At 54.6% G+C, this 69424-nt stretch overlaps 1 protein-coding gene across 7 annotated transcripts; it reads left to right on the top strand.

Annotated features, from left to right (window-relative positions):
• Positions 1-14634: 14634 nt before the first annotated feature.
• Positions 14635-62726, top strand: ADCYAP1R1 (ADCYAP receptor type I). 7 transcript variants are annotated; one of them, XM_090287049.1, is made up of 19 exons: positions 14638-14971; positions 15541-15682; positions 23408-23546; positions 25328-25433; positions 33709-33816; positions 36305-36325; positions 37371-37412; positions 39659-39768; positions 40293-40390; positions 40803-40935; positions 41722-41875; positions 42303-42363; positions 42845-42914; positions 46874-46965; positions 52394-52477; positions 56172-56255; positions 59354-59483; positions 60830-60871; positions 62347-62726. In XM_090287049.1, exons 3-19 carry the CDS (start codon positions 23496-23498, stop codon positions 62533-62535), a joined length of 1575 nt encoding a protein of 524 aa, XP_090143175.1. In that variant the 5' UTR covers positions 14638-14971; positions 15541-15682; positions 23408-23495; the 3' UTR covers positions 62536-62726. The 7 variants fall into 7 exon arrangements, with proteins under 7 accessions (XP_090143174.1, XP_090143175.1, XP_090143172.1 ...); XM_090287046.1 differs by lacking the exon at positions 52394-52477 and having other exon boundaries at positions 56175-56255; XM_090287045.1 differs by lacking the exon at positions 56172-56255.
• The last annotated feature ends 6698 nt before the right edge of the window (positions 62727-69424 follow it).

Raw genomic sequence — 69424 nt, 5'->3', positions numbered from 1 at the left:
CACCTTCTGATCACACTTTCTTACGACTGATCTGTCTTCTAAGCTCCCCACCTTCTCCCGGGACTCCCCTTCTCGCTTCCTCTCAGGGAGCCTCACACTCAACCTGCCCGTCAAGTTCACCATCTGTGCGACCCCGGCCTCACTCCACCTTGAAGCCTGCTTCTCTGCAGGGCTCCCTGTCTTAGGGAACTTGACCACCACCAACCAGTGGTGTAAGCCAGTGATCAAAGGCAAGCCCTGCCTCTCTAGTCCCTAGTCTTCATGTCTAATCTGTCACTCTGCCAAGATCTGATCCAGTAGCTGTAACAGAGGGACCCAAACTAGCAGTGCCCCCCCCAAATAGAAGTTCACCCCTTTCTCATGTGAAAGTGTAGTTAGGCAATCAGGGCTGGTATGGCAGCTCCAAAATCACTGGGGGTGGGGAGTCAGGCTGCTTCTTGATTATGCGCCTTTGCTTTCCTTCATAAGCAGCTTTCTTCTCTCTGCCAAAGATGGTTCCTCTAGTTCCTGCTATCATGTCCCCATTCCCTTCCAGAGAGTGGCAAAGAGGTCATGCCTCTCCTTTGAGAGGCACACACTGGATATCCTTTACATCACATCTGTTCATTCACACCAGATCCGATGGCAAGCTCTACAACCTGGCCCGTCTACGAGCCAAGACCAAAGTCAAAGAGGTGCTCATCCGTGAGATGCTCTTCGCCGACGACGCAGCTTTGACATCACACTCCGAAGAGGGACTCCAACAGCTAGTCACTTGCCTTTCCCATGCATGCAAGGAGTTCGGACTAGCCATCAGCCTGACGAAGACGAATGTTATGGCTCAAGGCACGGGGACTCCCCCATGCATCACCATCGACGGATACACCCTGGAGGTTGTCAACGACTTCACTTACCTCGGGTCCACCATCTCGAGCTCTCTGTCAGTCGACTTGGAGGTCAACCGGAGAATCGCCAGGGCAGCCACAGTTATGGCCAGACTGAACCGGCGAGCGTGGAACAATTCCAGCCTCACTGAGAAAACCAGACTGCGCATCTACCAAGCCTGCGTACTCAGCACTCTCCTCTATGGCAGCGAGACGTGGACCACCTACGCAAGGCACGAAAGGAAACTCAACAGCTTCCACATGAGGTGCCTGCGACGCGTCCTGCATGTCGCCTGGCAGGATAAGGTCCCCAACACCGAGGTGCTGAAGCGAGCCAATATGTGCAGTTTGCATGCAGTTCTTAGCGAGAGACGCCTCAGGTGGCTCGGCCATGTCAAAAGAATGGATGCAGGCCGTATCCCCAAAGACCTCCTCTACGGCGAGCTAGCAGAAGGCAAGAGGATGACAGGGCGCCCAAAACTGCGGTTCAAAGACATCTGCAAAAAGGACATGACACAATGCTCCATCAATCTCAACACATGGGAAGTACAAGCAGACGACCGCCTAGCCTGGAGGCTCGCGGTCAGGCAAGGTACGTCACGCGCGGAGGCTGCGCGCAACGAGGAGGCGGTCCAGAAAAGATCGAGGCGGAAGCAGCGTCAGCAGCAGCAACAACAGCCATCTGCCTTCACCTGTAACATGTGTGGCAGGGATTGTCACTCCCGAATCGGACTGCACAGTCATTCTCGGCGGTGCAGATAGACTCTCAGGAAGCTACGCCATCGTCTCTCGAGACGGACGGCTGCCGACGACGACGACATCTGTTCATGTCCCATTGACCTAACCAGGCTCACACCTGGCTGCAAGGAATGCTGGGAAATGTAGTTCCATTGCATTTTCAATTTGTCCACTTCTCTACCCCATCTAAAGCAACAGCCTCCTGCTGGTCTCCCACATCTTCCAGTATGTTTCTTTAATTTGCATCCTGGCTGATATTATTTAAATGCAAATAAGACCTCATCATCTGTTCAGCAGCTTCCCACTGCTCTTAGGACAAAGCCATAGGGTCTTGATGGGGCCCCCACGGTCCTCACCATGTGCCCTGGCCCTCTGGTCGTGAATCAAGCCTCTGTCTGTTGCTGTCTGCCCTCCAGCCACGCTAGTCTGAGTCCAGTGGGTTGAGTGCAGATGTCTCTGTATTTATGGCCTTTGCTCTTGTTGCTTTCTCTGCTGCAATATTCCCTGCCTGCACCCCCTCCCACCCCAATCCCAGCTCCCTACCGTGATCCTTCAGATCTAAGATTAATGGACTGTTTTACTGGGAACTCCCCTGACCCCTGGGATGACATGAGGCCACACGTTACCTAGGCCTATGGTGCCCTATTCTTTTATTTCAACATCGTAAGTTGGGTTATGCTATTTGTGTGATCCTTGCTTAATTCTGTGCATTCCACCAGCCTGACTGCAGGCTCCAGAAGGCAGAACCTACAGCACTCCCAGTGCCTGGCGTGGTGCCTGGCCCACAGGAGGTCCTCACTAAGAGGTCTTTACTAGGGTGGATCGTGAGGGATGGAGGACTGTGAAGAATGACTCCCAGGTTTCTGGCTCACCAAGGAGATGAACGTGGGACCGTTTGCGGAGACGGAGCCCCTGGAGGGGGGAGGGGTACAGATTGACCCAGGATCCTGAGTTCAGTGCTGGAAATGCTGGGCTGAGGGTATAAAGCAGGCTGTTGGACAGATGGATCTGGGTCTCTGGGGAGATGTCCTGTTTGAATCAACTGACATTAGATTCTCAATCTGGTCCAAGGTTATCATGCGTCAAGGCCACCAGAATGGCAGCCATGTGAGGGGGAGGTGAGCATACCACAATGTATTCCACTTAAGAGGGGAGGGGTTGGGAAGGAAGTACCGGAAAAACTCCTGACTCTGGTTCTCCTCACGGAGTCTTATTCTTGGAAGGACCTGTCCCAGCAGCTGAGGTTCCTAGCAGCAGTCCTGTGAGCCCAGGAGGGCTGGAATCTGCTCGTCCACCCACGTGACAGTGCACACCCACAAGCAGTCCAGTTCAGCAATCACACATGGACCGTCTGCTGAATGCCAGACCCGTGGGGATCGGTAACGATGGCGGTGGTAGCAGCAGAGGAGTGTGGCTACTGCTCATAGAGCCCTCACAGCAGGTACTGGTCTAGGCTCTAGTTCAACACATTTTCACAACTCTTCTGCCATTCTTCACATTCTGTAGCCGGGGAAACGGAGGCATCAACAAGTTACAAACAGGACCACAGCTGCTGAGGGCAAAAAAAGAAGGAAGACCACAGCTCCTTGGTTTAAAATCACTTTGAGGTGTGAGATTGTCTCCTTGTCATATTGGGTAGACAGGGAAACTGGGGTCTATAAGGGGGTATCTGGTGAATATAACACTTCTTAGCTACACTAATTCTCCCCACCTTTCTCTTCCCATCTCCTTTTCTATCCATTATGACTAATCAAGTTTTCCTGGGAAGGAACGAAACTAATTTTAAGAAGACAGGCAGCTGATGGGCTGGCTGCCCAATTCAGTAAAAGGTGATGGGTAATCATTTTCAGGCTTAATTTTCAGCAACCTGATGGAATAATAGCCCTTCACAGAGCTTGGCCCTTTATAGAACTTGACCTTGTGAGAGAACTAGTGTCATCATGAGTCACAAATGACCCGGAGGGTGACTTGCTAGGGTCTTGGGGCTGGTGGATTATAGACAGGATAGAGACTTAAACTCAGACCTCCAGACTTCCAGTCCGGAGCAGTCTGTCTGACATCCGTTCATTTCTCTCCATGTCTGCATCATCTCCTCCTGGTGGGTGTCCGGATGAGCTCCCACCTAGGTCTTGCATTTTGCTGATAGCATGCTTTCCTTCTTCCTCTCCCTACCAGGTTCTTTAGAACTCTGTTTATGCTAAATTTCAACTGTTCCATGGATGAATCAGCTAATTCATACTAAAGTGTTAATGACTACTAATGGCTCTCAATATTATTTCCTCTCTGGAGGGTAGTAGATCTTTTTTAACCAAATAATAACAATAACAAAACTCCTCTTTTGGGTCCTGCTCTTCGAGTTCTTAAAAACAGATCCCATTCACTTGTATTCTTTTCAGTTCCAGCCCCACTGTTTTCTATCTGCTGCCACCACCATAGTTCAATTCAGCCCTTCCTCACCTGTCCCCAGGACTGTAGGTCTCTAAGTAGTCTTCCTGCCTCCAACACATGCTCCATTCTGCTGCCCAAATGATTAGGTTTAACATCCCTTGCTTTAAACTCTTCCCTGGCTCTGCATCCTCCATGACTAAAGCTAATCTCTTGGTCTTCCTACACCTCATGCTGGGACATGTCTCTGTGCAGTCCTCTGTCAATCTCTGTGTCACCCAATCTCAGGGAGAATTGCCAAGCTCTCCAAGTGAGTCTCTTCAAGCTCCTCCACTTGACGGAGGTGAGGGGAAGCACCCTTTTTCACCTGCCTTCGCTTGGAAGCCCCCCCAAAATGCCGCAAATGTATCCTGACTAGTGTTCATTTCAACTCCTTGCCTTCTCTCATACAGGCTGTGGGGGGTGGGGGGATGATGTTGGATATGTAGTTTTGAGACCATTCCCTTTGCACGTCCTGCATGGACAAAATCTTTCCCAATGGTTCTCAAGGGCGTAGAGAACAGCAGTGCTGGACATGCATGTTAGTGTTTTCAGGCCACAACAACTGGGCAACGCCACCGGCACTTAAACTGGCGACTAAACTAAGGATGCTAGATGGCTTGCATCATAAAGGACGGCCTGGCAGTAAAGAATTCTCCTAACTACATGCCTATGGCTGCCCTCCTTGACAAATGAGCATGGGTCCACGGGGCGCAAATACCGGTGAGAAGCAGAGTTGTGACCCAGATAGAATGCAGGTCTGTCCCCGTCGGACAGCAGCTCTCTGCAATGCACAGAACATGATTTTGGTGAGGCACTGAACCGGAAGACTGCTGAGGGGATAGATGGCCTTCTTCTGGGACCCTCTGATTCTGTGGTCACAGGGGTCCAGTGAGGCTGGCCATACTGCCCGGTGGCATGCTGACACAGCACCCAGAAGGTGAGCGATGGTTTGTCGTTTCTCTGTCCAGGTGGCTGCAACTCTGAGAGGTCTGTAGGGCCATCCCTTCTTTCTGCGCAGGACTCCCTTGGCCTTCTCAGGAGAGAGCAGTGTGTGATCAGAGGTGTCAAGTATGTAAGCGGGGAGCCTCCGGCTCTGCTGCATGGCCATGTTGGTGGGAGGAGGGCTGCTGGTCCCCCACCTTGGAGATGCTGAAGGAGAAGCAGGGAGCACCAGACACTCAGATGTATTTGTTATTGAGATGGTCATGAAGTTTCTCCTCGAAAAGCTTCAGGCTCATTAAGGAAAGATAATGACCTATTCCAAGACACTAAAACCAGCTGAAGGGGTAGCCAAGACAGTTGATGGCAGAGAGGAGGGAAGAAGTACAGTGGAGGGAAGAAAAGAAAAGCTGGGAGACCCACCTGGGGCATGTGGCTCCCTCCAGGCTCATGGGAATTCATTGGTATCATCATCCCATTTGTCACAATCGTCTCGACCAACATCCCCATGGCCATCTCCACCCTCAGCACCACCAGGGCCACCTCTACGGTCACCCACCCACCTCTGTCACCACAGTTGGAATCTCCACCTCCAACAGTGTCTTGGTGCTGGGTCAGGTTAACCCCTGGTCTGCTGCCCTCCATCCAGATTCTCCTGCTCCTCCTGGACAGAAGGCCCTTCCGCAGAGGGAGAGGCAGCGTGCTCTGGGCTTAGAGACGGAGTTCAGCCCAGGTCATTGTAGCTGTGAATTTCCAGAAGCCCCTGTCTCTCAAGGGGCTCTAGTTTACCATTTTAAGGAATGCTAGTGGTCTTTTGGATTCTTTGACGTGAATCCCATTTTCAGGGTGCTGTGGGCTCATTAAGCATTGTTTGGAGGAATTTGTAGCTGGGATCAGGGCTTGGTCTTGTGTTAGGGTTATAGGTTAGAGGTCAGCCTGCGGCTGGAGCAGGGGTTGCCTCTGAGACTGGGATTGGAAAGAGGCTAATTTGAGACAAGGTTAGGGGCCAGTGTCCGGCCTGGTCAAAGTGCTGGCTGCGGCTGGGTCAGTTCTCAGGGCGGAAGGAGTGTCAGGTGTCCACTATCTGAACTTCTGTTTCATATCCAAAATTTCTCACCTAGCACCACCATTTTATCCTGGGTCCATCCATTTTCCTGAACGAGTCCTCCACCCTCTAGCCCCTATGAGCCCTTAGGCCCTGGGGCTATGGATCTCAGGACAAGATGGATGACCTGTGAATTCAAAGCCCTCAGCAGCCGGAGCCTGTGATTGCAGGAGAGGCCATGGCTGGGCCTGGTGCCCTGCCAGCCCTGGCCACTGGATGGCTAGCTGCAATGGCATTAGGGCTGGCCCTGCCTGCCCTGCCTGCATGCTGCCCCAGACCCCTCCCTCCCTACCTCCCCCTGCATCCTGATTAGGATGCAGCTCTCAGCTCTGCCTCCCCAGCCAGCCTCATTGTCTCTGCCATCCAGCGCCTAGCAACCCTCACTGGGAGCCCTTTCCCACCGCATCCTGGCCCTTCTCCCTGCCCCGCCCCTCTGAGCGCCGGCCCCACTGGTGTTTTTATCGCTGTGAAGAAGCCAGTGAAGCGAGGCAGCTGGTCTTGCAGATTCTCCCAACGACCCGGTTCCAAGGGCCTCTTTGGAAATTCTGGCCTTTTCCCCCCAAATCCCTAGGTCTTATCTCAATTCTCAAGCTACATTCTGAGATTCCCCAGTTCCATTCTGGAATTCTCCAAGTCCTAGAGTTCATTCTAGGAATCCCTGGCTTTGAGAATTCCAGGAGCCTCTGACACATTTAATGGTATTCTAGAATCTGGTTTTTGTATTCTAGAGGGGTCTGTGGTTCCAGAAATGGTCCCTGGTCACGAGTCAGGGTGACAGAGGTCAGAGGCTGAAGAGGGCACAGAAGCTGCATTTTAATTTCCTTTACATTAGAACTCCCAAAAGGTGCAGAGAAAAATGAAACTGCCACGTGGGCAGAAGGAGGGTGGACTTCACTCACTGGTTCAGCAGACACGGTCCACCCCTCCTGGTGCTGGAGATGGAGCCGTGACAGGGAAAGACCCTGTCTCCAAGCAGCTTCCCTTCTTATAGGGGAGACAAACGTTAAACAAACAGACCAATAACATGCAACAAGTCAGACAGTGACGGGTGCATTAAAGAAAAAAAAAAATCGGCAAAAGGAATAATTCCTACTTCATTGTACTTACTCTGTGTTAAGCGCTCTTCTAAGGCTTTACCTGTATTAAGCGACTTACATTTACAATAACGTTGAAAAGTAGATGCTGCTGTTTAGCCCCACTTTCTAGATGAGGGAACTGAAGCACAGAGAGTGAAGTAACTTCTCCTAATGACAGAGCCAGGATTTGAACCCAGCAGTCTGGCTCCAAAGCCTATGCCTAGCCGCTGTGTTGGGGTGCAGGGTAAGGAGGTGGAGAGTGATGCTGTGAGGGGGCTGTCCCACTCTCACAGGGAGGGTAGGGACATTTGCCCGGAGACTTACAGAAGGTGAGGGGGTCATGCACATGCCTAGCTGGGGAGCATGCTCCCCTGGGAGTGAGCCAGGTTCCTCTTCCAGCTGGGAAGGACAGCGTGCTCTGTGCTCTGCGGCTGGAAAGGACTTCCCTTGGGGACCTGCTGGAAGGAGGCAGGCTTGGAGAGACGACCCTTTTGCCAGCCCGGTCAGATTCCTCTGCATCTTCTCCTCCCTGGATGTGGGCAAGAGAGCTCCCCTCCTTTGCAGGGAAGTATCCTCAGAACACAAAGGAAAGCACTAAAAGAGACAATCCCTTGGTGACAGGACTAATCAGGCTGGCTAATTATGAGTAATGAGAGACACCTCCCCCCTTGTCAGGTCCGGTGTGAAACAGAGTGATGACTTAATCTCCCTGGGAAGGAAGGGGGAGCAGTGGCTGGAACTCCTTGACCATCTCGCACGCCTGTCCTTCTGAGGCTGCTCTCAGACTGTCCTGCCTACAGACACGGGCCACACAGCTTAGGAAAGGGAGCTCGGGGACACTGGGATCCAGCCAGTGTGCCTGCAGCATTTCTGGACAAGTCACTTCACCTCCGGGACTTGGTCTCTTCATCTCTAACCCCGAGGCCATCATAATCCCTAACCATTCAGCTTCATAAAGACTCAAGGAGCTAGTAAAATAACCCAACAAGGCGCCTGGTGTATAGTCAGTGCTCAGTATACGGTAGTATTATCATTCTTTCAACTTTGTCATCTGTTGCCTTGGGTGACTTGAAGCATTTCTTCTCTTTCTCCGGGCCTTGGTTTCCCCACCTGTAGTACATCGAAGGCCAGAGTCGGTGACTCACTCCTTCAACCGATCAACACTTCTGAGCTTCACGCCAAGCAATGGGGATAGAACAGGACCGACACAGGCTCTGACCTCAGAGAGCTTCGGTCCCTCGGTCGTTCCCATCGCATCCCTCACCTTCCAGTCTCTAGGTGATAGGGACAGTGGTGGACAGAATTGTAAGGCCCAGGATTCCTGCCCTTTGGTGCACAAGCCCCTATGAGCCTCTGTCCTTGAGTATGGCCAGGACCTAGCAATACAATGGCATTTTCCTTTCCTTTCCTTTCCTGGGTAGACTAGTTATGTGGCTCAGCAGAAGGGGAGTTGCAGATGTTATTAATGTCCCTAATGGGTTGACTTTAAATTTGTCAAACTCGAGTTAATCAGGTGAGCCCTTTATAAGAGGGCCTAGAAGTCCAAGATGGACAGCAGCCTTGAAGAAGCAAACTGTCATGCTGTGCAGAGCTGGGGGGCCTCAGCCCCAGGACTCTGCAACAACGCTGGGAGAAGACTCCAAGCTCCGGTGAGACCCCAGGCCCAGCTGACACTTCTATTTCAGTCTTGTGACACCCTCCCCACCCTGCCCCCTGCACTCCTGCTCTAGAGAGAGTGTGATGTAATCACCTGTCTTGCTTTAAGCTGTTGAGTTTGTGGTAACTTGTTACTCAGCCGTGGAAACCTGATATACACACCCTGAGCAAACGTGTGCAAGGCCCCATCTCAGCATCTCTGATTATCTTCCCGGTCCCTGCTCCCGGCCTGGAGCCCCCAGTATCCTGGTGAATTCCTCGCAGACAACACTCCCATCCTCGAGGCAAAGGATTCTCTCATCAGCCACCAACCTGCTCCCAAAGTTGGTCATCAAAGAACAGTCTATTTGCCCTACTTTTAACATAATTACCAGCATCATTTGCAGGACTCTGAGCCAGGGCTCAGCCAGCCACAGACCACCTGCTTTGCTGGGAATGGCTGTAGTTAAGCCTGGTGCCTGCCACCTCCTCCCACGTGGGTTATCTGTGCTTTCCACACCTGTGTTAAAGCCAGGACTCTTCAACGCAGTCAAATCAGGAACCTGGAGCACCAGAAAGTGGGACCTGGCCTTGACTGTGAGACCTGCAAGGGGGCGGGGAGGGCAGGCAGAGGGGGTACCAACACCCACCTTAGCAGGAGCAGAGGCCAGATTGAGGGCAGTGATCAAGCCCTGAACAATCAAGGGCAGGGCCTATGAAATGTGGCTCTGAACGTACACAACATGGCCTGTTTGCAGGGGGCCCAGGAGGGGTCCTTCCTGCAGAACTTTGAGCCCCGACTCCAGAGCGTGCGGAAATGGGCGGGTAGAGAAGACAAGAGAGTCCGTGGATGTGGAAGAGTTAGAGATGAGGCTGAAAATAATGCATTCTCCTTCAACCAGGGTCCCCTGCAGGGTGTCCAGCTCCCATGGGTACACAGCTGAGTCCTTGGGGAGAGGACTCTGCAAGGTGAATGGGAGGTGTTACTGTCTGATGAGAACTGCTGGATGGTGACAGAGCTTTGCCTCCGCAGAGAGGCCCGATACCTGCATGCAACTCTGCAGGACAGAAACACCTCTGTCTTGATAGAGAAGATGTACTTTGATACTGCAGAGCTGTGGATGGCGCCCTTGTGTGCACACATGTATGCGTGTGCCTGTGCGTGCTTGGCCCCTTTGTGAATGCACTGCTGGGCTAGGTATCGGATGGAAATGCATGTGTGTGTGTGCGCAGAGTATACTCACGTACAGCAAGAAGCACACACATTCGGGTGTATGCTGGACACAGGGCTGCACTTGAGTGTTTACATGTCCATGGGTCAGGAGACTGAGGACATCTGGCTCATGTATCTCTCACTTTTACGCTGATCTTCAAGGAATTACTTCCTTCACCACCCGCCGTACTCCCAGGACACCCAGTTTTTCCAGCTTCCTTCCAAGCGTTATCATGGTGCAGGGCAGAGAGCGCAGGACTGGAAGTCCAGAGGTCTGGTATGTGGCCCCAGTTCTGCCAGAGTCAGCCTGCTCACTTTGCACCAATGACTTCTGTTCTCTGGGCCTCATTTGCTTCATCTGTGAAATGGGGTGCTAAGCCGTCAAGTCAGCATGTAGCACTTAGGGCTTCACATCCCTGGTCCCCGGGTCCCACCTCCCCTGCTCTGCACATCCTGCCCTTGCTCATCCTTACCTACGGTCACTTCTTGGGGTAGGCAGGATGGAGGGCTCAGGACTCCTCAGCTCAGAGGAGTTCCTGAGCAGTTCTGAAGAAGGGTCTCCCCTCCCCCTGTACTCCAGGCTCCTAGGGAGGCAGCTGTGAGGGCTTCTAGAGCTCCTGGAACTTGAAAACCAGGGATTGAGGCAGCCTCACACCATGGCCTTGGTTTCTCAGAGAGTCCCCAGGACCCGGGGCCCAGTGTCCGTAGGAAAACTGACAAGGCTCTTGATGGCAGTGGTTCACGTGATGAGGATGCTGTGTCCTGGGTGAGTGGGCAGGGGATCAGAGCATCTGACCTGCGGTACCTGCTTCTAGAAAGGGTGCTGTCCTAGGCACACCCAGGCTCTGCCACCTGGAACGTCCCTGCAGTTTGTGGGTCTGGGGGAGAGGGGACCTGTGTGGAGCAATGGGCTGACACACCTTCAGGGGGCCCAGTGTTCCAAAGCCTCTCTGACTCTGCCCTGCCTTCTTTCCAGGCCTTCTGGTGGGACCTCCCTAAGGCACCTACCTGGGGCTCCCAGGAGCCTCCCTGGCTGTCTGATGCAGGAGGTGACCAGAGGGTCTGCCAAACAAAACTTGCCTCAGAGCTGGCACAGTTTAGCCCTGTGGGTACCATGGGCCTGAGTGAGAAGTCACCAGGATCAGCATTTTGTTCCTCTGTGGAAACAAACACGTGTTCCACAGTCTGACATTCAAGGCCCACAGCACTCCTCAGGTGTGACTTAAATAGGTTAATGCACGTAAGGCTGTTACTCCCCATCTTTTTCCCGTCCTGGGCAAAAGGGAATAGACCGCCCACGGCTGCCCAGGGGGCTGAGGGACAGCATCTTGGCACTCCTCGGCCGGGTTCTGGGCACATGAGCGTGTCCCGTGGGATGCTCACAAGCAAAGCACTCAGCAGAGGGCCTACGGCGGTGGTTCGGAACTTTGGCTGCGAATTACAGTCCCCTGGGAGCTTTAAAAAAATACTTTTGCTCAGGCCTCATCACAGACCAATTGTCTAACGATCTTGGGTGGGGAGTATATTTTTAAGGCTCTCCAGGGATCCTAGAGCACCAGCAGGGATGGGGGACACTGGGCCAGGACACGGTGAGTGTCAAATGTCAGCTATTTACAATCAAGACACCTCGGTGTCCTGGAAGGTCCTGTTGTCCCTGCCTGAGCAGGGTAAGGGCTGTGTGGGATGGGGTGGGGGGTGGGCCTCACAGGGAACTGCTGATCAGGAGAGATGAATGCTGGGTAGGGCAGGCTGGCATCTATCTCCCTCAGCCACAGCTCAGAAAATTGAATTAAAACCCACAGTCTTTAGCTGCTGCCTGCCTGGCTGGCTGGCTGGCTGTGGAAGGCAGCTGAGTCAGTGAGCACCTCGGGGAAGAGAGAAGCTGTTGAGGAGACCCCCAGCCCCTCTCCCTAGGGGAGACGAGGCAATGCAAGTCTTCCTGAAGCCAGGCAGGCAGGGTGAGAACAGGCAGCTGGCTTGGAAAAAAGAGGGAGGCTCTGGCCCTGTCCTCGGGGAGGCCCATTCTGGGGAATGGAGTGTCCCCTGCTCAAGGAGAACCAAGGTTGTTTGGAAGGACCACAGCCATGAGCTTCGACAGGCAGAAAACAGCCCAGGACAAGAGAGCCCAGCCTGGGCCCCCAGCATGATGGGGCAGCCCCCCCAGGCAGAATGGTGCTCAGACGGGCAGCAGGATGTGAGCTTCAGCCCCAGTCTGATCAGAAAGTTGCCTGTTTGTCCTCAGACCTGTCCTGTGGCCCCTCTGGGCTTAGGTACTTCATGCACAGAGAAGGGAACTAGACAAACCCCTGGGTCCCTGACCTGATGTTCATTTCCATGTCTCCCCAGGCTGGTGCTACTCGGTGGGGCTCAGGTGTGATCTTGGATGAGATAAGGACTGCAAGCCCACGTATCTCCTCGGGGAGATTAGAGAGGCGCCCCCTCCGGGACTGACTAGAAACACTGCCCCTTGGGGTGAACTCTGTGTGCCTGGCTCGGTGGGCAGTGGGCAGAGCAGAAGCTGGATTTCTGATCCCACTCTCCCCTTGGCCAAGTCCCTTTGTGTGGGGCACAAGTTGCACAGTGGGATCTGGAGCCCTGTCTGCTCCTGAGATGTGGTCCACTGGGATCTCACCCTCCGGCCGGTGCCTTGAAGAACAAGGGAAAAGAGGTGACGGGACGGGCTGTGAACAGAACATGGCTGGGCTCCTCGTGGGTCAGCTGCTGCCCTGGCAGGGAGGAAGCTGTGCCCAAGAGGAAGGTGTGCTCATGACAGCCTTCTCACTGCCCACACTGTGACATATAGCTTTGGGGCGCAGAACAGAGTGCAGGGATCCAGAGCCCACCATGGGACCTGCAGAACTCAGAGTGTGGGGAAGGGAATAAGCCTGGAAAAGAATGTAAACCTCAGAGCCAAGGGGACTCCTCTTGGGGCTGACCATGGACACTTCCGGGGTGAGCTGGCCTGCAGCATACGACTCTCACCTCCACCCTGCCTTGCACTCTCAGGGCCCCAGTGCGCCTAGCTCCATGTTTCCCTCCTGACTCTGAGGCTCAGGGAAGCCCTTCTTTCCCTCTAATGACACTTCACAGTTTACAGAACACTTTCACACTCAGCCTCTCATTTGATCTTCACAATGCCAGGATTGTCCAAACAAAGGAAGCAGGTTCCCAGGGTGTCAGACAACAAGCCAGGCCCAGAGGGAATTCCTGTCTGTCAGTCTGTCTGACTCTAGCATGACACCTCTCCAGAAGAGTTTCACTCTTTTTTGATACAGAGGACGGATGCTCTCCTCCTCTAGGAAGCTTTCCTGGACTGAAAGGAATGTGAGTCATGGTGAACAACAGCGTGGTATCAGCAGGGCCAGTGTTTGCTATGCAGTGAAAAGAAACCATTGACTTGCTGTGTGGACCTGGGGGATTTTTCACATCTTTCCAGGGCCTCAGACAATTTCTTTAAGTTTCCATTATGGACTCCTGCTGTATCTTCCATCCTCTTCTCCTCTGTTGGACTGGAACTCCAAAGGGAAGGCTCCAGTTTCTCAGCCCTCCTCTTCCTTCAAGCTTCCTCAACAAGGTGGTCATACCCAAGACTTGGGCCCATAGGGAGGCTGGACAATAACTGATGTGAATCGGGAAGGAGAGAGCCTGTTTGCAGAACAGGTGAGTGGGGGTGTGGAGGGAGCTCTTGGGATGCTGACCCGTGGGGCAGTGACCAGAAACTGAGAGACCAGGTTGGCAGGTTGAGGCAGGCAGAGGGTAAATACTTAGCCCGGGAGTGGTTACACCACCGACTGGCTACATGACCTTGACCTGTTTAGTTCTCCTTATTAAGCCTCAGTTTACCCATCTATACTAGGAGGAGGTTCAGTAGGATCACAGTAACAGTAGCGATAGCAATTCATTCTTCACCTAATAAATACAATCATTGAAAACCTACTATGGGGTATGTCAAGACGCATGAAGAAGCTGAGACGTGGAGAGATCAAGTCCCGTGCCCGAGTATACAGAGCCGGCTCTGGCAGTGGGGGCTGGAGCCCAGGCAGTCTGACTGCGGAGCAGTACCATTTTAAGCTTCTCTAGGCTCCTCTCTAAGCGCTCACCCCTTTTCTGAACATACAGGCATTCCCCAGGAGATCACATTTGAAGACTTCCAGGCAGGCCCCCCCAAGCTAGCTGATCTTTTCAGGCCAGAGCTGTGGGAGCACAGACCCAAGGAGAGTCTAGCACTTGCCGGGTAAGGAAGGCTTCGCGGAGGAGGAAGACAGGCTCTGACAGACACAGAATCGTGAGGATGTGGGAGGAAGAAAGATCTGGGGTTTCTTGCTCTGGGAATCTTGGGGAGGGTAGAAAAGAGGGAGGTGAGCCCAGGGGAAGGCCCGACTCTGAGCCTCGGAAGCTCAGCGACAAAGGGGGAGTGGTTGCCCCCGCATCCGCGCCTCCAGGTCCGTGCCGCAGCTTTTGCCTAGCGTCCTCCTCTAAGCAGGGCGAAAGCGGCTGGCGGGGTCTCGCTCCCCCTTCCTATTACGGCCCCCAGCCTAACCCCTCCCCCAAGCGCCCATTGGCCAGCACCCCAGCCCCAAGCCTGCGAAGTGCACGGGGGAGGTGGTGGTCTGTCTCCTCCCTCCCGCTGCGAGCCCGGTTTCGCGGCGGAGGCGGCGCCTCTCCCGCAGGGCAGACTCAGCTAGGCAGGCGTGGGGCGCCGCGCTCCAGCCCCGGGCGGTGACTGACAGCAGCAGCTTTAGGCGATCGCGGTCCCCGCGTGCGCACACGCCGCCGGGCAGGGACCCACGGCCACGGGCGGCCGGCTGACACACAGACGCGGAGACCCGGGATCAGCGCCCGCTCCTCGGCGCACAAGCTCCCCATCCCTGGGCGACGCGGGGCGCGGACTCGGCGCTGTGCGCCCTCCCTTCAGAGCCTGTCCCCGGCCGATCCGCAGCACGCAGCCCGGGTGGCGAGGCCCCGCCGAGAGCAGGTAAGGACCGCCCTGCTGCCCCTGTCACTCCACGATGACCGCCCTCCCCAGACTCAGAATCTTCTCCCCTTGGGAACTGCGGACCCCCTCCTCCAGCTCGAAAATCTCCGCAAGCTGTGTCCTCCACCGATGGAGAACGAGCCAGGGCAGTGCGGGGCCAACATCCCGAATCCAAAATGAAGCCCCCTCCCGTTGCTTCTGCCTCCCTGCGCTACAGTCTGACACTCTCCCCACAAATATCTGGAGGCCGTGCTTATGGGGTAGGGTCAGCTAGCTACCTTGATCCCCTTCCGGTACCAGAAAGGAGAATGAGGGTCTGGGAGCGCAGTGCGGCCAGGGAGACCCATAGGGACCAATAAGGACCTGTCTCTACTCCCAAGGCACATGGACGCGGCTATGCGAATTGGGAAGGTGACGCTGGAGGGTCCCTGGGTGCTGGTACCGCAGGCCTCAGGAGGTTTGAGGGGTGAGCAAGTGATGTACTCGATAGGAGATGGGGTAGGGACCAGCATATAATGCCCCCTTATGGTGACACGTTCGGGATTGTCTCAAGGAGCCTTGTCTTTCAGTTTCCCGCAGCGTGGAGAAGCTGGGGTCGGGCTGGTGTGGGTGGTCCTGCGAGGAAACGCCCTCCGGGGGCCGGTGGGAGAAAGGCACCTGCCTCTGAGGCTGAAGTGGGCGCGCCAGAGACCCCTGCCGCCTGCCTTAAAGGTACAGGTTCCTGTGGCAGCTGCGGAAGGGGGTGGGCACATCCCTGGGTTGGGCATCAGAAAGGGCCAGGACACCGATGGGACAGCTGGAGCTAGACATTCAGAAGGGAGCCCAGCCTTGTATTTCACATGGAGTTGGGGAGTAGAGCCTCAGCGCTGCAAGGAGCGCAGGCCTCTTTTGGAAGATGCTGAGGGAGGGTTGTAGACCCCGACAGACCACGTGTATGCTTTTAGGGCAAGTGCGTCAGTTCTGCCTGCTCTCCCTCCCTCAGCCTCACAGGGTCCCACAAAGCCACCCCCTCTAAACCCGAACCCCCTGAAACGCCAGACAAGCATTAAGCTTTTCTGGTGAGCAGCCTCGGGTGCGCGCGTGGGCAGGCGCACATGTGTGGTGGGGGGCGGGGGGTGACTTGGGATGGATTCAGCTACACACACAGTCTGTGGAGGGCTACTTGCCTGGGGGCAGCTGGTGGGCAGAGGCAGATAAGCATCCTCAAGGCCAGGCTAGAGGTGTTTGTGTGTCTGGGCTTCAGAAGAGGATGGAACACTGTTTGAGCCTTGGGGGGTGGGTAGCAGCAGCACCCCGATTTTCCTAGGAGGCCTCAATCTGAGTTTGCGAAGGTGCTGGGCACAGGCAGGGTAGGGCTGGTGCTGGTAGAGCCCACGGCTACAAAATGAATCTGCTCCTGCTCCCCACTGACCTTGGTGAGGGCAAGCAGAGGCACCAGTCCAGACACAAGCCGAAATTTGAACGTATAAATCAGACAGAACACACTGGGCAGGCCCTGGGCCAGATCTTCCCGCCAGCCCATCCACAAGGTGACCAGGCACCCTCCTGCTCACAGTGAGGGGAGGTGTCTGTGGGGAGTCTCTGAAGGACCCTTTTCTGCATTCTAAGGACTGATCAGGCTAAAGGTTCCATTAAGGTCCTGTTTTGTGTAAGGTTCAGGCTGGCAGGGGGTTGATTGGAGAAAGCTTCAGAACCCAATTTTTTTTCTCCCTCAGCCACGGCTCTGCGACGCTCCCACTTTGGGATACTCTCTCAATCTGTGTTGAATAAACAAACACACAAAATGGGTATTTACAATCAGCACATGCAACTCAGAGGCTAGGAAAGACAGGAGATAAGGCCATGAGGTGGCTTTCTTCCTGGGGCCATGGCCTCAGGTCTCTGGCCTCTCAGGGAGGAAGACTTCATTGACCAAGGGCTGGCACTGATTAAGTAGTGGACAGACACCTCGTGCTGTCTGCCAGAGGGCAGAGCCCAGGTTCAGCTTAGCTCAGTGCCAGGAAGGCCTTGCTTCCCCAGGAGCCATGTGGCATGAAGCCTCCAGCTGGGTGACAGTGGGTTTCTTGTCAGGGAGGTATGTGAACCACAGTCTGATGCCCAGACAGGGCTGCCTAGGGGGTTCTCTACTCTGGGAGGGCTGGAGCCCGGGAAGCCTCAGCCACCTCTGAGTAGAAGAATCTGAGTCCAGGGTCCGAATGGCTGGGCCTAGTTGTCCAGCTATCGGGCAACACGCAGACAGCTCCCCAGCTGCGATGTGTTTGTATGGAGTCCTGGATGTCGTCAGAGGCACATAGTGACAGCCACCCCCACAGTGACACACACAGAGGGAGTGACACACAGCCAGGGAGGCATATAGGCTTCCTATGACACCTGTTGGCACTGGGGCAAAACACGCGACATCAGCAAGACAAACGAGCATTGGGTCACACACCCTCACACGGATCTAGATATACCTGGGATGCTGAGGTTTGTCCAAGGAAGGTCACAAGAGTCTCCTGAATGAAAGTCCAGGTGCACGCTGAAGTGAACACAGGAAGTGCCTGTGTTGCAGGAGACCAGGACAAGGGTTGGAGCGCTTTCTGTGAAGGGCCAGATCATCAGTGTTTTCGGTGTTGCTGGCCATGCACTGTTGCAGTCACTCCGTCCCGCTGCTGTAGCGTAGAAGCGACCACAGATGATATGGAAACGAGGGGTGTGATTGGGTTCTGGTGAGTTTATTTGTGGGCACTGAGATTGGAATTTCATATGATTTTCATGTGTCAAGAAATAGGAGTTTTTAAAATTTTTTCCCCCTGACCATTTGAAAATATAAAAACCATTCTTGGCTCGCTGGCCGTCCAAAAATAGGTGATCTGCCAGGGTCGGGGGTTGCCAGGACCTGGGCTGTAAGGTGAGAGGTGGTTTAAGAGGTTGAAGAACTGGTGGCCTGAGAGCCGAGAGCTCAGGCTGCCCTAGGGGCTGGGGTGCTGTCTCCACTCCGCCTGGGGCTCAGAGTGCCCCTCTGTTTCACGGGCCAGTGCCAGGACAGGCTCCCCGCCTGGCCCGAGAACCTCACCCCAGACAGGCCTTCGCTCTGTCCATGTGATGCATCTTCCACTCGAACGACACCTGGAGACCACAATTATGACTGAAAACAAAACATTGCATCCCTTGAATTCACCGGAGCCTCCTTTCCCATTTTCCCTCTGTGCTCAGGTCTGTGCCCACCTCCACCAGGGGGGAGACCACAGGGAAACCTGGAGGTGCCTCTTGTTTCCAGACAAGACTTGAAACTCACAATGAGCAGGGTGAGACCTTAAACATCCCCGGCATAAGTGAGGGGCTCCTCGTTTAGGACTGGTGATTCGCAGAGGAAGCTGAGCTCAGTGGAGGCAGGTACAGCCAAGATGGGCTTCCTGGAGGTGGTGGTAGGAGGTCAGGTTGGCTTTGAGAACTACCTGGATACTCTCATTTCAGCTCCACGCATTGCCTTAACTGTTCTCCCCTTTCTCGCCTGTCAAATGGAGGGCTGACTGCAGAGGGCTGGCTGAGAACAAGATCTAACACTTCTTTGTAGATAACCTGCAAATTTCCCAGCTTCTAATTTAAGGCAGTGTGGTGGGCCAGGTCCTGCCTCGGGTTTCCTTCCATGCCTTCTGTCCCCTCCTGCCATTTCCTTCCTACCTTTTCCTCAGGGTAGGCCAGAGACTTTCCTCCCCTCTTTTCACGTGTCTCTGGGTTCCACCTTTGTCTTTCCATTTCAGCTGCCCTTCCTCACCCAGGTCCCATCTCTGCCCCAAATCCAGAAAATGGCCTGCCTTAGCGTGGGTTCTGCCTGCACGTTCCCCCTCCCACTGAGCACCCCAGCCTTCTGAGGAATATTCCCTAACTGGGAAGCTTGTCACTTTTCTGCCCTGCTTAAAACTCATCCTGCCCCAGCCCTGGCCTGTGGAAGAAGCCTGCGTTGTTCCTGGAACTGGGAGCTGTCTGCCCCCTTGTTTGCCCCCACATCCTGATACCTCACTGTTCCCCTCCACACCCCCAAGTTGCCTTTTCAAACCCATCCACCAGGCACTCATCAGAGTTCTCTGCCCCTCTCCCCCTCCCTTCTCCCCACTCCCCCCACAAGCTCTGCCTGCACCAAGCACTAGGGGCATCAGAACTGATCCTTCCTTCCAGAGCATCCCCACCTCTCAGGTGGGAGCTGGCCCTCTCACCCCCCCCCCCCCCCCGTGCCAGGGGGTGCTCAGTAAATAGCAAAGAAATGCCTGCTCCCGGCTTCCTGCTCCCTTCCTCTCGCCCCTCCCTCCACACCTCCCGCTGCCTTCCATCACATCCCTTCCTGCCTTGCCTTACTCTTCCCCTGCTCTTTTTCATTTATCTTCTGCTTCCTCCTCCCCCTCTTCTCCCTCTTCCTCTTGCCTGGTTCCCAGGGGGCTCTCCCTGGCAGAGACCACCCAGGACCCCTCAGAACAGGAGACAGGCGGTCCAATGTGGAAGGACTTTGGAGCATGACCTTGGGAAAGTCACCTGGTTTCTTGGCACCTGAACCTGTGAAAAGCAGAACCACGTGTGTGCTGTGCCTGGCCCTTCCCGACCTCAGCCCAGTTGCCCCATGTGTCAAATGCAGGGCTTGGGTGAGGTCACAGCTGGGGTCCCATCCAGGCACCCGGCTTCTGGCTTCTGTCACCTGCTGGGCTCAGGACCCCGGTGGCCAGCCAAGCTCTGAAAGGGGAAGGTGTGAACACCAAAGAGGAGTGTTGGCATTCACAGCGAATTCTGTGGTTGTCAGATCGCCCCTCGCCTGGGTGTTGGGCTCTGCCCTTTCTCAGCTCTGAGCTTTTGGAGGAGGAAAGAGGTTCTGGAGAAGCAAGTGCATGTCCCTCCCTCTGAGGGGGTGGGGGGCAGAGTTTCCTCTTGCAGCTTCACCCCTGGCTCCCTATACCGGGAGGGAGAGGAAGAACAGGGGGACTGGCCTGCTCAGGTTTCATTAATGAAGGGAGCTTGTGGAGAGCAAGGGAGGCCAGGGATGCACTTCTCCTGGGTCATCTTCTGCCTGCTGTGTGGGCTCAGCCCTACCCGGGGACAGGGAAGAGCGCTGAGCAGCCAGAGGAGTCCAGTAGGAGGTGGCCCAGATGGCTCTGGCCCCATGAGGGCAGGAGAGGGACCCAAAGCTGTGTGTGTTGGAAAGGGAAGGGGACATGCTGCCCTCCCACTGTGGGAGCTTCCACGAGGCAAAGGATGGCCTGGAAAGTCATGGTGGAAAGATATCAGAGCTGTCCCCCAGGGTGGCCAGGACCAGGCGCTGGAGTGCTGCAGAGTGTGGGGCAGTGGGGGGGTGGCTGGAGGGTCTCCGAGCCCCCTCCCCCTTCAGGTGGAAAGGTTGGAGCCTGGTGAGTCACCGCTGGCTCCATGTGCTGACGAATGACGCGTCTTCCTGTGAGCCTGGCTGCGTGGCTCATGGGAGCACTTGGCTGCTCCTCCTGTCAGTTCCCCGTCCCTGTTTGTCACTGGGCTGATGGGGCCCGAGGAGGGCAAGCCCTCCTGAATCTGGAATGGGGGAGCGGACTCCCCTCCAGTCCAGGTGTCTGTCACACATCTGTGCCTGCCAGGCAGGGGTCCATGACTCTCCACTGTGTAACCTTGGGAAGTGTTGCCTCCTCTCTAGACTCAGTTTCCCCATGGGTAACTCAGTACCACAGGGAGGAGGCCTTTAAAGTCCATTTCAGGCCTGAAATGTGGTGTTTATAATGAAATCTTTTCAAGGAGAGTTCTTCAGATAGAGAAGTGTGGGTGGGGGCAGGGGTAGCCAAAAGCCTGACCAGTCCCTGAGCATATGAGAGGGGTCACTAATGTGGTACAAGAGGGTTCTGAGGTGAACTTCTTTTCAGCAATAACAGAGGCTGGCAGGAACATAGGATGGAGTGCATGAGCTTTGGTGTCAAGTAGCTTGGGTTCACTTCCCAGCTCTACCACATATTTGCTGTGTGACCTTGGGGAAGTTGCTTAGTCTCTCTGTGTCACAGTCACTTCAGCTGTAGAATGAGGATAATGCTAGTTAGTAACTACTTCACAGGCTTGGGCAGGTGAAAGGAGTTAATGCATATTTATTGCTTGCAGCGTGCCTGACACATAATGAGTGTTTAATAAATGTTAATCATTAGTAAAGAAAGGTGCAGCTGGCCTGCTGTTCTCATTTTGAATGCGACAGGGCTATGGGGATAGAGGTGACGGCAAGATGGTGCAAAAACCTGAACACAAGTGGTAAGATAATAAAAATAGTTTCCACACATATAGCGTTTACTGGGAGCCAGGCTATCTTGTATACGCCATAGTTCTACTTACATAAATTTTTTGATATCTCACAGCTATATCTGTGAGGTAAGTATTGCTATTATCCCCATTTTACTGATAATCAAATTGAAGCACAGAAGAGCTCAGTGGCTTGCTTGAGTCTCTAAGGCTAAAAACTAGCAAAGTGGTCCCTCAATCCACCACGATAAATGTCAGGAGACAGAGTTTATTATTCTCTGATCAGTTGCAAAATTGCCCCAGCAGAGTCTGGACCCAAAAAAGAGAACCAGTCATCCTGTGCCACTTGTGTGGCTGGGCCAACACGGACCAGTGTCCGCCCTCAAGGAGGGGAGGGTTCAGTCCCAGGGCGCAGTAGCCAGGCCCTGTCCTGCGAGAGGATCCCCGGCAGCCTGGAGGAGTCAGAAGAGGGAGGCGGCTGGGACGAGAAGCAGCAATAGCTGACGGGGTTGTGGGGACCATCCAGAGGATGCATTCACATGGCCCAAGGGGGTACCAGGTTGGGGGCAGGTGGCCCAATATTGTACACTCTGAGCGCTGTCCAGCAGAGGTGCCAGGAGGGGCTGAAGAGGTCACTGTCTTGGAGACACTGCAGGAGGTGACCCCTGAGGTCCCCAGCTGAGGAGAGGGGGAGTGGGAAAGTCGGGCTTGGGAGCTTCCAGGGTCTCTTTCACTGCTGTGTCTGTGTCTGGTTGGGCAAGTGGGCACTGGGGTGGGGGGCAGGTGAACAAAAGGGGACCGCAGTGGGTAAGAAAGACATCTGACAAGTTCTATCACAAGGGAAAAACTTTTGTAACTAGGGCGATGGATGTTAACCAGATTTATTGGGGCAGTCATTTTGTCATAGATAGATATTGAATCAGTATGTTGTACCCTTGAAATGAATATAATGTCATATATAAATTGCATCTCAATAAAAGCAAGAGAAGGCAACAGTGGGAGTCAGGAACCCCAGGTCTAGTTCCAAAGGAGGCTCGTGTTGAGAGTACCCCAACCAGACCAGCCTGTGTCTCTGGGCTAGGGCCACACCTGGCTCCGGCCTCATCGCCTAAGCAGCCCGGTGACAAAGCAGGGAGCTGGGGGATGGTCGGCTGGGGCCTCTGCGCCAGCGTGTTTTCAATCCAGTGCCGCGGTGGCTGAGGAGCTGAGCTGCCAGAGAGCGGGAGGAGCATCTGCTGGTTTAGCCTCCCCATGTGAACACGTGTGTGTGCATGTGAACAGGGGTGCGTGTGAGCATGAGCCTGTGTATGCCCCTACGACTGCATCTGAATCCAGATAGATCTCGTTGCCTCTGCACAGCTGAATGCCTTTGCACAAGGAGTGTGTGTGTGTGTGTGTGTGTGTGATCATATATGTCAGTAGTCTGACAAATATACCCGCGTCCCTGAATTGCGGTGCGATTTCGTGTCTGCACACATCTTTGTTCTGGGCTGTGTGTGGGCTTCTGCGTGGCTGGAAAACCCAGATGCCGAATTACTGGGCTGATGCGAATGTGCTTTCATGATTGGTTTTAGAAGCAGACCAGACTCAGCCCCTGGGAATGTGCTAAGGCTCCCACAGCCTCTTCCCTGGACTCCCCACACCCTGTTGTCCCCACTGGTGGCCGTGGTCCTGCAGAGCCTCCGAGCTCCCCCAGCATCCAGGTTCCTTCTGCCCTCTGCTGCCCTGTCAAAGCCGGGTCGGTCTGGCATTTGGGAAGGGCGCAGGAGCAGAAGCAGACAGTGTGCGATGCCTCATGGACAAGTGGCCCATGTCACTGCCACCCCCATTCCGTAGGGGGAACTTTATCACATGCCCTCACCTGAGAGCAAGGGGGACAAGGAAATGCCCTCTCTAGGTGGGCACACTTGTGACAGCAAAGCTGGTTGTGGAGGGATATTTGGGGACGCTGTCGTCTGCCGCAGAGGAGAAAGCTATCCAGAGCACTCCAGGAGCCCAGGGGTCCTCAGCCAATGGGCTCCCCTGTGCCTAGCAGATGTTTGTGGGACAGAATAGAGAACAGCATGGACGCAGACATGAGGGGCTCCCCGTGGCGGCTCAGAGCCTGGCCGCAGGTAGGGGAGGAGGCCAGGAACGAGGGCAGGCTGTCCCTGCCCCTCTGCCGCCGCTGGAACTGCAGGATTCATGACTTTCCTTTCGCTCTAGCCCTAGACAGCTTGGGGCTGACCAGTGGCCACTCTGAGTGGGAGGCGAGCGGGGCTGGCCTGAGCCTCCTTCCGGGCTGAGAAGCGTCATGGCCAGCATCCTGGGGGCCTCCCTGGCTGCCCTCCTTCTGCTGCCAATGGTAAGGACCCAGGACCCCCCGCCCCTCCCACCCCTGCCAACTGGAGCCCTCACCCCAGGGAAGCTTCAGCTGGTGTCTCTGCCAGCGGCCCTGCTGGACCATCCAGTACCTTTGTGTTGTTGAGAAGAATGCCCCTCCTTAAGATCCTCAACTGACTCCAGCAGAAGTGGTAACAGTTTACAGATCTATTGCGATGGGGCTAAGAGTGGCAACCTTTGGAGCTGTGAGTGCACATTCTGATCCACTGTGTGGCCGGGGCTCTGGCCAGGGCTGCGGAAGGCTCTGCTGTCCCAGGCCCCTGCCCGCGAATCTCTGCCAGCTTAGAGCCCAGAAGCCCGCTCTTTGCCTGTGTCTTTCGCAGAGCAAGGGCGGCGGGGAGGGTTCCCAGGCCTTGGCCCCTGCCCCGAGCTGGGAAATCAGACCGCCAGTCACTGCAGAGGTAGATTTAACGGTGGGCGCACCGGGCATGTGCCCTGGGCCCCGACTTCCGAAGGGCCCTGCAAAACCTCAACTTTACACTTTTTTCTAATGATACCAAGTTTGGTTTCATATGTGCAATTTTAATTATGTACAACTTGTAAACTTGCGGGGCCCTTCAGAAGTCGGGGCTCTTCAGAAGTTGGGACCCAGGGTGTGCCCCCGGTGCCCACCGTGAAATCCGCCTCTGCATGTATGTAGCTGTCCTCAGAGCCCTGCCACTGCCCTGCCTTAGTGTGTGACTGCAGACAGGCCTGCCCCTCCGCGTGGAAGCCTCGGTTCTCCCCATTGGATGTCCCTGATCTCAGTGACAATCTCAAAGCTCTTATAACATTTCCAAATGTCCTGAGACAGCGCCATGGCCCCTGGCTGGGAACCAGGGGTCCTGTGTAACACCCCCCCCCCAACGCCAAAATAACTCCCTCACTGTGCAGATGGGATGCTGAGGCCCAGAGAGAAAGGGTGGGACTGAACGGTGTCCCTGGCAGCTCAGATGCCCCTGTGCACCCTGACATCCCCCTACGGAACCCTTCCCAACCCCGAATTGTGAGTTAGTGGCAGCACTGGGAGGTGGCTGTCCTGATAGCAATGTGTGAGCTTTGAGGTCACTTGGTCCTGCTCTTGAATCCAGTATCTGCCACTAATCAGCTGTGGGACCATGGGCAGGAGTTTCTTAACTTCTCTGAGCCTCAGTTTCCTCTCTTATAAAGTGGGGCAAGAGTAAATGAGAGTGGTTCGTAGGCCCACTGAATGCTACCACCGTTCCTCCGCCTGCACCTTTTCCCTGAACCCCTCCTCTCGCCCAGCCCCTCATTACTCCACTAAAGTGCAGTGTTGCCTCATGGTCTCTGGAACCAGACTACCTGGGTTCATATCCTGGCTGTACAGTCTATTACACTGTGTGACTAAGCAAGTTACTTAACATCTCTGGGCTTAAGTCTCACACCTGTAAAATGAGACATGGTAAAAAGAGTATATGACAGAATATGCATGCATGTAGTAAAGGGCTACATATGTGTTTGTTACTATTTTTATAAGATATGGAAACTGAGACCGAGGGATGGGGTGGGACCCATGGGAGGGACCCCACCCAAGGCCACACATTGAGTTGGTAAGGAAGAACCCTCGTGGTATTTGTGACAGAGCAGATATCAGGGCCCCTGCTGGTCCCGAGTCTCTGTCACTAGCCTCTTCCTGCTCTGCCCCTCCCCTGCACTGCCCCCAGGGCTTAGGGAACCTGGCTTGTAGAGGAACCTCTCTGCTCCCTCCCACCACCCACCCCATGTGTCCCTTGTCCCCTGCAGACTACCACCATGCACTTAAACTGCATACTGAAGGAGGAGAAAGCCCTGTGTCTGGAGAAGATCCAGAGGACGAAGGAAGTGATGGGCTTGAATGACTCCTCCCCAGGTGAGTAGGGTGGAGGGGTAGACACGGCATCCCCAGCACATCCAGGCCAGGCTTTGGAACTGAGGTCTTGACCTCCAGCCACCTGGTAAAGAAATGTGGAGGGTATGGGTCCCTGGGTCCTTCAGAAAGCCCTTTGGGGTGGTGGAGTCCTGGATCTGTCCTGGGGTTTCTTTCCTTGGGGACGGGCCTGCCCTGCATGCCTTGCTCTGGGAGGGGCCGTTCTGGGTGGCTGGCTATGGCCACCTTTGATCCCAGGGGGGCTGGGATAGAGTTGGTGTCTGGGCTGGGAGATGGCTGTCAGGAGCTCATTAGCAGGCAGCCTGGGCCTGGTGGCAGCAGGAACACAGCTGTTGCCAATGCCCGAGCTGGAGAGCACCTGGCCCACCAAGGCCGAAGGTGTGGGGCCCTTCCCCACCTCCCCTGCTCACTCCATCAGAAGCAGGAGAAAGGCAGCAGCAGGAGCCCCAGCGCTCGGCCTGTCTGGGCAGCACCTCTCCCGGGGCTCTGATAGCCTGGGGAAGGGGACTGCCTCCCTGCGGGAGGTCCCCATAGGATGCCCGTGACTCCCCTGATCCCAGTGAGATGCCTCGCAATGTTTCCAAAAGTCCCAAGGCAGCGGCACAGCCCCTGGCTGGGAACCAGGGGTCCTGTGTAACCACCCCGCTCCCCCGCCCCACAACTCCCTCACCGTGCAGATGGGACACCAAGTCCAGAGAGAACGGGCACCCTTGACTTCCGACTCTCTGCAGGGCCTGGGGGAGGGCTTCGTGGGAAGTCGAGGGGGTGGGGACATCCCCGGAGGCCGCACCAGCCTCATGTACAGCCTCACACACCTTGGTCACCGCAGGGTGGGGCTCCCTGCCCAGACTAGAAGGATCCACTCTTCCCTCTGGGTCTTCCCATTACAGGAGCTCTTCTGAGCACCATCTGTTTAAATACGTGATTAATCTGCAGCCCAGTTATGTGTAACGGTCCCTCCAGGCCGAGCTCCCCGGTCAGTCAGTGAACATTAACTGGTAACGGAGCCGCTCCCAGCTCTGCCGGCCTTGCCCTCCTGCTGAGCTCTGGCTCAGCCCTAACCGAGGTGGAAAGTGGATTATAGGCACCCCCACCCTCAGTCAGGGGCACTGAGGCAGGGGGCCCAAATCTGATCTGAGGCTCTGGTCTAGAGGAGAGGAAAGTGGGGCCCTGAGGTGGACCTGGAACCCAGGTGTCCTGCCTCCCAGCCCAGGGCCATTGTTCCTGCACCACAGGTGTCAGGTGCATTGGGGGCTGGGCTGTGAGAAGCCCTGGGGGGAGGGGAGAGGTGGAGGTGGGGTTATTGCACAGATGTTGGCGGAGCCCGGGGCTGGAAGAGGATGAGAAGGAGAAGGATAGCCCCCCGGCTGTCCTGGCAGAGGCTGGAGTGAGGCAGGGTGAGGATGCACCCCTTCCCAGGGAGGGGCAGGCCAGTGTGGGAAGGGGAACCCAGCCCCAGGTGTGCTCAGGAGAGGAAGAAAGGTGTTCTGGGAGGATTCACGGAGAAGGTGGCACTGAACCTTGATCCTTGCTTCTCAAATCTTGCTGCACATCAGAATCACCAGAAAAACGTGTTCAAGCTACAGTCCAAACCAGTTAAAGCAGAACTCCAGCCCGTCACAGTCACTGTGAGTTGTAAAAGCTTCCAAGGTGATTCTGATGGGAAGCTGGGCTGAGAACCCCGAGCGAGGCCCAGGGAAGAGTAGGCAGTTGACCACAGGTTAGAGCTGAGGGAGGGATGATGGATGGATGGATGGATGGATGTATGGATGGACGAATGAATGAATGAATGAATGGGGAGAACATCCCAGGCTGGGGAGCCATGGTGGGGTGGGGGTGGGGAGGGGGAGGGTAGGGGTAAGGGTAGGGGTGGGCCAGAGAGCAGACATCTGGATGTTCCAGGTCCCTCTCTGATAGAATTGGAGTGAGGAGGGGACAGCAGTGGGTGGCTTGCACTGGGCTGGCACCCCGGAATGTGTCCCCCTAGGACCCCACCTGGCCCTCCTCTAGCCCTGCTTCAGAGGCCTGTGAGTCAGTGCTGACCACAGGTCACCCCCCAAACCTGAACTTGGGTGAGGGACCCCAAGCCTGTGGGAGAAATTCCTTCCCTCACTCGCTTATCCCCTCACCCTCTAACTCACTCCTTTAACTCACACAATGAGCTGGAATCTTTAGGTGTCTGGATGTTCCACCAACACCACCACTTGGTCACAACAGGTGAATCTGATCTTTCATCCCAAAGAGAAAATAGAAGCCAATTACGTGACAAGCTAGAATCTTTGGGTGTCGGGCCTGGGTGGAGTGAGGGCAAGGCCAAGGGTAGGGGGCTACAGAGAAAGGGGTCTGCACTCTGATAGCCCTCATTGCAGTCCAGGGCCGTGTGTTAGTGGGGAGAGGTGCAGCTGGTGCTGTGGAATTCAGTGGAGGGGGACAGACCTTCCTGCTGAGCAGGGTGAGTAGGTGGTGGATCAGGGAGGGCTTCAAGGAGGAAGGGGTTTTCAAGCTGGGCATGGCAGAGGCAAAAGTGTGGAGGAGTCTCCTGGAGGCAAGGGACTATCTCTCCTCTAACCCTGAGTGCCCACAGTAGAGAGAGGAGGCAGCACCCCGCATGATCTCCCTGAAGAGAGGTTCCCCCACCTCTCCCTATCCCCCTGCTTTGAGTCACAGGATGGGGCTCTGTAGGACAGAGCTGAGACCTAATTAAGTATAATTTAAGAAGACAGCCAGCAGGTGGAAAAGAAGAGGAGACTGTGGGCCCAGCTGGACCACCACCTCCATGGCCCTTTCCTGCTCTGCGCCTCAGAACCTCTGCTATTAAAATGAGGCAGTGGAATGGGTCATGTTAACAGCCAATACTTACATAGGTTTACCATCTTCCAGGCACCATACTCATGCTTTTTCTCCTACTGCAGCAACCTGGAGGGTAGGTTCTATTATTTACCCCTGTGTTATAGATGAAGAAATGGAGGCACAGGGTGGCTATGCACTTTGCTTAAAGACAGTCCAGTCAGAGGCAGAGGTAGAACTTGTATTCAGATAGCCTGTGCCCTCATCTCCAGGACTGCACTGCCTCAGAGGATCATACACCCTGAGCCCCAAGTGTCATTTAGAATAGTCTGGAAGGGCTTTCTGTAAGAGCCAAGGAAGGTTGGGGACAAGATCCAGGCTTCCAGGTGCAGGTGGAGAGGAATGGGAAGGTGGGAGAGGAGGATCCCACAGGCAATGAGCAACCCAAGGTAGAAAGGAGCTGTGAGTGTTGGGGGCAGGACTTGGGGCGACTGGCGCTTAACTAGCAGGACCAAGCTCTGCATCTTTGCACACACACAGCGGTACAGCGTAGGTGTAGCTCAGTTAGACTTCTGCACCCTATGGGCTGGGTCGTTTTCCCTGCCCTTTGCAGGTGAGGCTCACAGAGGGCTGGGTGGGTAGCCCATTACCTAGTACGTCACACAGCCAGGAAGGATGGGGCTGGGGTGTGCACTTGTGGTTTCAGAGCCCTTGCTCTTAAGCACCACTGCTCTGGGCTCCAAAGACAGGTGAGGAGACACGGTCACCGCAGCCCGCGCTGCTGCAGCGTAAGGGCCTGTGGCAGAGGAGGCTGAAGTGAGGCTGGAGAGGGGAGTTGGGAGAGGGGGCCGGCACGGAGCCCCCAGAGGCCTGCACTTCCCTTGGCCACAGAAGGGCTGAAGGGCGTTTGCGTTTCTCAGGGCCAGGATAGCATGAGGCCTCCGCTCTGGTGTTCTGCTTGGCCGGCCCCCGGGGCCCCAGCTCCAGTTCAGCCCAAGGAGGAGGGCAGGGCGAGGGGAGGCAAAGGAGGGCCCCGCTCAGCTCACTCAGACCTGAGGTCTGCAGGGGCTTTTCCCTGCAGGCGGAGCTGGGAGGAGCTGCTTCTCAAGGGGCCTTCGGAGCAGGTCACCTCTGGGCACATTTTCAGTGTCCACGTTCTGGGACAGGGTGAACCATGCTCTTTGCTGCTAGGGGACTGCGTGCGAGGGCCCGAGAGAAGCCTCGGACTGGGTCCTTGGGGGCTTCAGATTAAACATGCTGGGCAGTGGGGGCAGCAGGCCATCTCACCGGGCTGTGTAGTGGGTCAGAACCGAGAGCATTGACGGTGCCCTCCCCAGACCAACGTGATCCGCGCTGGGGCGCGGGGCTTGCTGAGGGCATGTGTTAAAAGCCTCCAGGCGACTGAAAGGGTATCCAAGTTCAAGAACCGCTGGTCTGGCCAGAGAAGAGCCTCCAAGAGGGTGCTCATGCCACCTTGGGCCAGAGGACAGTCCCCGGTGCACAGGTAAACCAGGCTGAGAGCCAAGAGGCAGATTTGAGTGTCACTGAGAATTAGCAGTTGTGCGTTATGTTATTAATCTGTGCTTGGGTGAGTGGAGAGAGGCCAGCACTCCTGCTGTCCCCCTTCTCTGCACCTCCCTGTCCCTTCTGTCCCCAAGCACACACACTGTGCCCAGGACACTGGCCCCAGGTTAGCCACTGTCCCAGAAACACGCTTGAAAATGAAAAAAGAAAATCTGTCAGCTTGTTCCAGTGGCTGTGAGGGCTATTACATATATGTATACATACATATATACATATAATATGTACATATATGTATTTATATATAGGTATTTCATGTATCTTTTAAATACAATAAGGTGAGTGCATTGGAATGAGGATGCTGAGCTGACAGAGGCGAGGTGAGGTATGTGGCACTGTGTGTGGTTGGGGGGGCTCCCAGGAAGGCACCTGTACCTCTTAAATCCTTGTCCCTCACCGGTCCCAGGACCTCCACTCCCTAGAGAACGTTGGGTGGTAATGTGTGTAGTGGCTTTCAGAGTGGCAGCCAAGGAGCAGAGTCACTGGGGATGGCACAGGAGCTGAGCAGGCAGGTGCGGGCGGCAGCAAATTTCGGCCAAGTCGCGGGGAGCGGAAGCCACTCTGACTCGGTGCTTTTGTCTGCAACGCCCGCGGCCCGTTTTAGAGATGTTTATCAGGACCGTTATTGAGGCGTCGTCTTTAGTGGCTTTGTCCCTCATTTCCAAACCCCTGAATGCTCCATGCGACTTGAGTCAACACTGAGGCCAGCTCCGTCACGTGACACACACACAGGGGCTGAGACCGGAGGGCCCAAGCCAGCTCTGGGACGGGCCCCAGGTCTGCAGCCTCTGCTGGGGGTGCCCTCGATGCTGCCGTGCCCCTGTGCCAGAGAGAAGGGGAAAGGACTCCTGTGTGTGGTAACTCCATGCCCGAGGGTCCCAGACTGGTGCAGATGCCAGGCCTGGCCTGCTGGGCTGGGCTGGCTGCGCCGTTCCCTCTGCTCAGCCCCGGCCGCCTACCCGCCCACGGTGAGTCCAGCAGCGCCTCCTCTTCCAGGCTGTGGGCTTCCATCAGCCTGAGACCTTCTCTGCACTTAAGTGGGGGCCGGTCAGGTGTGGTCCTCCCTGGGGGTCCCCAGCCTCTAGAGAAGATGGAAGAGGGAGGTCTGCAGCGGCCTTGGCAGAGACAGAGGCTCATGAGGAAGACGAGAAAGGCTGCCCCTTGCTATTCTGACCTGGCCTTGGAGGCCCATCCTGGGTGCACAGGGCCTGTCCCAGAGCCACCCCCACCTTGACCAGAAAGAGGGGGCTTGGGCTCCTCATCCATGGAGCAAAATCAGCTTCTCGTCTGCACTTCCCAGCTGCTCTGGTGGGGGGAGTGGGGTCTGCAGGGACCCTCACTTTGGGGAACTCACACCCCCAATCTGACTTGAGCCTGCCTCCGAATCTCCTGGAAGGCTGGCTGAAACAGATGGCTAGGCTGAGCCCCCCAGCTTCTGACTCCATGGGTCTGGGGGGAGCCTGGGCATCTGCATTTCTGGCAAGTTCCCTGTGGTGTTCCTGGTATGGGGTCCAGGCTTTGAGAACTGCTGACCTTGAGGGGTGGGCTGCATCCTGAGTCACGCCCCTGCCCCCAACTGAACTCACAGCTCCCCCACATGTCACAGACCAGAAACATAGACTGGAAAGTAACTTTTGGTAAACTGAACTCATTTTTCAGCTGTATGCTAAAATGAGATGCTTGTTCTGACAGTATCCAGGCCTCCCCGGCAGCTTCTCAAAGGGACGACTGCGCCCTTGTGGGAGTCCCTTCGGTGTCTCTGGTCTCACGGGTTTTGAACACAGTGTGGAACTGGACAGAATCATCACCATGACAACCTGAGACCAGAGCCTTATTTTGTTCTAGTTGAGGCTAATGGCTCTTGCGTCCTCCCTGTTCAGCCTGCCCAAGTGGTCTTTTCTCCCGCTTTGTCACATGGCGCGGCCTGTTCTTGTTGCTCTGCGTAGATGCCTTAGTGGGAGCAGCCCACCAGGCAGGCACCTGCCCCCCACGCCCCACCTGATTTCCTCTGACCACATTCCATAGAGGCTTTGTGGGGGAGGGGCAGGCAGAGCCAGGAGGGCACAGGCAGACAGTGTAGAATTGGGCTCTGGCCAGGAGGTGAATAGCATAGGGAGGCTTGGGGTGTTTAGGCAGAGAGTTCTTCTAGGGACTAGGAGCGGCTCTGATTTCTGACCTCCTCTGCAGGGGCGGAAGAGGAGGGGAACTTTCATAGCTTCTCAACGGTGTCTGACGCACTTGACCATGTCCCCGTGGAAGCAGTCAGTGTCCTTGGCTGCTGCGTCACTCACCTGTCCTGGTTTTCCTTGTGTTTCTGCCCGCCCCTCCTCTTTTTCACCAGCTCCTCTTCTGATATTGGCATTCCCTCTTCTGTTGGGGCCAGGCCCTCTTCTCCTTCCTCCTCAAATCTGTGCCTTCTCACTACGCACTTCCTTCAGTTCCATGGTCCTACATAGTCCCTGGGCTGACCACTCCCTGCTCTTTCTGCGGTTCTGACTTTCCCTCTGGGCTCCGGACCTTTATCTATTTGAAATGTTGGCAGATGCCCCTTGGGGGATGTTTGTCCTGGTGGTGGGGCCAGGGGAGGCAGCCCCAGCCCCCAGCCATCTTTCTGGGCACTGGTGGGTCCTGGGCGAGGCTCTGTTTCTGATGTGAGCTCTAGTCATTCAGGCTTGGGGGTACCCTCTGCGACTCCCAGCCCTCGGTGCGCATACAGGGAAACTGAGTCAGGGTGGAGGGGAGAGAGACTTGCCAGAGTCATGCAGTGAGCCCTTAGCAGAAGTGGACAAAACTCAAGTCTCGTGGCTGCCATGCAGGAGTCGAGGGGATACCCTGTCCTTTCCCTCTGTCCCTCGGCCCTCAAATGCAAACTTTTCAAATGTTTTTCTCCACCTCTGTGGCCTTGGGCTACTGGGTGCCCGGACTTAGAAAATAGTTGTTAAGACAATGACTCCCCCACCCTGCCTCCAGGCCTGTGACCTCCACCCTGGGAGCCCCTTCTTCCTCGTGCCATCCCCACCTGAGGCCAGCGCCCCTCCCTGCCGCTCAGTCCTTGTGACTGTTCACCTCCATCTTAAGTGCCCTGGGACCTCAGGGACGTCAGCTGGCAGTAACAGCTGTCTGTGCCAGGGCCTGCTTCTCCACGTTAAGGGAACATCTGTTAACGGGGCTCCTGGGACATGGGCCAGACGTGACCATACTCCATGGCCATTCCATGGTCAGGATGGACCACAAAAGCCAGCAATGTGCTACTGGGTCCCTTTCAAGGACCTGCTATCACAACCAGGCATGTGCTGGCTGGAGTCCTGCTGGGGTGGGTGGGTAGGAACCTGTTGCCCTATCAGTGGCCCTCCGCTGGCCCTTCTTCCCACCTTGCAGGGCTCGGTCCCCCTCTTTGCCCAGGCCTCTCTAAGGGCAGTGACTTCCAGGGATGCCATGATGTCATGAAAGTAATGAAAATCGCAGTAGGGGGCATGCATTGGGTGAGCGTGGTGCTCTGCTGGGTGCTTTACAGGTATGAACTCATTACTCCTCATGGCAGCCCTGGGAACTGGGACACTGTCAGTCACTGGCTGGCTGTCCCTTGTCTGGCAGAGTGGCCCTCTCTGCAGCTCAAGTTCATAGACCCCTCTGCAGTGTGCACACCCTGTCTTGACACTCTGCTCTGCTCCCTGTCATGTCTCCCTTCCTCTCCTTTGCCTCTCTTACAATTGCCTCACTACGTGCACCTCCTCTGCCCACCCGTAAACACAGGGTCCGCGGGGTTCCCTCCTTGTGAACTCCCATCCCGTTGCCTCCCCCATACCCATGGTGCCGCCTTAGAGACCCTGTTAGGGCCCTGAGGTGACAGGACCACTGAACCTGGCTCATGCGGCTCTCTTCCCCACAGGCTGCCCCGGGATGTGGGACAACATCACGTGTTGGAAGCCCGCCCAGGTGGGCGAGATGGTCTTCATCGCCTGCCCCAAGTTCTTCCAGATCTTAGATCCAGACCAAGGTGGGTTTCCCCAGGGCCTCTTCAGGCCGCACTCAGTCCAGCCCGCTCCCCACATCGGAGTCCCAGACCTTCCTGGGGCACAGGGCCGGGGACACCCGACGCTCTGGTCCAGAGCTCACATACCGGGGCGGGGACGTCACAGAGCTTCTGCACACGGGAACACAGAGATTTCTCTCTGACGTGACTCCCAGGGCCACATGGGGCACATCATTGTGGGTGAGGCAAAGCTGGGCTCTCACACGTGGCCCCCATCACTCACGCAGCTGACCCTGAGCAAGACTTTCACCCCTCTGGCCTCTGTGCCCTAGTCTGTCAAACAGGAATGTGGTGTGGGCGCTGGGAACCCTGGAAGTCATTGAGCTCAGGACTGGGCACGTCTGGGTGCTCATTGGTGATTGTGAGCTGATGTTATTGATGTGAGCACTCATACAGAGATGCTCAGAGGCCCAGAGAGACACCCTCGGGCAGCTGGACACAAGGTGCTCGCCCACACCCACCCTCGCTCACCGCCTGGATACAGGCATGGCCCAGACCCTCTCGGTGTTCAGGCGCCTTGGTCCTTGCTGTCCTCAGGCAGCTACGAGGGCTCAGGAGAGGAGGAGCTGTGGTCCTGTCCCCTGGGAGCTCCTGGGCTGCCCATGACACATGGGGCTCTATGACTTACAGATGTGGTCTGGGTGACTGCTGTGTGACAGCTCCCTCCCTGCGAGGAAAGGCTGGGTAGGCACAGGGTTGTAAAGAGCTCAGTTTGGGGTGTGTCTGTGACTGAGGTCTGTGGGTGGGAGATATTCAGGGACCCCAGGTCGAGGTGGGGTCCTCAGGTGTGCGGCGGGTGGGCTTCATGACTCAGGATAGAGGGTACAGGGCGAAGGCAGTGCTCTGCCCATGGGCATGAGGCCTCCATGACCACATCTCTCTTTTGGGTGTGAGTCTGGTGGGCCCTCCAGGCCTATTTCCACCTTCAGCTGAGTCCTTGTGGAGTCCCAAAGAAGGTTGGTATCTTGGCCAGACCACTGTCACTCAGGAAAGAGCCAAGAGCCAGACCCTGGCCCTCCACTGCCCCTGTGGGTGTTAGAAGGAGCTGGGCAGTAAGCTGGGCACTGAGTGGGGGCTGGGCAGGGAGATATGGGGGGTGCTGGGCTCCACTGACCACTGAGCCCTGACTTGGGTCCTTGGTTGCAGGAGGGGTCTGAGTCACGTGTGTGGCCATACTCAGGTTCCTTCTGGCCTGGACCTCAGCTTCCTCCTTCCCCTAAGGTTTCAGTTGGTGTCCTTTTAGGAGTGGAGAGTTTCCAAACTCCACTCCTCTGCAGAGTCCTGCCAGCCACTGTCCCCTGTCCTATCTGGGAGAGACAGAGGCAAATTCTGTTCTACACCTGGTACTCCAGCCGCCTGACTCTGCCTGGAGTGGCACGTGCTTGCCGGCAGTGTGGCAGTGGGAGGTAGTGACGGTGTGCTGGGCTGCCAGGCCTCTGTCTCAGGCTTCCATCCCAAGACCAGAGAAGGCAGGGTATGTCCACAGTGGCCTCTGACCTCGCTGTCCCTTCCCCTGTCCCTTTCTGGGGCCTATGAGCCCCGCCTCCCACCTCCCATCTCCCTCCTCCAGACCTCCTGCCTGTGAGGAAGGAGGGTGGCCATCAAACTACCCCCTCCTGACAACTAGGGGACTGGGCGTGACCTGTCCTGTCTAGAACAGGACAGGAAGTGAATCTCGAAAGAGGAGACATAGGAGGGAGGTGCCGTGTGAGTGGGGGGACCTCAGGCCTGTGGTGGCCTGTGATGCAGCCCAGTCTTTAACTCATTTCTATAGAAACCAAGGTAGTCACCTCCTCCATTTGAGGATTCCTTTCATTCATTCATTGATTTAATGTTTATTCAACATCTCCTCTGGGTCAGGTACGCTGGCAAGACTGCTTCTTTTCAACAACCCCCACCACAACCAAAAGGCGAAATGAATCAGCAGTGACATAAGATTTTCTTAAGATAAACCTTCCTGCAGACTCTACCCCTCCCTCTGGCACTTGCACAAGGAATGTGCCCGTTCCACGTGATTTTTAGAGGTTCACTAAGGCAGGGTCTTTTAGTATCTCCATTCATAAAGCTGGACCCTGAGACTCGCCTTCCATCCGTGGAAAGCCCAGAAGGGCGTTCCTCGTTTTCCTTCTGGGCTCTCAGGGCTGAGCCTGGCACTCGCCGGGGTGGTTGGTGCTTTGCAGACTGTGGACGCGCAGAGCGCTCCCCTCCTCACAGACGCCGCCACTCATTTCTCCGTGACTGTGTCCTGTTCTGGGGGGAGAGGTAGGAGTCTTCGGTGTCTGGCTGGTCCCCCAGCATGTAGTCCCCCTGGCTCAGGGACCCCAGCAGAGCCTCTCTCCAGAGTTTGGGGGCTGGGGCGGGGGAGAGGGAGGGGGGTCAGCAGGGCCCCCTGAGAGCAGACCCCACCATAGCCCATGCTAACCTCTGCGTGCTCTCTCGTTCTCTGTTTCAGTCTGGGAGACAGAAACCATCGGTAAGAGGAGCCCTGGAGAGAACAGACTGCTGACCATCCGTCCATCTGTCCATCTAGCTGGAGCCCAGCTCTGACTGTTGGGAATGGGTGGGAGTGGAATGAAAGGCTTATCAGGGGCCACGTTCTTCCCTCCTCCCCACTCCCGCTACCCCCCAGGCTGTCCTAGATGAGGGCACACAGGGAGATGGAAGGCAGGGCCCTTGGCCTCAGGGTGCTGGTGTGCTTGTTTGGGAGGATGAGACCAAGCCATTGGTGGGCTGGCAGGGAGGATGGTTAGAAAACAAGCCCACCGTGTGTGCATGCAGGTCTGAATGTCTGTGTGAGTCCACAGACATCCACATCCCCAAGTGGCTGCAGAGTCAGAATGTTCAGCAGGCACGAGAACAAAAGAGACCTAAGGATGCAGCATGCAGGCAGAGTAATGTAAAGGTCTAGGGAGGCTTCCTGGAGGAGGTGGCATGTCAGCTAGACCTTGGAAACAGGACTTGAAGAAGGAGAGGGAAAATGGAGGTTCATTGCTAGTAAGGGTGCAGAATGTGCGGAGGTGGCAATGAAGAGTCAGGAGAGAAAGAGAAAAAGGTCTGAGGGTAAAGTCTTTGGTATTCTGGGTTCCCTTTTATGAGAGCAGTTTGGAGGGGTGAGCGCCAAAGAGGAAACCCAAAGCCCAGGACTTGTGTGGCTGTTCCTCGCCTTTTCCTTGAAAAGGCCCAAGTATCCTTTTTCCTTCCTCCCCCACACTAGAGGAGGTTTTCTCATTGTCCCGACAGTGTCCCATTTCCACTTCCTGTGGTGGTGGTGGGGGAACTGAGTCATCAGCATCATTAGCATTACAGACACACAAAGCAAATGAGACTGACATTAGCATGTGCGGTGTGTCAGAAAGGTGTGTGGTTGCAGTTGCTAGACCGCCTCTTGGCTGAGACCCCACTGCTTGTCCTCCAGACCAGGGGCAGCCTTGGCCTTCCAACACGGAGAGCCAGCAGTGTTCAACCTGGCAAGCTGATGGCCAGGTGTTCTGATTCATACCCATGTCTCTGTTTTGCAGGCGAGTTTGATTTTGAAGATACCCAGTCCTTGAATCTCTCAGGTAAATTGGGGTCAGCCATGGGCTGGCTAGAGGGGGTGGTGGCGTCTGCTGACGTGTGAGCGTGGGGATCCCTCTACTAGGCTGGGCTGTGCCTCTATCTGGCTCTGTGACCTTGGACAGGTCCCTTTCCTTCTCTGATCATGCCGTGGATCTTCTCTGTGGAAACTGGCCCTCAAGCGCTCAGACAATTTCAGGGGCACACAGATCCTCAGAACCCCACTGTGGGCCCCAAATAAAGAACCTGGACTAGCTTTGGACTCCCATGTGTAGAATGGTGGTTCTCATACTTTAATTGTGGTCATGATCCCCCAAGTGGGCCTGTTAAAATTTAGATTCCTGGGCACCCCCGCCCAGAGCCTCTAATTGAGTAGGCCTGGGGTGGGGCCTGAGAATATGCATTTCTAGCCAATGTCCCAGGGGATGCCAATGGGCTGGTCTGGGGAGGGTGCCTACTTTGAGAACCACTGCCCTGACATCCTGTGCCCATCCTGTGAAGTCACCAAGCACAGTCACTGCAGGTTCTGACAGTCTAAAGAGAACAGTAACAGTAGTGTGGCCAATTCATGGCAGAGTTCTGAACAAAGAAGCTTATACTTTTCTGAGCCCACACTGGGTTATAAAAAGAAAAAGAGAAAGAAGGTGAATAAAAGAAAGGAAATGGCGCCTACCTCTAGGACACTTTCAAAAAATTGTTTTTCAAAGCAGCTTCCCTTTCCTCTTCCCAACACCCTGATGTGGGCAAAGCAGAGAGGAGATGAGGCCTGGGTGGTGGAGGGTGGGGGGTGGGGAGGGCCAAGGCCATGGTCTCCTGGGTTGTGTGGACTCTCTGAAAGAAGTGTTCATGGGGACTTGGAGGGAGCCTGCCAGTAGCAGCCGGGACAGATTTGCTGGCAGCAGGAACAGCTGGCATGGAAGTGTGGGGCAGAAACCACTCCCTCTGTCCCTAGGCCTGCCAGGCGGCCTCATCCTGTGTCCTAGGACTCAGAATCCCAGGAGCCCCCGGCTCTGGGAGGAGCTGCCCACCACCCCTCCGCTGCTCCCTAAAGCCCAGAATGTGCATTTCCCATTCCGCTGGCTAAAAAGACTGGCTGTGAGGCTTCCAGCTCAGCTGGCAAGGACTTGAGATTGGAAAAGTGAGGGGAGGGTTCTCCTGTCTTGCCCTCTGCCTTTGGCTCCTCCCAGAGCTCCACAGAGGTGACCTTGGGCACAGACGAGGGATTCCTCCAGCAGCATGGGTGCTGGAGCCCCTTTTCTGCAGATGTCTCTTGCTGTACACAAAACCCTGTGAAAGGTTTTGTCCTGTGTCCTAGTATACCGAGTGAACCCCCAGGAAGCCTGTCTGGGAGCAGGGGTTGGTCTGAGGTCACCTTCAGGGTCTGGGCTGGAGGCAGAGGGTGCTGCTTACCTTCTCCTATCTCTGGATCTCCGTGGATCGCCCTTACAGGTATCAGGGTGAACTGAGCAGTCCCAGGCCGGGTAGACACCAGCTCGGCCACCACTGTGCTCCCAACCAGTGGCTCCTGTCCCCGCCAGGGCCCCACAACATGGTCTTTAAAGTCAGTGAAAAGAAAACTAAAGTACATTACTGTCAGGAAGCAGACAGATCTCTAGACCTGGGAAGGCAAAAGTTCTTTTCTAAGAAACCAAAGTGTGCATCCTTAATAAGACCTTCCGCTAGGTGAATGCAGGTCTGGTTCTTGTTAATGAAGCGAGCCCTTGCCGCGGGATGTGGCAGCTGCTGGAAGGCCCAGAGCTCCCAGTCAAAGTGTCACCCAGGGTGTGATGGGGCAGTCCTGCCCCAGGGTCAGCTGAGGTGACTTTTGGACCAGAATCCCTGGCAGGGGGGTGAGGGGGAAAACGTGGGCCTGGAATCTGCATTAACGATCCCTAGGTTCTGCTCACTGAAGTTTGATAAGTGCTGACCCAGGGGCCAGGAGAGGTGCTCAGGCCTTTCCCGAGCAAACCTTTGTCGATTCCAAAAGGGAGGGAGGCTGGATTCAGCCCGCCCCATTCCCTCACCCCTTGTTAAGAGATCAGCTTGCACCTCCCCCACCCCCATGCCCTTCGGGAAGGCTGAGCTTGAAGTCCTCAGCAATCACTGCTTTTCCTTCCACAGTGGAGGAGCTGCCATGTTTCCCAGAGGGGCACATGGGTTTCCAGGAAGCCCCACTTACAAAGTAATTCTTGAATAAGAATTTCAGGGACCTCTTAACTCATTTTGGGGCCTCTGGGACCCCCTTCTGCAGGCTTGAGGGTGATAGGCCGGAATTGCACAGAGGACGGCTGGTCGGAGAACTTCCCTCATTATTATGATGCTTGTACGTTTGGTGAGGAATATAATGAGTCCGGGGACCAGGTGAGTGTCTGCCCTCCGCCCAGAGGCAGTGGAGGTGGGGCTGACGAAGCAGGTAGAAGGCTGTTCCCACCGGAGGCCTTGACTCCTGATGGGACTACAGGAATCTCAGGTCCCTAGGCAGCTTTGATGAGCAGCCCCCTGGGTCCCCAAACCAGACACGCAGAGAGCGGGACTTGCTTTCACTCATTCTGGGCTGAGAAGCAGGTGGTTTGCTGCTTGAGCTCCTCCAGCCCAGACATGTCTCCTACCTCCCTGGCAGCTCTTCCAGGGCACCCGGCCTTCTGGGTGGCTAGTGTCCACTGGCAGGTTACTGTCCAGCCCCTTTTCCAGACTGAGGTGGGTAACTGGATTGGTTAGTACTCCTGTGTTCAGCAAGCATTTATTGAGTGTCTGGTGGGTGCACACACTGTACAGCGGGGAGGAAGCGGTGGGCCCAGAGACGGGCAGGCCCCTGCCTGGGAGACTGGGCTGGGGGCTGGGATGGGCCCCCCATGGAGCCCCGCCCGTCCTGTACCCTGCTCCAGGATTCTTACTACCTGTCGGTGAAGGCGCTGTACACAGCCGGCTACAGCACATCCCTCGTGTCTCTCACCACCGCCTTGGTCATCTTGTGCCGCTTCCGGTGAGACCTCCAGCGGTGTTACCACGAGCACAGACCCCCTGCCCCGAGCCCTTGCTGAGGCCCCTGGCTGTCAGCCCTGGAGCTGTGCTGGAAGGCATTTCCCTCACTCGAGGATAACAGATGGAAACTTGGCCCCGGAGAGGGCAACGGCCTGTCCAAGGCAGGGGATGTCCACATGTCACTTGGTTCTTCCCGGTCTAGATAGAGAGGTCACTGGAGGGTGATGTCTGGCCTCAAGGAGTCCTGTGGCTGGGGGGCAGGGGCCTGAAACTAAGGGAGGCGGGAGGAAGGGGGCAGCCCAGGCGGGAGACCCCACTGACAGCTGCCAGGCAGGTGTCCCAGAGCAGGTCCCGGGTGCGGGTCGCAGCGCTGTGGGTTCCCTGCCTCAAGCCCTGCTCCTCTGCCGGTGCAGGAAGCTGCACTGCACCCGGAACTTCATCCACATGAACCTGTTTGTGTCGTTCATGCTGCGGGCCATCTCCGTCTTCATCAAGGACTGGATCCTCTATGAGGAGCAGGACGGCAACCACTGCTTCATCTCCACGGTGAGCGAGCTGAGCCCTGCCGGCCACACCCCTCCTGGGACGCCCCACCGTCCCCGTGCTTCCTGCGGGTTAAGACATTGGTCCCCAGTGAACACAGAAATCCAGGAGTGATCATGAGGCTACCGGTACCCAGTGATTCCCCCCTATGACGCCACTTCCTGTCCCTTGGCATGTGGATGCACTTGGCAGAGCAGATGAAGGTCAGGTGGAAAGGCCAAGTGCCGCCTGGCTCAAAGAGAGGGCTTGCCTGGGGCCTGGTTACTCAACTCGCCCATGATGGAACCCAGGGGCCGAGGGGTTGGCCTTCTTTCTAGACCCCTTCCGACCTTTGGAAGTGAGCAGAGCAGATCAGTTTTGATGGGGTAGTATGGAAAAAGCAGTCCAGAGCACAGAGCCTTGACGTGGAGGAGGTCTCTATGAGATTTATGGGGGTCGGGCAGGGGTGTTTCCCCACCCCTATCTTGTCTAATGCTTTCATTTTATCAAGGGGGCTCCTGCAAGGACCTCACTACTCACCTCGCCTGTAGGAGCGAGGAAGGGGGTGGAAGATGGGGGCGGATAAGCCTCCATGGGCACCTCTGATGCAGAACCATAGGCTGCTACCATTTGAAACTCCTCAAGTCCAGGAAGGTTGAGTGTTTCGGACCCACAGGACGTGGGAGTCTGAGCATGTATGCCAGAGCTGCAGGCCCTCGGGATCCTCCCCGGTCCCACTGGGCTGGATCTCAGGGCTCCGTGGGGCAGGCGACCACGGCTCACGCCCCTCCCCTCTGGTTCTCTGGGCAGGTGGAGTGCAAGGCTGTCATGGTTTTCTTTCACTACTGCGTCGTGTCTAACTACTTCTGGCTGTTCATTGAGGGCCTGTACCTCTTCACCCTGCTGGTGGAGACCTTCTTCCCTGAGAGGAGATACTTCTACTGGTACACCATTATAGGCTGGGGTAGGTCGCTGGCTGTGGTTGGGGCAGGCTGAGGCCTCAGGGCTAGGTATGTCCTTGGTGCCGCATCAGGGAGGGTCAGGGCAGAGGGGAGGCACTTCCCTGCCCCCGCTGATGGCAGACACCTGCTACGTGGACTCTCTCATGCTCTTCCTGCCCACAGAAAGCCCACCTTTTGACAGGCTATGCTCAGGAGTCCTTCTGTGGGGTAACGCAGCCCATGGTCTAGGGGAGACCCAAACCTATAGGAGGCCTGGGGGTAAGGCACAGTTGGGGTCCCCAGCACTCCAGGTATGAGAGGGAGACATGCCCGTGGACCAGAACCATGTCTGAGTGGGGACCGTAGCCACCAGGACCCCCACGTCTGAGGGGGACACTGGACCCTGGGGGTGTTCTTGTTATCACAGGGCTCCTTTTCTTGCTCTCTCAGGGACCCCAACTGTGTGCGTGTCGGTGTGGGCTGTACTGAGACTCTACTTTGATGACACAGGGTGAGTATGTGCCCAAGGGCCGGGGACGTTCTTCCACACAGGTTTCTCCGCGGTTGCCCTGACTCCATGTTAACATAGGCAGACCATGCCTCACTGGGCCCAGACTGCATCCCGATCGCCGGGCGCCCAGCTGCATCTCAGCTGGACAGCGGGGACAATGAGGAGCTTCAGTCCTGCTCAGCTCCCAGGCCCAGCGCTGAGGGAGGGGAGGGAGAAGGTTCACCGGAAGGTCACCCCTGAAGAGTCCTAGGTCTGGGGGTGGAATGCGGCCCTTGCCCAGGAGCCCTTGGGTGATCTGACCCTTGGGCTTCCATCCCTGCTTTGACAGGGGAGCCAAGGGAAGGACCATGGCACCTCAGAGCATTCCTTCTGCCGCCCCTTCTCAGGGATCTGCAGGAACAGAAGCACCACCCAGGGACCAGAGACATTGTCTGGCAGGTGTCCGGTCCCCTGAACATCATCTCTTTTCTCTGTCTTTCAGCTGCTGGGACATGAATGACAGCACAGTTCTGTGGTGGGTGATCAAAGGCCCTGTCATTGGTTCCATAATGGTGAGTGTCCCTTGGACAAGGAGCAGGGAAGAGATCGTGGTTTCGACCGGAAGGTGCCAACTTCCTCCTTTTTCACGGCTGCGTTATATTCTGCAACAGGGATGACCGTATTATTTAGCTCTCCTGATAGTGTTGGCTTTTGTATCATCCCATTTTTCCTTGTCACAAGAGATACTGCTAGGGACAATTCTGTGCATAATTTTGAGCACGTGTGAATATTTAGAATAAACCCTTCGAAGTGGAATTACTGGGTCAATTGTCTACTACACTTAGATTATCGATCATTTAAATTTTTGCACAGTCCTGTAGGGGATAAGGGTTGTTCGATGCTACCATGTGCATTTCTCCCTGTTACTAGTGCTGCAGGGCGTTTCTCCTGCAACATCTACTGACAGTGTGTTTTTATTCTTGTTATTACCTATTTATTTATTTATGTATGTATGTATTGCTTATTTTCCCTGCCCAGTTGTCTTTCTCACCGTTTGAAGGACAGTAACGCTTCACTTGGTAGACAGGTTGGAAGTGTATTTCCTCCAGTCAAACCCTCAGGCTTCCTCTTTACAACTTCCAAGCCTTGTTTCTTGTTTAAGGAGGACTTTCAGAACCTAAGATAGAAAGATATGCTTCTTAATTGTTTTGTCACATTTTTGTTGATTGGATTATTACATGCTTTAATCCAGCTGAAATGTTGCTTCCTTGATCTGAAATGATACAACATTTTATCTAATTTTGTTTTTTCTCCCAATGGATAGATGCTCCACCCTCTCAATTCTTTTCATTGAATAGATAATTCTTTCGCCACTTATGCTGAAATGGCATTGTATCATAAACACTGGCTGTATTCTGTTTGGTTCCAGATTTTCTATTCTATGTTACTAATCTGCTAGCTTTTCCTGTGGCTAGCTAGTTACTGCAACATTGTAGCATGCTTTCATATCGGGTGTGCTAATGTCCCCTTCTTTATTCTTTTATTCTTCAAAATCTTATTGCATTTTTTTTTTTTTTTTAGGTGGATTTCAAATCCTTTGGCAAGTTGCAAAACTAAAGTCTGGTGGAGGTTTTTACAGGCATTACAATGAATTTATAAACTAATTTGGAAGATACAGTTACCCCCACTCCCCTCTGACTACCCACTGTTTTGCCCTCTAAGTTCAGTTACCTGCAATCAACCATAGTCTGGAGGAAAAAAAAGCAAGTGAAAAAGCCCAGAAATACACAATCCATAAGTTTTAATTTGGACGCCATTATGAGTAGCGTGATGAAATCTCATGCTGTCTTCCCCCATCCTGCCTGGTCATGGACCAACTCTTTGTCCAGAGCATCCTCATAGTATAGGATAAACGTCATTAATCACTTAGCAGCCATCTCGGCTATCCAATTGACTATGTTTTGGAAGTATATTGTTACAATTGTTCTGTTTTATTATTAGGTATTGTTCATCTCTTACTGCGTCTAACTTATAAATTAAACTGTATCACAGATATGTATGTATAGGAGGAAACATAGTATATATAGGGTTTGGTACTATGTGCTGTTTCAGGCATCCTCTGGGGCTCTTGAAAAGTATCCTTCATGATAAGGAGGGACAACTGTAATGATTTTCTTAAAATAATGAATCTCTCTCTCCGAGAATGTGGCATGACCCTCCATTTGTTCAGTCTTTCTCACAGAGGCATTTTGTACAGTTTTTCAGTTGTCTTGTTAAATTGACATCCAAGAGACGTCCAGACAATCTGTGCTTTTATTGCGTCTAGGAATCTTTTTTTCATTATCTTTTTTAGTGGGTTACTACTGAGATATAGGGAAGCTTCTAGTTTTTATTTTTTTTCTTGATTACCTTTTAAAACACTCGTTAGTTCTCATCCCTTTTCAGTTGTTTCTCATGGATTTTCTAGGTAGAAAATTGCATAATCTTTAAATGAAAATAGTTTTTACTTTCCTTCTATTTATACCATTGATTCCTTGGTTTTGTGGAGGATGATGTTGGCTATAGTTTGGGGAAGTCACTGTTCAATGAATCAGGGAAGTTTCTATTCCTGGCTTGTTCCAGTGTGTATTTTTTTTAAAGTTAGGAATAGGTGTCACATTTTATCAAATGTGTTTTGGAGACATGTATTGAAGTGATTTTTTCTTTAGTGATGGACATTTCTAGTATTTCAGTTTTTCTTCATCATGAACAATACCACACTGGACATATTTGTCTATATCTTTGAGCATATATGGATATGTCTTTAGAACAAATCTCCAGGAGAAGAATTTCTGGGACAAAGGCTGTGTACATTTAACATTTTCATGGGTATCAAATTGCCCTCCACTAGCAGGATGCAAGTGTGCCCATTTCTCACGTCTTTGTTGGTGTGATGATTACTGAACTATTTGTCAAGCTTTTGAGGGGCATCGGTAGCTTATTGCTTTTATCAGTTACTATAGCAACTATTAGGAGTTTTTTATTTTATATATTTTTTGCATTCCTGGCATAAAATCTTTATGGCTATGATCTGTTTCTTTAGTACACTGCTAAATTCTCTGTATTTATATTTTGTTTATAGTTTTTGCATTGCTCTTTGTAAGTTCTATGGTTTTAGGTATGTACCTGTGTGTGTGTGTGTGTGTGTGTGTGTGTGTGAGCTATGTGTGTTTTGTAGCAGGTTTTGTTAGCATCATAAGTAATTTGGGAGCTTTTCTTTTTATTGACTTTTAAACAGTGGAGTAGTGTGTAAATTGCATCTTGCTTAGAGGTATTTTTAAACTGCTGTGAAGTGATCTGGGCCTGGTGCCTTTTCCTACACACATAGTTGGTTCCTTTCTAAATTTCTTTCAAGGCTATTGCTCTATGCAGATTTTCTACATCTTCTAGATTTGCTTTTAGAAACTTATATTTTTCCCATTTTGTTTGATTTCTTCTTATGATTTAAAATATTCTGTGCATCTGTTGTTTTATCTTCCTTTTTTGTTTTGTTTAATTACATGTATTTTTCCTTTTGGATGGACACGCACGTGCAGTTTGCTGCAATCACTGAGCTAAATTCCAGGTACTGATTAGAAACAGAGCAGACGGTGGAGAACACAGCTCACAGAACCCTGCCTTCATAGAGCAGCAGGCTTTCTATTCCTAATAGCTCTGTCAAAACAAGCAAATAAACAAAACAAGACCTAACATTAAATTTATCTTTATTGATTATCTTTAAAAAAAAAGTTCTCTGTCATGATTTTTTTATCTTTATTAATTTCCTTCCTGCATAAGTCAAATTCGTGGCCCTCTTTTCCTACTTCTTTATTTGAATGCTAATTATTTTATGTTCAGCATTTACTATTTTTTGATAAGCAAGGGTTAGGCTCTCCACCCGTCTCTCAGGGCTCTGCTTCGGCAGCATCTGGAAGCTGCTCTCATGGTGACTTGTTGCTACTTATTTGTTCCCTTTCCTCTTCCTCCCTCACCATCCACACTGCTTCCCACTCTATTGAGAGAGCTTTTGCCCCTGATCTTTATCTGAAGGTAAATGCTGCCGTTGCTATTCTCAGGCAAGCCTTTAATTAATAATGTGTGTGGTTGTCCATTCCAGTTCCCCATATTCAATGACTCTGAACTTGGAGTTCCTCCAGAGGGCAGCTCTCACCTCTGCAAGAGCCTCTCCTCTATCTTTCTGGCATTGGACTTGTTCCATCACCCGAACCCTATTTGCTCTTTCTCTTCCAGAAATCGCTCACTTTTCTGGCTCACTTAGGATAATCTCTCCCGTTTCTCAGTGCTCCTATGGAATTCTTTTTCTTCTATCTCTCCAGTCATTGCAACCTCAGGAACACGTGTTCTCATGACGCCATCTTGGATTATGAGCCTAGACGGGATCTCAACTAGATGGCGGATGGCCTCGTTGGGGGGTTAACAGCCTATAAGGGGCAGGGATATGGAAAGTCTCTTGCCCAGAATCATTTTCGTCTGCTGTCCCTTGGCTCCTCAGGTGAACTTTGGGCTCTTCGTGGGCATCATCTTCATCCTTGTGCAGAAACTTCAATCTCCAGACATGGGAGGCAATGAGTCCAGCATCTACTTGTAAGTACCGTTGTGTGAATGCCATAGTCACTCCCGGCCGCTGTGAGGGCCCTGCTCCTGGGCCACCGGAGGAAAGGCCTGGGTTTTGCTGACAGGGTAACCTAGCACAGGCCTTTGCAAGATTTCTTTCTGGTAAAAGTGCCTTTAAAATCTAGTTGCCCACCTCTCCTTAGCCAGCCCAGGTGCTCCTAATCCACAAGGTGATTACATGGGAGGGAACAGAGAGAGAGAGAGAGGAAGAGACTGACAGATGTCATGTCACCCTAGGAAAATCAAGATGGAAATTGCCAGATTCCCTAGGGTAGATAGGGTCAGGTTTCCTTCAGGGATTGTGGTTTTTTAGGAAGCTCATGAACGCCCCAAGTTGCATGATGTTCCCATCCCAGCCCCATGTATGCAAGTTGCTGCAGCTCCTCCTGCCCCCTCCCCCCAGCGAGTCACATGGACCCTGTCACTGGTCTGGGTACTGGAAGGGGGCATTAGTTTTCTTCTTCTCCCTTCAGGGCAGCTCTGCTTCTGGGTCCAGTCCTCTTCCTATTACTCCCTCTTCCCTGGGCAAAGGGACATCTGTTATGTTTTGGATTGATGACGTTTGCAGGCAGCCTCTTACCCCACTGAGTGTAGGGTTCTCTTCACTTCCACTGCCCTTCGGTTTGTTTCCTACAAGTGTTTCTGCAGTCATGTCCCCAACAGCTTATTTCTGCTTTCTCTGTCCCATCCGCCCCCCCGCCCCGCCAGCCCCCAACCCATTCTGCATCAGCCTGAGTACGTTTCATCTGTCCCTTCTTGCTGCATGATTGGAAGCATGGCCAAGCTAGGTGTGTGGGGTGCGGGGACACTTCTGAGGCTTGCGGCAGAAGGTCGGTCCCCTGCGGTTGGCCAGGTGGGTACAGAGAATCTGGGGGCGGTCTCTGGGGTCTGTCTGTGGGCAGGGTATAAGCCACATGTGCTGCTTCCTTGGCTTTTAAAGAAGAGAGCAGGTTAGAAGGAGCTGAGGTGATCTCATCGCATCCATGGGGGGCTTTGTCCTGCCTTCATCAGAGACCCCAACCTGGGGCTCAGAACTTTGATAGCTGCCCAGTGGGTAAGTAGGGCAGCAGGGGGACCCCAGCAGAAGGCTCCCCGACCCAACCATTCTCCTGGAGAGAGAGAGAGAGAGACAGAGAGAGACAGAGAGAGAGAGAGAGACAGAGAGAGACAGAGAGAGAGAGAGAGAGAGAGACAGAGAGAGACAGAGAGGGAGAAGCAGGAGTGACTCAGAGGCTCATACTTCATCTTCCCTAAGATTCCTCGGGCACACACCTGTGGAAGCCCCTCTCCTGGGGGTGGGGGTCAGCCCAAGGCCTGGCTTGGTCAGCTCTGCTTGTTCTGCATGGAGGATGATTCCATCCCAGTGGGAGTCACCACTACCCCTGCTTTTTTGTTAGCCATTTACTGTTTGTTTTTTTTTTTAATGCTTTTGCAAATTTTTAACAACCCCTGCTTATATTTTTGACTACATGTCATTAAGTCTCTGAGGACCTGCCCTGGGGGGCAGTGGGGCCTGTTCTCTGGCACTAACTAACTGCCCTAGAGAGGTGATTCCTGCCTTCACCTCAGGGGCCTGCATCGCAGGGCCCTGCCGCTGTCCCCACCACCCTGTCCAGCATCAGCAGCAGTGGCCTGTGCTTGGCCCTCATTCCTCCTGCTCAAAGGTGGCTTGGCGCCCCATGAACAATGATCTCAGATACGTTTAGCTAAGTCAGCCTCATCCCTTCTTTGAGCTCTAGCAGCCTCGGTCACCTTCCCTGTTTGGTGGTAGGATCTGTGTCTTCTTCTGTGGTCCTGGGACCTCTTCTCAGGGGGTTCTCCCAGCTTCCCCGCACTCAGCTGCCGCCTAAGTAGGGACACTGCTGCTGTCAGAACACACTTCATCAGCTCAGACATCCTGCCCCAGGCAGCAAGAACCGCCGGGGTTGATGGGAGAGAAGTGTGGGGCCACTAGCTTGGAGCTGTGGAGTTCTAATTCATAGACAAGAACCGCTGTAATTAGCACAGGGTCTTTACAGGCCTGCTCCCGAGACACTGCAGTGGGGGTCCCGACCACCGCAGTGAAATGAAGATTGCAATAAAGTGAGTCACACACATCCCAGTACATATAAAAGTTATGTTTACACTATACTGTAGTTATGATTCACTCTACAATAACATCGTGTGACAAAAAAAATTGTGGATATCTTAATTAAAAAATACTTTATTGCTAAAAATTGCTACCTATCATCTGAGCCATCAGTAAGTCCTAATTGTTTTGCTGGTGGAAGGTCTTGCCTCTGTATTGATGGTGGCTGATTGATCAGGATGGAGGTTAGGGTGGCTGTGGCAGTTCCTTAAAATAGGACAATTTTCTTTTTTGAATGATTTCTCTGTAGCATATGATACTGTTTGATAGCATTTTACCCACAACAGAACTTCTTTCAAAATTGGAGTTAATCCTTTCAAACCCTGCCACTGCCTTACCTACTAAGTTTATGTCCTATTCTAAGTCCTTTGTTGTCATCTCAACAGTCTTTACAGCATCTTCACCAGAAATAGAGCCAGCTCAAGAAACCACTTTCTTTGCTCATCCATGAGAAGCAACTCCTCATTCATTCAAGTGTTATCCTGAGATTATAGACATTCAGTCCCATCTTCGAGCTCTGCTTCTAGTTCCAGTTCTCCTGTCATTTCCCCCACATCTACAGTTATTTTCTTCACTGGAGTCTTGAACCCCTCAAAGTCATCCGGGAGGGTTGGAATCAGCTTCTTCCAAACTCCTGTTAAGGTTGATGTTTTGACCTCTTCCCACAAAACACCAGTGTTCTTAATGGCATCTAGAATGGTGAATCTTTTCCAGAAAGTTTTCTATTTATTTTGCCCAGACCCACCAGAGGAATCATTATCCATGGCAGCTCCAGCTTTGTGAAGTTGATTTCTTAAATAATGAGACTTGAAAGCTGAAATCACTTCTTGATCCCTGGGCTACAGAGTGGATGTTGTGTTAGCAGGCATGAAGATATTAATCTTGTCCACTCCATCAGAGCTCTTGGATGACCCGGTGCATTGTCAATGAGCAGTCAGATTTCTAAAGGAATCTTTTTTTTTGAGCAGTAGGTCTCGACAGTGGGCTTAAAATACTCAATAAACCATGTTGTAGACAGATGTGCTGTCATCCAGGCTTTGTTTTTCTATTTATAGAACACAGACAGAGTAGACTTAGCATAATCCTTAAGAGTATACAGTAGTCCCTCTCTATATCGTGGTTCACTTATCGCGGCCTCACTATATCGTGGGATTTTTAAAAATATTATATTTTATTATTTGTCGTGAGTTTTTTGCTATATCATGGGATTTTGCAGTACTGTATACGTATGTTGTTAAAGTTACGTAGGTTTAAGAGTGTAGAGTAAATGTAAGGTTCCTATTTTGTGGGGGGGGGGTCTAGAACATAATACCTGCGATAAGTGAGGGAATACTGTAATTCTGAAAATTGTAGAATGTTCAGGATGGTTAATGAACATGGCTTCAACTTAAATGTCACCAGCTGCATTAGCCTCTAATGAGAGAATCAGCCTGTCCTGTGAAGCTTTGAAGCCAGGCGTTGACTTTCTCTCCAGCTGCGAAAGTCCTAGATGGCATCTACAGGATAAGGCTGTTCCTTCTACAATGAAACTGTTGCTGAGCGCAGCTGCCTTCACTAATTGTCTTAGCTGGGCCTTCTGGGTAACTTGCTGCAGCTTCTACACCAGCACGTGCTGCCTCACCTTGCACTTTGTTGTTATGGAGGCGGCTTCTGTCCTTAAACCTCATGAACCAGCCTCTGCCAGCTTCAGACCCTTCTTCTGCAGCTTCCTCACCTCTTTAAGCCTTCAGAGAATTGAAGAAGGTTAGGGCCTTGCAGTGTATTAGGTTTTGGCTTAGGGGAGTGTGGCTGGTTTGATCTTCTCTCCAGACCAATAGAACTTTGCCCATATCAGCAATAAGGCTGTTTCACTTTCTTATCGTCTGTGCGTTCCCTGGGGTAGTGCTTCTAGTTTCCTTCAAGAACTTCTCCTTTGCATTCACAGCTTTGCTGGCTTTCAACCTGTCTCAGCTTTCAACAGGCCTTCCTTGCTAAGCTTACTCATTTCTAGCTTTTGACGTAAAGTGAGAGATGTGTCACTCTTCCTTTCACTCAGACACTTAGAGGCCTTTGTAGGGTCATTAACTGGCCAAGTTTTGATCTTGTTGTGTGTCGGGGAACAGGGAGGCCTGAGGACAGAGAGAGAGGCTGGGGAACAGGCAGGAGCTGGGTCAGTCTGAACACATACAGCATCTACCGATTAATTTCATTGTCTTACGTGGGCATGGTTTGTGGTGCCACCAAACAATGGCAATAGTAGCATCAAAGATCGCTGATCACAGATCATGATAACAAATTTAATAATAATGAGCAACTGTGAAATATTGCAAGAATTACCAAAATGGAACAGAGACATGAAATGAACAAATGATATTGGAAAAATGGTACCAATAGTCTTGCTTGACACAGGGTTGCTACAAAAAAAAAAAAATTGTAAAAAAAAGCCACTACCAGCCAAGTACAATAAAACAAGGTATTGCCTGTACCTTTAAACACAAGTGTTTAAAGAACCAGCTAGTTGGTTTGCTTCTATCATGTAAAAAAATCCCCTTATAATCTCAGCTAATCCTTTTTATAGAGAAAGTGAAACATCTACTCCTCTCAAGCCCTGAAGATTATAAACTTGATGGATGTAGTCTGCACACCAGGGGCCAGGGACGCAGGACAAGGGATCAGCTTGATCCAATTAAATTCAGCAACGTGTTTGCATGTTTCCAGGGTCAAGGAGACCCTGTTGGGAAAGTGAAGGGCAATCAAAGGGACCGTGCCACTAAGACCTCAGAGCATTGAAACACACCTGCAGCCCAGTCCATGCCCATGGAATGCTCTCAAATGCCCAGACACCCTGGCAAGCTAGGTGTGTAAGGTGTATGGATGGTGGCTATAACCCCTGTTTCATGCTCAGGGAACCAGTTATCATCAGTGAAGTGCAGTGGATCCAGCAGGAAAGAGTGAAGGCATAGCTGACCTGCAGGCAGGCTCTAGACTCCTGTCCCCAGGGAATTTCCAGGCGAGAAGGTGGTATAAAGCAAATATATAAACAAGGTTTCCCAAAAGAACAGGCCCCAGAGGGTACCAGCCTTGACTAAAACTGCCCTCCTGGAGGATGTTGAGCTGAAAAGTGTTTGCTGTGGGGGAGGGGAGCCTATGGGGGGATTGGAAAGGGCAGGACATGGTGGGAGAGGATTTTAGGTCTGTGCCCATGTCCCCTTGGGCCACCAGAGTTATGTGTTGGGCTAAGAAGCCCTTCAGATCTACCAACAGCTTTTTGGTTTTTTCCTCTGTTTCCAGAACAAATTTAAGCCTGGGAGTCCCCAAGAAAGCCCGAGAGGACCCCCTGCCTGTGCCCTCAGACCAGCATTCACTCCCTTTCCTGTAGGTTGGTTCCAGCTGCTCAGGTGATAAGGGTTTGTCCTCCATAGACCAAGGTGGCGGCGCTCCCCATGCAGCCTCAGAAGGACCTGTTGGGGGCTGGGCGGTGGCACAGAGCGCCCCGCACTCTCTCACCTGGTAGAAAAATTACCTGGGGTCTGGACTTGGGCAGGGAGCGTGGGCAGGTGCTTAGACCTGACTTGGTTTGGGACAGGTGTTAGGGCTCAGCCCAGGGCTGGGATCAGGGGCAGCTGCCTTTTCCTGGGTACCCAAGGTTTCCTCTGCTAGAAGCCAGCTGGCTCAGGAGGGGGTGGGGGAGGCTCCGGAGCCTGGCCTTGTCAGAGCTGGCTTCATTCCCAGTGATCTTCACTGCATGGTGGGCATCGGACGCTGGCGTGGGGGAGGGGAACGTCTTCTGTCTCCCTGTCAGGGACCCCACAGAGGGGGTCTCCACGGTCCCCAGGGTAAAGGCAGGAGAAGAGACAGACACCGCGAGGTTGTAGCTGCCTCTGTAGGACTGTGCTGTGCCCACTGTCAGAAGGATGACGCTCACCTCTGAAGATGGGCTTTTCTGTGGCCAGGCAGATGCACAGTCATGCAGAGCTGGCTCCTCAGCGGTGGGGGAGGTGGACGTAGGTGGGGGAAGCTCCCAGATCTGCTGAGCTGGGCTTCTGGCTGGGGTACCAGTGTGGTGTGGAGTGCCTCCCTGGGGGCTGGGCTGGGCTCAGGGGTTCACAGCCCCTTAGCCTCAGGAGGGACCCTATAGAGAATGTTCAGCTCAGACTACAGCATTCTGTGGGCCTGTCATGTCCAGTGCTAGGCTGAGCACCAGGATCAGGGTGAGCAGACAGGGGTGCTGCCCACAAAGGTCTCCCTGCAGGGTCTCTTCTAGTCCCCTGTCAGGTGCTTCTTAGGGCTACAGCCTGGCAGCCTTGCACCTGAATGCACTAAAGGCTTCGTGGAGTTCGGCCAGAGACCAAAGCAGGGGCCCATGAAACCAGGTGCTGCATCCCCGGGTTATAGGTGGGGGTGCCAAGACCTGGAAATGGCTTTGACCTTCCTGCAGACAAGCAGGAAAGCCCTGGCAGGACCAGGCCTGGGAGGCTGGGCTCTCTGACTTCCTGCTACAGGGTTTCCTCTCGGATTCTGGCTGATGCTGCTCACCAAGCAGCCCCCACCCGGCACCCTTGTCTGAGTTTCATACCCTCCCCCGGATCCAAATCAGAACTGAGCTCATCAGCCAGCCCAGGTTGATCTCTTCCTCTTGATTAAATTCCTTTCCCCTCTTTCACTGGCTGTGGTGACTTTCCAAAGAATGTGACATCCTTTTCTTTCTCACGCTGGTCTCTGGCTTTCCTGCCCCCCGACCTTTGTGTTTCTTTTCAGTGTTTTTTTTTTTTTTTGTATAGAGTCATTGAAGATCTGGGGGAAAGGGGGTGTTCAGGAAGATGAGCCCTTCCCTCTGTCCCTGAGTGCTTCTTCTGTGAGCCCTCTCAGGCACTGGGTGCCCCCACTTTTCTCCCCCTCACCCCAGTCCCCATCAGAGCCACACATCTTCACCAGGGCCTGGTTTCCCAGCTAACTTGTCCCTCAATGATCTTGCGTACACTTTGGAGAAATCAGAGGAGTCTATTTTTACTGTATCCATGGTCAGGAAGGGTAGGGACAATGCAGGAGCTCCAGGAGGAGAGATCTCAAAGGGGAGCAGCCGAGGCTTTAGGATTCTGGGTGAGGGTTTCACCCTAGTGTGTAGGAGGCGGCATCCGAGGTTTGGGCTCTTGGGCTGCTGGCCCCCTGATTTATGTGCTTCCTGTAGGCCAGGGTTGAGGGATCAGGCTGCTGACTAGGAGAGAATAGCCAGCCTTTCCATCTAGGCAAGGGAGAAAGGAACTGTGGAGACCAGGATGGCTTCCATTCCTGAATATCCAATCGAGCTCTTTTAATTACCTACTTACATGTGGATGTCACTAAAAAAAAAAACAACACACACTTATATGTGTCCATCTGTCTCTTTGTCTGTATACGAAACGGACCTTTGACATTCACTGAGGACACAAGAAAGGTCTCAAACACGTCGCTTCCTCCCAGCGGTGTTTCGCGAGCTTTGACTTGCATGGGGATCACCAGGGCATCTCGGTCAGGTGCAGATTCTGAGCCAGCAGGTCTGAGGTGGCCCCCAAGAGTCTCCACTTCTAAGACACCCTCAGGCAGTGCTGCTGCTGCTGCTGGTTAGGGCATCGGGTCCCACATCCCTCATCTATAAAATGCGCCAGTATCGCCCACCTCCCAGTGCGGCGTGAATGGAAAGATGCTGTTTCTTAAATGACCACCATAACCCTCACTGAGGCCCAGAGGCTTAGGCGGGCCTGAGCTTGCTCCATCTTTGAAATGTGTGATTCAAATGTTTGCTTCGGCAAAAAGGCACGTGCCCCCCCCCCCCACCCCCTGCCAAGGTCCTTCGGACTTGCTCTCGAAGAGTGGGGACCACCCATAACAGATCTGCCAACCTTTCATGTGCTTCTGTCCTCGTTGGTACCGGATCCCCCTCAATGGGTCAGGTCACTGGCAGGTTCTAGGACCTCAGTGCCACGTGGTGCCTGAGGAGGGCTGGTGAAGCAGTAAGTCTGTGGCCATCTGTGGAGGTGACACCTCTGCGATGGTCAGGGAAGGAAAAGAAGTGCATAGGCAGGACAGAGGAGGGCTAGAGGACACGGACATTCAGCCGGAGGCCTCCTGGAGGAGGGGCAAGCTCTGTGCCTGCCCCAGTAGAAGGCCCTGCGAGGCGGGTGCCCTGGGCCCACTTGTTTCTGCAGGCAGTGGGGCAGTGCCCCAAAGATGGCCCCTCGGCCTTCAGCCCCTGCGCATCGATCCTCACAGGAAGCCGAGCCTCCCGGTGCTGTGCCCTGGAACCCAGCGGTGATGGAAACGGCCCCCATCGGTGCTGTCTCGCGGGACCCACTAGCCACCCATCGCTGCGGAGTCCTTGCAGTGTGGCCGGGGCCAGTGAGGAAGCAGATTTTTTAACTTGATTTAATTTTAACTCATATAGCCACTGATGGGTGGGGGCTGTCCCATTGGATTGTTTGGGTCTAGACTAAAGTTGGTTCCGTGCAGGCGACCTCTGTTCCTCACCACGAGCCCGCGTCAAGGTGCCAGGGAGGTTCAGGCGGAAGAGGAGAGGCATAGAGGGGAGACCAGTGGACGTGGAGTCAGGCTTCCTGACCAAGTCCACAGCTCCCCTGATTGCAGGCTGGGTCCGCTCATGCCGGGGACCGCGAGGTCCGTGGTGCGCGTGTCCCGTTGCCCAGCTCTCTGGGTGACCTCCATGATCTGAGCCTCGAGCTGACTCTGGAGACAGCTTCTGGCTTCCTGAGACCCAGCCCAGGCCCCACCTTCCAAACACATGTGTTGCTTCTGACAGCCCCCCATCAGTGGTCAGTGTGACTGCTTGTGCGTGCGTGCGTGCATGCATGTCTGTGCACAGACGTGTACACATGTGGGCGTGCATTTCTGTGTCCAGAGCTGACCCTGTCTTGGCCCTCAGCTTGCTCATGCTCCATGTCACTGCCCGGTCCCGTCTCCACACCCTCGGCTTCTCGGCCCTCCCCGGGAACCGTGTGGCTCTAAGTCCCACCTCAGTTTCTTCACTGCCCGATTGACGCCCTGCTGACAGAAACGCTGATCTTGTCACACCCAGCAGCTGCGTGCAGAAATGCTACTGCAAGCCAGGGCAGGCTCAGCAGCGCTCTTGCAAGATGTCAGAACTGTCCACCATTACTCTGTAAGTGTGCGTGGCTGTGGCCCGTGGCCCGGTGGGGGGAGGGGACGCATGCTGCTGCCGCCTCCTGGAGCCCGCGCCCCGCCGCTGGGCTGGAGGAGAGCCGAGGGCAGCCTGTGCCTCCAGCCCTGAGCCCCGTTTTGGCTGTTGCATGCTGACGTCTGTGTGTCTTGTGAGTTCTCTGTAATCTCATGGTGGGGGGCGGGAAGGGGGTGTGTGGGGACAGAGGTGCAGCCATTGAGGGAGGCGCCGGGGCTTGGCCGGTGCCGAGGAAGGGCCTGGAAGCCTCAGCCACTGCCGTCTCTCTGTGTGTGGTCTTTCCCCAATGTCCCACTTCTCTGGGCTCCCGTCTTTAAACTGTCAGATTATTTCTGCTGTTCTCAGAGCTTGAGTTCATGTGGCCCGCCCCCCTGCACGGGACAGGGGCCCTCACCACAGCGAACCTCACTCACACTCCATGTGCACGGTCGCTGTTCACTCTCTGAGTCCCTGCCACAGCCCTAGGAGGTGGGTACTTGTCCCCATTTTACAGATGTGAACACCGAAGCATAGAAGGGTGACATGGCTCACTCCAGGCCATGTCATTGGCAGGGTGAGGACTGAGCCCTGGGAGTCCTGTCACCTGGCCCCACGGTGTCTGATGGGAGCAGCTGCTCCATTCGGATGTCCCTTTAAGGGGGAGCCTGATGTCATGGGGTGGGTCTGACTGCTGAAAGCTTTTCTTGGTATTGGTTAGGACTCTTCTGCCACACATACCTTCTCAGGGCGCCGAGGCCCTGTGTCCCTGTCTGACCATACAGTGACTCGTGACTGTCCTCAGAGGCGTCCTGAGGCTCCTACCACAGGTCTCCGTTTCCAGGCCTCTGGTCAGCTCTGAAGTATGCAGGTCCCAGGACTCTGTGCCCTGGTTACCTATTCATCTACTTTTCCTTCCTTATCGGCCAGAGGGGTCACTGGGATGCCTGGGTCCCTAGCAGAAGTCCCCAGCCATTTCATTCCAGGCTGCCCCAGCAGTGCCGGGGAAGGAAGGTGTTGTCCCTGAACTGTGTGCTGGGACACCCTGACACTAGTGAGCACACCTGGGGGGCTGGGACAGTCTGGAGCCCATGCCTGAAAGGTCACTGTTTCGCACACCCTGATCCTGCCCCATCCACTGCCATTGCAAAAGCTGGTGAGGTTTGGCCTTTTGGTGTCCAGGCACTTTTCAAACAGCAAGGACAGGTTCCTGGAAATGGGCCCACGGGTAGGAGGAGAGACAGGAGAGGGGAGGGCAGGGACCACAGGCCTGTCCCAGAGCCACCTTCCCTCCTGAGCCCCTTCTATTAAAGTAGCCCCTTTAGGTGGGGGCCCAGAGGGGCCCCCAAAATAAACACATGCCTGCAGTTCCAGGCTCCTTGCCTCTTCTTTTCAAATTTTTATTCTTGAGCTGTGTTCTGGTGCCATGCTCTGGGTGGCCGCAGATGAGCAGGACCACCCAGAAGGGGACCTGCCCAGGTCACCTGCAGCTTTAAGGACTCAGAGGCTATCATTGTGGGCCTGCGCGGTCCATTTAGTCATCCTGGACAGGCGCTCCCTGAGTGTGAGCACCCCGCCTGGCACACGCTGGTCATGGAGACAGCACAGATAAGGGAAGGTACCAGGCCAGCCTCCAAGGAGCTGCAGTCTGAGAGAGAGCAGACAGGAAAGGACAGACCCCTCCAGCACCTGCTCAGGTCCCGTGGCACCAGCCCTGGTCCGGGTCTTGCAGAACAGGCTGCCTGTGAGCAGGGGGGGGGAAGGGGTGGGACCAATTCCTCGAGGGGCTTCTTCCTTCCGTGGATGAGCCCTGGTCCCCATGAAGGCTTTCCAGGTGACTCTTCCCTTTTCTTCACGTCTCATTCCCTCCTTCTCTTTTTTCCCTTCCCCCTCCCTTCTTCCTCCCTCTGGGAGGCCAAGGACCTCACTCGGAATCCATGGATTTGCTTCTGAGATCAGGAGTGAAAAAAAAAAAACCTGGGGTGGGGAAGAGGGTGGGACACATGGTGTAACCACCCCCAATCAGATGGCAGCCCCCAAGCCCAGCTGCCCACCCGTGGACCAATGCCTGCAGGGAGAGGGGGAGGCTGAACTTCCCACTCTCCCCCTGGTGTAGAGGGCACAAGGGGCAGACCTCTCCTCTTTGAGGAGATTCACAGGGAGCCAACAGGCTGGGGTGGGTGGAGAAGGGGTCCCACACTTGGAGGCCCTCTGGGAGCCCCCTCTTCACAGAGCAGCACCCACAGATGCATGCACTGCATACTCTTGATATCTTATGTGACTTCTGTGCCCTGCCCCTCAGAATAGAGCCCCTCCCACTGGGCCAAGGAGCCTGTGGCAGGTAGAGGACTCTCAGAAGAGCTGGGTTCACGGGCAAGAGGTCCCTTTGGCCCTTTCTTTCCTACCCACATAGGCAGCTTTCTCTCCTTGTGCCTCCGTTTCCTGGGTGGCAGGTTCCTCCTGCTTGGCTGGGAGTCACTCATGCCTACAGTCACTGAGTCCTTCCTAGGATCCACCCCACGTCTCTTCTGTGGTCCACTCACTGGGCCCCCACCCCACCTCCCCGCTGCCAGCATTTCCCTGTCACTCTTCAGGAGTGTCCCTGGCTAGCCCCAGACTGAAACCCAGCTGTCTCTGTGGCCCTTAGGGCTCCCCGTTTCAGGCCCATGGAACTTCCTTTGGGAGCAGGGAGTATTGGCTTTGCCTGAGGACCCATCACATCATCACTCAAGCCTTCTGAATCCCACCTCTGTATTTTGCTGTGACTTCACTTTTCCACTGGGGGTTGCTGTCAACCACATACCTATTTGCGGGTCTACAGGATACTGCTGTGGCCTAGAGGGACAGGAGCCCTGTAGACTGGAGACTGTCCCCCCAGAGCCTCTCAGGGAGCTCTGGAGCCCTGCTGTGCTGGCCACCATCCCTCCTGGGCCCCCATGTACTTGGGGAGAACCATGAGAGGTTCCACGGATGGGGCTCCAGCTCTGGGGGAGAGGAAAGGGCTGAGACTGGGGTTCTCTGCCCTCCACGGCTCCGGCCCGAGCGCAGGTGGCCCCCGGAGCAGATGCCTTGCTTTCTCCCCATAGGCGGCTGGCCCGGTCCACGCTGCTGCTCATCCCGCTGTTCGGAATCCACTACACGGTATTCGCCTTCTCCCCGGAGAACGTCAGCAAGAGGGAGAGGCTGGTGTTTGAGCTGGGGCTGGGCTCCTTCCAGGTACGTGGTGGGGGCAGGGTTCAAAGGGATCCAGGGCCCCGGCCCTCACCTGCTGGTCGTTCTAGAACTTCTTTAACCTGCGCTGAGCCTCTGTGTTTCCATCTCTGATGTAAAGAGTACTAGACTAGAGCGGAGCTGGGAGAGCGCTTCCTGCTGCCTACACTCTGGGCTTCTGTGAGCAGATGCACTGGTGTCTTTAGTCACTGTGCCTGGGTGTCCTGAACCAGGCCTCTTGGTGATCTACCGTCACACCCCATCCATCTCCAGCAGCTCTGGGTGCAGGCAGAGCACCCTCTAGAGACCCCTGTGTCCATGTGCTGACTCCAGCCTGCAGGTCCTGCACCCGCTTTAGTGCTACAAGTATCTTGCCCAAGTCAGGGCCCCCAGTCCAGGAGCTGGCCACAGAGTGCTGATCGATCTCAACTGGGGGACGAGCATGCGGATGTGTAAATAAATGACCCAGGGAAGGAGAGCGGGGAACTAGGGACTCTGTGCATGAACATAGGCGGGTTGTGAACAAGTGAGCAGAGGAGAATCGGTGTGACAATCCACAGTGGGGTAACGATCAGGTGGAAGCTCGAGTGGGTCGTGCAGGCAGGGCCGCTTCCCTTGATGCCCCCAGGAGACAGCACCTGTCCCCAGCCCAACTTTAAACATGTATTTGACCTTGATGGTAGGAAGTTCCTCTCTGTATCTGACTTGAGTCTCTTCCCTCCCCCAACTTTCATTCTTAGCCTGGCAAGGCTGCAAGTTATAAAGACAAAGCCCCAGCCTGGGAATCAGAGCCCAGGTTGCTGTCTCAGCACAAGAAATCTGAAAGCAAAGGACATGTGTGAAAAACGTAGTAGGGCAGCTGAATGCCTACTCTGTGTTGAGCACTTACTCATGTGGTGTGGGGCGTGCTGTGCACAGAATCCAGCCTGGGGTGAGGGTGGGGATAACAGATGGGTGCTGTCCTGGAGTGGTGTGCCCTCAGCAGGCCTGCGGGCTGGTTGGGGAGCCCAGAGAACACTCTGGGGCATTCAGGGGAGGCCTCTTGTAGGAAGAGGGATTGAGCTGGCCTTTGGGAATGGGAAGGATTTGACTAAGGAAATGTGAGTTCGAAGCCAGGTGTGTCAGTGGGAGGGGACTCTCCTCAGCCACTTGGCCCCTGTGTGGCTGTGGCCATTCTGGTGGAACAAGACTTGTCCCATATTGCCCCGGATTCCTGGGTAGCAGGTGCCCCCAATCCAAGTGACTGTGTTTTCTGCTTCCTGGTGTCACTCTTCCCTCCTGCCACCTTGCACACACCCGATGTGGAAGGTCCCTTGCTAGCATGCTCAGGTGTTTTTGTTCTCTCTCCCCAGGGCTTTGTGGTGGCTGTTCTCTACTGCTTTCTGAATGGGGAGGTAAGACCCTGGCCCTCTGGGCTTCTATGCAGGGGAGGTGGGGCTCCTGGGGAGCAGATAGCAGTGTGGCCTGCTGGCCACACAGGGTTTCTACTCTGGACCAGGGCTCTGCCAGACTTCCAGACCTTACAGGAAGGGAAGTGGCATGGTGCCAGGGTCTCCTGACAGCCCCCACCATGTGCCAGGACCTCTCCCACTTTGTCTACTGTACAGCCAAGGTCCAGCCTGTGGAGCAAAGCCCTTCCTCACTCCCCTGCCCGAAAAGCACCGCTGTAAGCGCAGACCCGCCTGGGAGGCTGTCACCGTAAGATGTACCTTAGTAACGAAGAAGTGAAAGTGAGGAAGAATAAGGCACAGGAAACAGGGCCTAGGGCTCAGGAGGCTTGATGGGCAGCGCTGCCAGACAGGGAGCTGCCCGAAGTTCAGCACCGCTCCTGGCAGGCCGCTTGCCTGCAGAACCCATCCCCTACAGAGAGGGGGCTGTGGGGCCTCGGCAGAGACCATGGGGGGAGGCCTAGAACCTCCTAGTGATGTTGCATGTCCCATGCTGTGCTCTTGGGGTCTCAGGTCTAACCTGTTAGGGTGATACATATGAGCAGAGCCCAGAACGGAGGTGCCGCGATGGGGCTGGGTGGGTGGGGTGCCTCTGCACCGGAGACAGGAGCTGTGGCACTGCGACTGGGGTCTTGGCTGTGAGGCCCCAGCAGGCTGCTCCACTGTAGCATCTAAGACATAAGAAGATTGGGCTCAGGGGTCGCTAAGACAGCCTGCAAAAGGTCAGATGAGGACAGACAGGGAGAGACAGGTGGAAGCCAGCAGGGAGAGTGGGGGGCTGGCCCAGGGCCTGCTCTGCACGTGGGAGCCGCAGCCCGAGGGGCCGGTGCTGGAGCCGTTCCCAGCGGTCCAGGCCGCGCACTGCACACGGGTGCTGGATGGGGGGTGTACAGGGGCTGAACTGAGGTTTGCCCTGCACACAGCGTGCTAAGCGCAAGTGGGCGTGTGTTCGCCAGCGGGCTGCATTGCTTAGTGGTTCTCAACCCCGATTGCACCTGGGAATCCCTGGGAAGCCTTCAGACACATGCAGGCCTTTCCCCAGGGATCCTGATTTGCTCCGGGAGGTATGGCCTGAGTGTCTGCATCTTTAAGGCTCTCCAGGTGAGTCTCATGGGCAGCCCGCTGCTGATGGTTGGCAATAGTGGGACTCCTTGCCATGATCTGTCTGTCTATCCCTGGGGCCAGCTCTTAAAAGTCCCCTGAAGGCCCCTGTGGGCTAGTTTCTGACTGTGGACATGCAGACCAGGTGCCGAGGCCCATGGGCCTGAGGAAGCCGTCGGCGGGCCTGGTCCAGACAGTGACCAGTGGGCTAGGGACTGCTGGAGGTGCCAGTCTGAAGGGCCCAGGGCAGGAGGCAGGTGGGTGAGGTCACACAGGCTGTCCCCTGCCCCTGGAGGTGACGCCTGTGCTGCTCCCGACAGGTGCAGGCGGAGATCAAGCGTAAGTGGCGAAGCTGGAAGGTGAACCGCTACTTTGCCATGGACTTCAAGCCCCGGCAGCCGTCCCTGGCCAGCAGCGGGGTGAACGGGGGCACCCAGCTCTCCATCCTGAGCAAGAGCAGCTCCCAGATCCGCATGTCCGGCCTCCCGGCTGACAACCTGGCCACCTGAGCCCCGCTGCCACCCTCCTCGCCTCCACAAACGGGCTGGGGCTGCAGGTGGGCGCCAGCCACGCATGTTGTGCCTCTTTTCTCCCTTCGGGCAGGCCCTGGGCTGCAAGCTGGGCTCCCTGAGGGGGGAGAAAGGTGCAGGCGCAGATGGGTTTCCCCCCCTCTCCACCCCCGCTCCTGTTTGGGCGTTGGCCCCACCCACCACGGACCCCTGGGCCCTGACCCCAGACATGTAAATATTCCTCAAATCTGGAAAAGTTGTCCCGTCCTGATCCCTTCGTCCAGTGTCCCTTCTCACCTCAAGCAGGTCCCAGGTCCACCCACTCCCTCTCCACCAGCCGCCACGATCACCTGAGCCTGTCATGGCAGCTGAAGACCTTGCTCTGGGGATTCGGGGGGGCCTGCCCAACAGCCTCTCAAAGTGTCTGACTCTCAGTGTGTACTCCTCGCGTCTGCTTGCCTCCTTGGGCCCTTCCCGGGCCGGGCCCGGTCCCAGAGGCCAGCCAGAGGTGCTGCGTGGGTGGCCAGTGTCCTTCAGTGAGGCCAACCGTGAAGGTCCCCCATGCTCACCCAGCACCGTGGTGTCCGGGTGCCCAGCTCCTGGGTGTCAGGGCAGTGGGGCACCTTCAGGCCCTCTTCTGATCTGAGGCTGCAGTTTGGGTGTGGGCTAAAGGTCAGGGAAAGTTCTGGTGCTTTTCATTCGGCCCGAGAAAAATTGCTGAGAGCCGGCAACGTGGATACGGTGGGGAAGGACATGGAAGGAGTTTAGAAGGACCCGCGAGAGAAGACCTTCACCACCTCCTTTACTGTGCCCCTGGCTCACGGGGGCAGGGGTTCAGCTGGTAGCCCCAGGCATCAGCTGTAGAGGTGAGACGTGGATGCCTCAGAAAAACTGCTCCCCAGCCACGCCTACCACGTAGAATCCCTAAGCCCCCCACCCCCCCCCACTCCCCCTTAAGTCAAAACCATGACTGGGATGAACCAGACACCTTCCAGTGAGGCCATTGAATCCGGAAGCACCTCGCACCTCCGTGGGCCCAAGTCCGGGGCCCAGGGCTCCTTCCCACCTCCACGCTTGCCCCACCTCCACCCCTGCCCCACCTCCACCCCATGGACGATGAGGGGCCCCAGCCACCAGCTCCTTGGGTTTGCACTCAGCTACCGAAACCTGGCTGAGGCCTCTGCCAAGACCACTCTCTGTGTGCTCTTGCCGTGGAATCACCACAGAAGGACGCCAAGGTGCCCCAGAGGAGGAGGGAAGCCGCGCCAAGCCTGTGTGCAGAAGCTGCAGATGGAAGGAGCGTGGCACCGTTGCGCCTGCCCTGGCTCCCCGCAGCCAGCCTGAGAACAACATGGGCCAGAACCGGGTTCCGGGAGGTGGAGGAAACTGCTAGGGTGCCATCGCCCCCATGTGCCATGTCAGCTCTTGGTGTTCCCGTCCAACTGTCTGTGACTTTGTTTCAGGACCATTTTCTGGAGTGCTTGCAGAGTTTGGGGAGGCGGATGTTCCCTCGCCTGGTTTTGGAAAGAGGAAGGGGCCTGGGGGCTGGTGGGGCTGCTCATTTCTGGAGAGGCCTCCAGGGCGGCTGGAGAAGGGCTTCACCATTGGTTTAGAGAAGCGTGGTCCTGGGGTCTTCGGCAAGGCCAGAGGAGGGAGGGAGCGGCCCCCCATTGCCTGGGTGCATCCACAACTAAGGGTGGCCAAGGGGTGTGCAGTGGTCCTTCCACTTGACACCTGGCCTCGTGAGACAAGTGTGTTACCCGAAGGGGTGTCCACCGGTCACCTTGCACATTGGGCCCCATTGAGGGGCCTGAGGAGCTTGGCGAGGACTGCAGGGCTGGGATTCCGAGACATAGGATCTGCCCCTGCCAGGCTCAGACCGCTGAGACTGCAGACAGAGTGCTCCCCGCCTGGGCCTCAGTTTCCCCACGTGTGAGATGAGGGGACTTCCCATGCTTCTCCAGGCTCTGTACGTCAGTCGTTCTCCAGTTCAGACCTAAAGCAGGAGACGGGCATGCACCATTACGTGCATCACCCAAGGCTTTGATGTGCATGTTTGTACATGTGTGTGGGGTGCTGTTTAGTCTTAGAAATGGAACATCTGTCTCTTTCATTTGGACACCACCGTGGAAGCTGGTGGGCCGGAGGGAAAGGTCAGGTCTGGGACAACTAGACAGGTGATGTGCAGACCCTCCTGGGCCAGGGCAGGGCACCACTGCCCACCCAGTGGTCACTTCCAGATCCCAGGAGCAGTCCCCTGAGCATGGGTCTTAGTCTTCATCCTCACCCCCACCAGCAGGTCTGCTTCACTGGGGAAGAAGAGACATTGACTTTAAATCAAGATCCTCACACAACAGCAGAAACAAAACTCACCGAGGTCCACATGCTGCTGCCTGAGCCCTGGGCCTGGGTCCCCCTGGAGGTTCCAGGTTCCGATTGGTTTGTCAGTTTGTTTTTCTCTCCGAACCAGCTCTTGCCTGTCTTGTGAGCAGATGTTCCGGCTGTATTCTGAATGTTTCAGGAGGTTAGGCAGTTGGCCTTCAGAGTCACAGGCAGTGGGGGGACAGCGTGACGTCTTCCCTCTCTGACCCTTTGTTTTCAAATCTGTAAAATGGGCAACCAGACTATATGATTTGTGCAGCCCAGTGCCCCTCAGATTCTCTGTCTAAATGCCAGTCGTCTACTGAGCATGGGCCCCGGGCAGGATGCAGTCTTTGCCTGGTCATGAAAGGATAAGAAATCACACCTAGTGAGGAGAGGCTCGGGGCCTGGGGAGTGGGTAGGCTGGAAAGTAGTGGAGATCCCGACTGCGTGTCTCTAGAAGGTCATTACCAGAAAGGGTTATACTTCTTCTCTGCAGTCCTCCAGGACAGAGCACACCCAGCAGAGGCTGAATTCTCCTTGGCATGAGGAAACCTCTCATTCTCTGTCACAAGCACGCCAGTGTGGCAGTGTCGAGAAAGTCCCCAGCCCTGCATGAGATGGAACTTCAAGTCAGGGATGCTGAGGCTGTCGGGGAGCCTGGGAGAGGTCAGAGTGTGAGATTTGCAGTGAGGTGGGGGAGTCCAGTGGGTCTGGTGGTCCCTAGCACTATGGGCTTCATGACTGTCCCCATGCCTGAGGCCAGACGACATTTTCTGTCTCAGTGACCCTCCTTGACACATCCGGGGGCCTGCAGTGATTCCTTCTCCAACCTCATCCTCTCTCCAAACTGGCTACTGTGAGGACTAAGACCAGGGGGCTGGAACCAGGCCCAAGGCTTGACATACATACACCCAAGTCCAGCATCACCCAGGAACACTGGCTCTCCCCCTTCTGACCCTTTCCTTTCCCGGAAGGAAAGCCAGGAGAGGCTTTCTCTGTTGTTCCAGGAGTGCCCTTGACCCCCTCAAGGCCACTTCAAAGTGAAAGCAGTGTGTGCTTTCTCAACATGAATTCCTACTTGAGCCCAGTGACTGCGGAAGTCTCTGGGGGACCCCTGAGCAGGGAGGGGAGGACCTGGGTTTCTCCCAGTTTTGCAACTGACTTGCTGTTTGGCCTTGACTCCTTCCCACGTATCTTTGGGGAGATTCGAAGTACTAGAGCTGGGCAGAACCTTGGAGATCTGCAGGTCAAACCTCCCCAGTGGACTGCTGGAAAAACACCGGTGGACCTGGCCCGGTGCTGCTACTGTGCTGGGACCCAGTATGCTCTACAGATACAAGTGAGGAGACAGGCCCACCAACATGTGCCCAGCCCTGCGCACCAGCCCCAGTGAGACCCTCTGTAAAGCTTCTATTCAGAATGCGTCCAGCCTTGCGCAGGGGAGGGGCCCTGGCTGAAGAAGTTGTTAGCATGCCAGAGAACAGGAGAGGTGACGGAGTCACTGATGCGGGGAGACCTGCCTGCTGCCCTGGGCTTCAGCCCTTACCCAGTGCGCCAAGGTTGAACCTCTCTGGGCCGCTGCTTTCTAATCTGACAAACGGAAGGACACGATTTGCATTCTGTCCCATGGGACAGGGATGGGGTTGAAGTGACCCTGCCTTGCGTGTGAAAGGGCTTTGGGAACCATACAGGTGTGGGCTGGTGATTAGGGTGAAGACCCCTGGAGGGTTCCTTGTGCTGTTTGTCAACTGTTTGGAGCCCTCCTGGGCTGAGTTGTGTTCCATTTGTAAAAACCACCAGCACTGGGGGTAAGAGGGAGGCCAGGCCTCTGACAGACATGATTCCAGGTTTGCCTCCATCCGCTGACTCAGTTCGCTCCTGCAGTTAGGATAAGGAGGCTTCCGTGTGGGTAATGCCCATGTCTCCCTGCCACCTCCACAGAAATCCTTTAAAGATTTGGGACATCCCTCGAGTGGGCTGAGCACCCAGTCCTCCTTTCCTTGAACTTGAGTCCTGGGATGTGTCTGCTTAGCCACATGTGTCTCGTCTTGTGTCTGTCTTCTGTAGCTTTGCTTCCGTGAGGGCTGGAGTGGGACAAGCCCTGGCACTCCAGACATGGCCCCTGGCTGGATCCCTTATGGGAGCTGGGGCAGCCTGGGTTTCCCTTCCCATGGTCAAGACCAGCTGCACAGACCTCCTGCTCCCGTTGCCACCATTAATGCTGTGCGCACAACCTTGTCTGGGACTTTATGGATGTCAAAGTGCTGTAGATGACTCAATAAATGTCTTATCATTTTTCCTGGTGGCTGTCACTTGGCAGAAGTGGAGGACAGGGAGGAAAGGAGGTGGAAGGGGCAGAAATCTGATATCCTGGGTCCTGGGGCCCTTTAGATTCCAGAGGAGAGGTCCAAAAATGGGTCCGAATGAGCTGAGAGTGAACTTGGAAAAGTGAAGTCCTGGCCTCCAAAGGACCTGTGAGGATCATGGAATGTGAGAGGGATCAAGTTCACTTGGATGTTTTGGATTCCTAGAAATGGAAGCAGCTCACCCCATAGTCTTTGCTGTCTCGTGGGCTCATATTGTTTGATTAGAGTGGCTACTGGACACCCCCAAAGTGTGCCTATGGTCAGCTTTTTATTCCAGGTTGTCGCAGGTGTGTCACCAGATGCCAGAGTCCCACCCCCTAATGCTTCTGGGTATCCAGAGCCATCAGCCCCTGCCAGACTAGATAACCAGTTCCAGGTGACCCCCATTTTTCTCGAGGTTCTATTGATTGTCACAACTCCCATTCCATTTTTATATCAGTCTAAATTTTCAGTTGCTAGCCACAGAAGAGGATTTTCAATGTTAATCAGAAGAGCTCACAGAACTCCTATGAGGCCGGGGAAGGCAGAAGGCTGCCAGAAAGCCATCTCAGGCCACGGGACAGATGCAGAGGAGGATTAAGTTTGGTCGAGGCCTCGGGCACGGAAGAAAATATTGGGCCCCTTAAAGAAAAGAGAGGGAAAATAAAAATACATGTTAACCATATTTCATGCAGCGTAGTAATGAAACCAAACTTGGTGTCATTAGAAAAAAGTGTAAAGTTGGGGTTTTGCGGGGCCCTTCAGAAGTCAGGGCCCAGGGCGTGCGCCCAGTGCACCTGCCATTAAATCCACCTCTGAACAGATGTCAAAGCTGCTGACTGCTGCTGGCCCAGCAATGTTTCTTCTGTGCGTGGGACCCAGACTCACATTTCGGGAAGCAGATACAACTGTGTGCCATTCCCACCAGCCAGTCAGATACCCCACGAGGCCTCTTTTCTCAGGTTGCTCACTTCCGATCAAAGTCTCGTGTGAACGCACTGGGGTAGCTGTGCTCTCCTGCAAGGGAAGCTGGCCACTTGCTCTGGGTTCTGTCTTGGGGAGGTCGGGCTCCGATGCCTGCAAATATTTTACGTTTAGCAGTTGTATGGCACAGTCCTGAAATGACAAATGCCCAGCACTGCAGGCCTGAGCGAGCGCAGAGCAGCTCCCTCTAGTGGTCAGGCAGACCACTCTCAAGAAGTCAAGTCCATGGGACCATAGCATGGCAGCCCTACAACCAAATGCACCCAGGTGTCTCATGGGGGTGTTCCCAGCTGGAAGGCTGGCTGGTTCTGCTGCAAACACAGGCCCGGGGGAAAGTGAGAGAAGGAAAAGCACATTTCTCTTTCGAGCCCAGCCATTTCCTGTTTCAAGAAGCCTCACACCTGCTCATTGGCCAACAGGTAATCACAGGGCCACACATTGCGGCACCCCTAACATTGGAAGGGGAGAACGGGTTCTGGCCGGCAAACAGCACCTTGTGCCATAGCCTCAAACCCCCAGACCTTTAGGGGTTCAGCTGGTGGCCCTGGGCTCATCACACCTGTGAAGAACCAGAGGTGGAGTGACCCCTGGGGGTCCCACACTACCACATTGGAACAAACCAGGGCCACAGTCTCCAACTTGAACCATAGCATCACTCTGGCGTCTTCATTCAGAACTGGCGGGACCTCTGATCCCGCCCCTAGGGAGCCACCCTGGGTTGGGGCGTGAGGGCATGTTCTTATCCCTTCCTGTTTCCCCTGTCCCTGCTCTCTCATGACTCCGTCTCCCGAGTGCCCCTGCTCTCTCATGGCTTCTACATTATTTAATCTCTTTTTAATTCGGAGGATTATCAGAGTAATGATGCAATTCACGTTTTTGTGTGTCTTGTAATTTGTCAGTTGCCCTCAAGTGAACTCAATTTAGATGCTCGTCTCCCAACTTTGTTAGACTGCCCCCTGGTGGATACGCATTGCAGCGCTCTTCTGGTCTGAAATTAGAGCGGGCTAACCCCCTGCACCACCCCCCATCCCGTACCCCACTGTCCTGGAGGCAAAGATAATGATCCGACGTGTGGAGGGACAAGGGGGCGAGTGTCCGCCATCAGCAGCCCACACCTGCAGCAGCCGGACCTTCTAACTCTCAGGATGCAGATCTGTAAAGGCAAATGCAAAGATAATGTTTTTCTCGGTCTCTGA

The sequence above is a fragment of the Furipterus horrens genome, unplaced genomic scaffold (genome assembly GCF_987537825.1).
Source record: "Furipterus horrens unplaced genomic scaffold, mFurHor1.1.pri manual_scaffold_9, whole genome shotgun sequence".
NCBI classification, from domain to species: domain Eukaryota; kingdom Metazoa; phylum Chordata; class Mammalia; order Chiroptera; family Furipteridae; genus Furipterus; species Furipterus horrens.
The sequence above is the reverse complement of the archived record's forward strand: the minus strand, read 5'-3'. Positions and strand labels throughout refer to the sequence as shown.

What these genes read in the sequence shown, in the direction of transcription:
- ADCYAP1R1 (XM_090287049.1), top strand. Translation starts at nt 23,496, where the DNA reads ATGGCCAGCATCCTGGGGGCCTCCCTGGCTGCCCTCCTTCTGCTGCCA. An exon ending in CTGGGAGACAGAAACCATCG is followed by an intron (nt 36,326 to 37,370) that starts GTAAGAGGAGCC and finishes TCTGTTTTGCAG; the next exon opens with GCGAGTTTGATTTTGAAGAT. An exon ending in CTGTCATTGGTTCCATAATG is followed by an intron (nt 42,915 to 46,873) that starts GTGAGTGTCCCT and finishes TTGGCTCCTCAG; the next exon opens with GTGAACTTTGGGCTCTTCGT.